Source organism: Rattus rattus, chromosome 7 (genome assembly GCF_011064425.1).
Source record: "Rattus rattus isolate New Zealand chromosome 7, Rrattus_CSIRO_v1, whole genome shotgun sequence".
Lineage (NCBI taxonomy): Eukaryota > Metazoa > Chordata > Mammalia > Rodentia > Muridae > Rattus > Rattus rattus.
Genome location: NC_046160.1, coordinates 120933192 through 120996082, shown reverse-complemented (window position 1 = coordinate 120996082; position 62891 = coordinate 120933192). Strand labels below are relative to the sequence as shown.

Below are 62891 nucleotides of genomic sequence, written 5' to 3'. Positions count from 1 at the left end.
TGCTTCAATCTAAAAGCACAAGTAACTGGATACAGTAAGTTAGTCCCAAGGGATGATGGCTGAATCTCTATTAAGGAAGTGGGTAAAAGCAAATATCAAGAAAGGTAGAGACAAGAGAGGGGAACTGGGTAGAGAGAATGGATGAGGAGGGGACAGAGGATGCCAATCGGTTTTAGGGAGATATAGGAGGCAAGAGGTGTAAGGGAATGATAAAAATATACACAATGGTGTTAGGGCATCTTTTTTCCTAACTAGAGCCCTGTAGGACAGGAGAGTACATGGGAAGTCTATGATGGCCCAGCTGAGATTCCAACCAGCCAGGATATAGAGACTGAAATTGTACCTCTTGTATCATGCCAGGATTCAAAAGGAAGGATGAGCATTCATTAACCCACAAAATTGTCTTCCCATTGAGATTTAATACAGCCTATTCCCTGAGAAGCCCTAGCTGTATATTGAGGCAGATGCAAGGCCAAATAGACTGGGCAACCAAAAACAGAGAATGCAGGAGATAGACCTAGACCCTCTACATATCTGTAACAAATACACAACTGTCCACATATGGGTCCCCTAACAAGTGGAAGAGTCAATGTTATCTCTATTCTCTATCTTTAGATTCCTTTCCCACCCAAACTGCCTTGTTGAACCCTAGTAGGAAGGAAGGTGTGTCAAGTCCTGCAGAGATAAGGCACCTATGTTGGGGTAGCATCCCAGAGTGACCCCTTCTCAGAGGAGAAGGGGAAATAACCATGTGGAGGGACTTCTAAAGCAAGATCAAAGAGGGGAAAGGGGCTGTGATTGAGAAAAGTGAAAATAAATAAAAATAAGCAAGTAAACAATCAAATAAATAATGCATACAGGGATTCTTGTCTGTAGTAGAATAGAAGAGCCAGTAGAATGAGATGCCCTCAAAATTCACTTCTCTTAAATATATCATGTGATTATATTTTATTTGAGAAATTGAAGTACTCTTATACAGTGTTTGTTGTGTTTATAAAAAGACGAAGGGTGAGAGAAAGAATATGTTTTAGTGGATGAATGGTAAGGTATACCGAGGGGGTAACATCTCAGGCAAATACTGAGACATTCTTTCCCTTCTGAGGAGCAGCCACATTAAGGCATAGTCTAGAATAAATCTGTTCATGGCATAGTGGGTACGTAAAAGAGGTAGTAGAACAAAGAAAGTCAGGGAGAGAGAGACAGAGACAGAAACAGAGACAGAGAGATAGAGAGAAAAACAGAGACAGGGAAAGACAGACAGACAGACACAGAGACACAGAAACAAAGACACACAGAGAGAGTAGAAGAATGGAGGAGTAAAGTATGGCCTTGAGCACTGGAGAGGAGAAGACTGAATGAGGAGAGAATGGAGATGGAGCAGGAGGACAGAGGGGGAGCAAGAAGACAAGAGCAAGAGAGTGGGAGGCAAGCAGCCCTTTTACAGTGATTCACAGGCAAATCTGGCTTGCTGAACTTCTGTGGCATTTAGACAAACTGCCAACAGTTCTCTATATTTTTCTTCTAAATAACAATTGATTTTATCACTTGTCTGAGATGTGAGTCTCCAGGATAAAACATGGACTACAAAAAGGAGAAGACAGACATAGTATTTCCTTGGGCACACAACTTTCTGCCTTCTGTCCTCCTCTAAATAACTGGGGTCCTTCCTTTTAGTCAGTGAATGTGGGCAGAAGAGGTTTCATAATGTCAACATCTCCAATCACAACAGAAATGAAATTTAAATTCTAAATGAAACACTTGATAACCAATGATAAGGAGAACATTTGAAAAAGTAAAATGGCAAGATGCTCTGCTTGAGGAGAAAGGGGCCCCTGTTCTATGAACATGGCCATGATCCTGTTCAACTTTGGCATTTAATATGCAGGATCCTATGTGATTTAGAATAGCATCACATGACCTAGAAATCTCATGTACATTTGTACACTGATGGCAGGTAGTGACATTTTCATTTGAAATGCATTTTACATGTCAGGACATTTCTTGATCTCAATAGCTGCAATTGTCTCTGTCAGAATCTCTATCAGGAGGCAAATGACGGTGAAGTCATAGGAAGACACTCTCACTGAATGTTGCTTGTAGCTCACACATACCTATCTTCCTCTTCCCATGTGATATTGGCATAGAACATTATGATCAGAAGCAACGGGGGAAGGAAAGAGTTTCTGCCATCTTCATTCTTATGAAATATCAGAGAGGAAAATTAGAACATGAAGTCAAGTAAAGAACTTGAAAGTGAGAATTGAATGAGACACCATGAAGAAATTCATGAACAACTGTGTTCCATGGTGGTTCTACATCCTTTCTAAGATAAACTCAGGAACACAGTACCACAGTGGCACCAAACACATCTGACTGGGATTTCCCTTATTGTCATTTATGAATACCCACAGACTCTGCTCAGACCAGTCTGATGGGATAGGTTGTTTGTTGTTTGTTTTGTTGTTGTTTTGTTTTTGTTTGTTTTGTTTTGTTTTTTCAATTGAGGTTCCTTTTTGGATGATGACTATAGTTTGTATGGCATTGATAAAATCCTAGTCACCACAAAAACAAACAGTCTTGTATTCTCCTAGCAACATAACCAAATAAATGATTATCAATGTAAATAAACATGTGACTAAAGAAAGACATCAGCAAATCTGAAATTTAAGACGATTACAAATAATGTGTGGCTTTATCATGAACTCATGCTTTTGCTAATGACTTTTTCCTAGTAACTTTATTGTAGGTAGATTTATGGAAAGCAGCATTGTGGGACAGAATAGGGACACAGATTATCTCTGAGGTAACCAAAGACAAAAACACATGAATACGTGGACTTACATCACATTCTCCAGTATAGTATAGAAAGGTGGATTTATTTCTATGATACTCTTTTCCCAACTTTTGTAACCACAATGAAACTATCAGAAAAACCAAGATGAGATCTACTGAGACTAATATCTGGAAAATATCCTCCTAATACTCATATATCAGAAAAAGAGGAACACAGCACTAATACTGTTTGTTAATGACAATTAAATGGATGGCTTTCTCCCTAATGTGAATGGTCTGGACCACACCTGCTCACAGTACAAATATCATGCACAAAAAATAAGAAAAACAAAATGTGGGGACACCAAGGCCAAGGAATAGATCTACATTCTTGGAGTCCTAGCAAACAAATTGTGATAGCTCTGCACTTCTCTTCCCTGGTGTTTCCATTACCAAGACATGAGGAGAAGATCTCCAGTCTCATAATCTCTATGGTGACCAACCCCCCAAGGCAAAAGGTTCCTCATGTTCATGCCTGCCCTCTGCTCCACTTTTTCTCATCACTCAGTGATCTCTGGCTTAACTTTCACTTCAGTTAACATAACAAACTGGTGTTATGCTATTGATTTTTATGAATTGTTATGAACAGTTAATGTTCCGTACATTCACCAATGGATAATCATGTTTAGAACATGTTTATGTGCTACAATCTGAAACAAGAGACAAACAGAGATATATGAATGTACATTGATACAGAGAAACTGACATAAATTAAGAGGTGCAAAGACTAGGTCCCAACTACAGTGTCCCTAAGAGGAAGGCTAAGTCACTCAGCCTACTGACATAGGACACACATCAGTCTCTTGGATCTACTCTCAGATAAACCTTTGAAAGAAAATGGACTAAATATTTGTGAACTGCTTTCTTAAAAGTTATTTCTTCTTCTTCGGAAGTGATGAGACTAAGGAGAGTCCACAGAAAGTGTTTTCTTTTTTAAAACAGTTGATACCTCATATATAAAAAAGTATAAATATATAGTTGGAAAACAATTTGATGACTATTTGTTAGGTAATAATTATACAGTTTTTGCACACAATTAAATAATCATCACTTCTATATTTTTATACTAAAAAATCAAATAATAGGTACTTATACTGATATTTATCATTGTCAACTTATGTGAAGATAACTTGAAAAGCAATCACAATACAAGACTATTTAAAGTCTGTGGTTTTGTATCTTTATTCTCAAACCACCTGGTGAAGCAGGTGTCATTAATGCTGTTCTGAAGGCAATAATGAAATATAAAAATCTAAAATAAAAAGAAAGAAATGAATCCAAGGGAAAGAATTCCTGAGGGAAAAAACGAACCCCAAATCCATCCTACATCCTCTACTGCAATTTACAATAATATACGATTGCATTGAAGGTAAGGTGACTGGTTTTACTTGTACTGTTCGAAAAAATGGATTCACCCATAAACCTACCTATCTCCCTGCCCCTTTCATTGCTTCCAAGGCCTGCACAGTGTGACTAATACTTTCTGTCTTATGTTTAGAATTGGAAATCCAAATATTAACAGGGAAAAATTCCTGAGTTTTTAGCTCCATTTTTTTCTAAGCACAAAAGTAATCTCGAGCACATGGAGAGGAAACTAGAAATTCTGCCCTGCACTTCCTTTTATCTTTTCAGGATCCTCCCTCGATGCAAAGCAGCCCTCAGGCTCAGACTGAAAGCCCAGGCCTACCTGACGAGTCCTAACTCCTTCTCACTAGAGCCTCCTTCACACAGCATGGCTTTCCTGGTGCTGTTGCTCTGCCTGATGACATTTCCAAGCTGTAAGTGTTTCAGAGTTTCAGGAGAGGGACTTGGGCACTTAATCTATAGGATGAATGACTAATGGTGATGATGCTTGTCCCCAGGTACCCTGTCCCAGGTACAGCTGAAGGAGTCAGGACCTGGCCTGGTGCAGCCCTCAGAGACCCTGTCCCTCACCTGCACTGTCTCTGGATTCTCATTAACCGACTACACTGTACACTGGGTTCGCCAGCCTTCAGGAAAAGGTCTGGAGTGGATGGGAAGAATGAGGTATAACGGAGAAACATCATATAATTCAGCTCTCAAATCCCGACTGAGCATCAGCAGGGACACCTCCAAGAACCAAGTTTTCTTAAAAATGAACAGTCTGCAAACTGATGATACAGGCACTTACTACTGTACCAGAGACACAGTGAGGGAAGTCCAGTGTGACCTTGCACAAAAACTTCCTACAGGGATTCTTAGGACCAGCAGGGGGCGCAGAGGATCAACAAGTTCTTTCCAGGATCACTTCAGAATCTAGGAAGCTCTGCCCTATGATGTCTAAGCAAGGCTTTTAGGGTTAAAGATATGGACTCTTCTTCCAGCCATGGAAATTCTCTAGAACATGATCTTTGGTGTCATATTCTATTAAACTTCTTGTTTCTTCACACAATAGAAGAATCACTAAGTGGTTTTATAATCTAGCAGTGTAAAATAAGAACAAATTATTAAGTTGATAGTTTTGAAAATGACTCAGTGGATGAGAAAAGCCAGTGAGATTTGGTAATGTATTGTTTCTCCTATGACTTCAGTTTTAGTAACATTTGTACTGTTCACATAAATGATATTTGAAAACAATTGCCTTCTTCTTCTCTAACATAAAGTATTCAAGTACATGTCCACAATTTAGTGATGATACAATTAGCATTTTTAATACTAACTGACACTATCTTCTTTCCATACATAAGGAACATAATACATGGCTATTAACTGTGGCCAACATCCATACATATTATTATTGACATTATCCTTTTCTTCTGATTGACTAGTCTTCTCATTCTACACTGTCTGAGCTATGATCTACTGCATGGCTGTGGGCAGTGAGAGAAAATCTGCTAAGGTTGAGTTAAGGTTAGCAGCTACAGATGGTAGGAGCTTTCCCTGTTCCTAGAACCAGGCCCCCTTCACTTACCTGCATCCTTCCATATCGCCCTCCCCATAGGGATATTTGTAGCAGTCAGTCACTTAGAGGCAATACCTCCAAGCACTTCCCCAGGTAAATGAGACACTCCAAACATCTCAGACCAAGCCAATCGGAAGTACCCACTGTCAGACCCCAGTCCACCCCGGAAAGGTACACAAAGATCCTATCCAGAAAAAATAAACTGTGTGAGAATTACTTTGTCTTTTGAGAGATTCTGTCATAAGAGTTGTAACATCACCACCAAGAAAGAGAATTTCTCTACTAAAATGCCGCCAGGAGCTCCCCTGCACTACAGTGTCCAGTGCAGCATCTTGGAACAACAGCAACTACGGTACCAGTGGAGACAGCAGCAGCATAGGGCAGGGAGTCCAAATAGGCTGTTCCCCTTCCTTGCTCAGGAAATTTCACCTGTGCTTGAACCCTTCCATCTGGCATGGCTGGAAATCTCTGTGGAGAGCCTCCAGTACACAGGCACATAATCAGGCTGCCTTAGTTTTATTTTTCCTCAGATCAGTTGGGGGTTCCATTTGAAAAGAGGTTTTACTCTCTTGGAGCTCCTGTACCTGGTGACTTTTCCAAGTTGTGCTTCAGGCTTTCAGGAGAGGAAAACATGCTTGACTCCTATGACATGTATGACTGCTGGTGATGTTATACAACCCTGGGTGCCCTGTAGAGATTCAACTGAAGTAGTCAGGACCCGACCTGCTACATCCCTCACAGAGCCTGTCTCTCAACTGCCCTATCTCTGACTTCTCATTAACCATCAAAGATGTAAACTGGGCCCTCCAGCCTCTAGGAAAGGTTCTGCAGTGGATGCTAGCAATGTGAAGTAATGAAATCACATTATATAATTCAGATCTCAAATCCTGAATCAGCATCATCAGGGAAACAACAAATAGTCAAGTTTTACTTGAAACTGAACAAAGTTTAAACATAGGACACAGCCATCTATCCCTTTGCCAGAGAAACACTGAGTGGACTTCAGTACGAGCCTAAACAAAAAATCTCCTCTCTATGGAAAATGTTGTATCAAACAATTTGACAAAAGCTTGAAATGGCAAACACTACCTCTTTCTTTCATATGCAGAAAAATCATTAAATTTCAGGGGCTCTAGCTAAGATTCCATTTATACACAGGCAAATTACTAAGACCAAATCCCAAAATGATAGCACATGCTGACAAGGACTTGGAGCAAGAAGAAGACTCTCCAATTCAGGTGGGATTTAAAACATGCAATCATGTGACCTAGAAATCTCCTGTATGGTTGTACACTGATGACAGGTAGTAATATTTTCATTTGAAATATATTTTTGCATTTCAAAGACCATTTCTTGATCTCACAGTCGCACTGTCTCTCACTGCTAGAATCTCTGTCAAGAGGCATGAGGTGTGAAGTCATAGGAAGACACTCTAACTGAATGGTGCTTGTATCTCACCTATATCTATGGTCCTCTTTCTGTGTGATATTGTCATAGAACTAGTCCTTGAGGGACAGAAGTTACCTCAGTCAGATTGTTAAAGATTATTTAATGAGGTACTCTGTGAATTCAAGGATGTCTATTTACTAACATGTATTTTATTGGTTTTATTTTATGAGTTTACATGTGGGCAAACATGAAGAAACCACTATACTGCAAGAGAGAAAAACATTCATTGCTTTCCTGAAGTTCCTGTCAAGGGTTTGAGGATTTAGCTCAGTGGTAGAGCACTTGCCTACCAAGTGCAAAGCCCTGGATTCTGTCCTCAGCCCCGTAAAAAAATAAAAAATAAAAAAATAAGAAAATCCCATTGGGTTGAAGTTCTTGTCAATATTTCCATAAGTGATCAAGTGATTCTGTATGCAGAAAATATACTGACAATCTTTATTTATTTATTATATGTCAGGATGAGTTCTCCTGACATTTTCCCCTGACCTAGGATAGAGGTTGAATGTATTTTTCTAATGGAAGAAAAACTTTCTTGTTTCTTTGTTTTCTAAACTCAAGATTTATTGCCTCATATCTTTGATTTCAGAAGGCCTGTGTCTTCAAGGTTTGGGAATACATGGTATGTAACGCTCTGTATCCTACAACCTTTAATAATTAAAAGATTTTAACACATGCACTTGAGAAAAACAGTTATGGTAGTTTTTATCTTCCCCAACAGAAATCCTACAATTGTCCTATAGCCCTTTAAAACCCAGTGAATGCCATGGATCCTCTTCAGTAGCTGTACCAATAGTGGTTCCCGAAATCTTCATTCAATGTCTGCTCAGTGTCTTCTATTTCTGTCCCTGGTCCCCGTTCATTTAGGAATCCAGATCACATACAGACATTGTCAAAGGTCCTCTACTTATCCCACTAATCCAGGAAACAACAAAATAAAAGACCTTGGTCTTTAGCTCCCAGCACTTTTTCTCTAAGGTTCTCACACAGCCCCATGTACCACAGCCACACATGCCAAAGCTGCACATACCACACCCCAATATTCTGTACCTTATTTCACAACCCTTCTCTGTTTAGAGTATCTGTAGTTATGTTTTCACCATTCAGGGACCCTTCACTTGCCCCTTGGACTGAGAAAATCCAAGAGGTAAATTCGCACCTCCTCCTGGTTCCTATCCTGTTCTCCAAAACAAGAATTGAACCCAACTATTACCTACACCTCTTACACTGGTTAATTATTGTTCCCTTGGCATGTTCACAAAAACCATATACAACCTCAGGTCTCTGTACCTCTTTTTCCAGGCGTTCTCTCTCTCTCTCTCTCTCTCTCTCTCTCTCTTTGTTTGTATATGTGCAACTGCAATGTTGGTTCTATTATCATGGTTTCAAACTGCTCCTTGGAATATGGTGTAGTAAAATATAAAAAAGAAAAAAGAAAACTTTCTTTACCATTGCCTTTACTTAGGGTTGCCTTACTTATCAACCCTTATATTTTGCAGCATATACTTAACATTTTCTTTGGGGATTTATTGTCTTTAGACAATTCAGCCATCTAGTAGGCACCTTTTTTCTAAGTTTTGAAGAATTGTATACTCCACGTGTATAAGTTTAATATGTTTATGTCTCTATCCTATTTTCCCCTTCAACATCCCCATATCTTTGCCAACCACATATCTCAACTCAACCACTCTCAACATCATGGCATTTTTATCCCAAAAATGCTGCCCATATGTGCATGTGTGTAAAGGCAAGCATTGCAGCATAGAAAATCGACCAATGACCACATTGTGCTCTTCTCCATGAAATCTATATAAAGCAGTGCCTCACTAAGACAGAAGACCTGGAAAATACTTACAAAGTCTATATTAGGTTATGATTGGCTTGGTTTCAGGTGGGGCTTACACAGAAAACAGCCATCATCAGTGCATGGATTGGATAGGCAGGTCCTGTTCACAAGACATTATTTCACAGTTCTCAACCCAAAGTTTCACATGTTTCATTTTCTCTACGTCCTCCTAATCCATGTCCTCTTAGCCTTGGAGGAATTTAAATGTGACTGGAAAATATTACCTCAAACAATAAAACAAAGCCTTGAGAACAACAACAACAACAAAAAAAAAACAGCCTGTTTCATATGCAAAACATTCTTTGGGTGCCTGCAGTTGTGAACTCTATTTTGTAGCATTAGGAACTAGAAACGTAAGAAGGGGCCACAGCTTATGCATAGGACATGGATGACCAAGGACAAGGGAATATTGGTGATGTAAAAGCAAAATTGAAGTATGGTAAGCGGAACCGAATTGGGAGGACTGAAACAAGAGAACTGATTAAATATGAAAAAGGCACCCTAAAAGATAATTAAAAGCCACAGGTATATGGAGTATGCTAACTAGAGAAAATAAAAACTAATATCATACAACATAAAACAGTCACATGTTGACTACTATACACATGCAGAGAGAAAATGTTGGAAGGGGGACTTTAAAGGAATAAATTAATAACTTCAGAATGAAAAATGAGTGAGTCTGCTGCAAATATACATCTGTCTCCATGGCCAATTTTGAGTCTTAGACAGTCTCCACAATGTCTAATTTAGAAATATATATAAAGTCTAAGGACAGTATTCTATCATGAAGAAGTAACTTTCAGAAAAAACCCAGTGTTCTTCTCACAAAAACTAGTTCTGCTACCATAACGTTACAGGAGTATCTGTTTCCAAAAAACACAATTGGTAGAAGTCATGTCCTGCTCAGGTATTGGAAAAGACTGAGCACATATGTAGAAACACAAGTATGTATGGTACTATTTAATTGTATATTTATACTAAAGAATCCTGACTATGAAAACAAAACTTCTGTGCACAAGGACAAAAGAAAACTAAATGTAATATGGTGAATCTTTACCAAAAAAAAATGTGAATATGAAACCACGACACTTAGTCAAACTCTGTAACTGACATCCATATCTTTGTGTCATATATCTGCTATGAGCACTGTTTTCAGCTCAGGTGTAATTCCATAGCATGTTTTAGCAGTAAGATATGCAAATAATTCTTCTCTATGCCCATGAAAACCAGCCTGTCCTGACCCTGCAGCTCTGACGGAGGAGCCCAGTCCTGGACTCTGAGGTTCTCCCACTCAGTAATCAGTACTGCAGCACTGCACAGACTCCTCACCATGGACATCAGGCTCAGCTTGGTTTTCCTTGTCCTTTTCATAAAAGGTAATTGATAAAAGTGTGATTATCTCTGTTGTGTGCACATGAGAATAAGAAAATTATTTTGTTTTGTTGTGTTAGTGATGGTTTTCTAACCAGTATTCTCTGTTTGCAGGTGTCCAGTGTGAGGTGCAGCTGGTGGAGTCGGGGGGAGGCTTAGTGCAGCCTGGAAGGTCCCTGAAACTCTCATGTGCAGCCTCAGGATTCACTTTCAGTGATTATGACATGGCGTGGGTCCGCCAGGCTCCAAAGAAGGGGCTGGAGTGGGTCGCATACATTAGTTATGGTGGTAGTAACACTTACTATCCAGACTCCGTGAAGGGCCGATTCACTATCTCCAGAGATAATGCAAAAAGCACCCTATACCTGCAAATGGACAGTCTGAGATCTGAGGACACGGCCACTTATTACTGTGCAAGAGACACAGTGAGTGAATGTTACTGTGAGCTTAAACACAAACCTCTTGCAGGGTATTAGTGACCAGCAGGGGGCACAAGGAGCACAGAAAGCATCCAGTTACTGAGTGTTAGTTTATGTAGAAAGACCTGGAACAAAGTAAGCCTGGGACTCCTTAGTGTCTAGGTTGCCTCTCTACATGGATTCTCTCTCCAAGTGATCTTGTAATAACCCTTGAAGTAGACAAAAGTTTATTTGATTTTCAGTTTTCCTGTTTAATATGTGCTTTGTATTCATTGTATTCATTTATTTATATGTTATGGAGTTTCTTTGTCTCTGTTTGCCTCTCTGTCTCTTCAAGGCTCTGTTCATGGATTTCTGATGCTCTCTCTCTCTCTCTCTCTCTCTCTCTCTCTCTCTCTCTCTCTCTCTCTCTCTCTGAGTGTGTGTGTGTGTGTGTGTGTGTGTGTGTTGAGATGGTTGAGATGTCTTTTTCTATCCATCTACACAATAACATTGAAATAAAGTCCATCACTAAGCCTGTATTTCATCACTAGACATGGATCACAGTATATTGCTAGACTGCTTGGTTACAGAGTCCCAATATCACACTGTCTTCACATCTGAGAAGTAGGCTTTCTGATTGGCTACCTACCAAACTGAACTATTTTGTAGTTATGGATACTAAACACAAATCTTCCTGCTGGTGTGGTAAGAACTTAAAGCACAAAATTATACCTATACTCCCATTGAAGATGACTTTCAATGTAGGATAAACTGTGGCTTGAACAAAAGGCAGAACATCACGTAAGGAAGACAAGAATCTGTTTGAGGACCCAGGGTCAGATCCCCAAAAAATAAGGAACACATGAGAGTGTGGAAATATAGACAGGCAGAGAGTCCGTAACATTCCCTTCACAGTACACTATGTGGTCTTCAAGATAGAGTCAACATGGGAAACAAACAGGGCCTGTGACCATGAAGAAGATGACTTTGTGTCTCTCCATAAATATCACAAATATCATATGACACGGACCCAACACAGACCCAGCTTGTGGTGTCAGTAATAAAAATGTGTGAGGCTCCAGAATTGAGAAATGAGGTCAATCTAAATAGTAATACTTACTGAGCTTTGGAAAGTTCTACACAGGTCCTATTCCACCCAAAGAGTAACATTTCTTAGTTCTTTCTCTGTACTTGTTATGGTTTAGTTTGTATAGTTCACCAAGAATTTAATAGAACAGATAATTTTTGTGTTTAACACATTAATCTACTCTCCTTCCCTCAGGTTTCTAAGGATTTTCTTTTATGCTTTTGCCCAAGAAACATGATGTAAATGACGATTGGTTCATTCTGAGTTGGTTTTCCTCATTAGAAGTCAGGTGTGGCATTTAGAATCTAAATATAACATACTTGTCAATGGCATTCTGGTCATATGCTTGGTGTCACCATAAAAGAAAAGTAGGTTCTGTGGTCATACCACCCTGAAACATTAGATCCCCAAGAGAGTAGGAAAGTATTAGACACCAGGGAATGATTATTGTTCAAAACATGAGGTAACCTGGGAAACTGTGTATAATTGTCAGATTGTCATTGAGTTCTAATGCCTGTGATAATGGCATAGCTGGGAATGCAACACATTGGTTTCCTGTGAGTTCTGTAGAAATAAAAGAAATAGTCTCTATTTCCTGGTTTACCAAATTAACATAGACTAGAAGATGCTGTCAGGTACCACCACAGGTGCCTCAACAGAATGATTCTACATTCTCTGTCCTGCTCTGCCACCATCAATTCCATTCACCTGTGTGATGACGGTTTCTGAAAGGGAGATGAGGCTTTAACATCATGTCCACAAGGAACTCACAGCTACAACTACAGTAGTGAATGACTGGATAACTACAAACTGTGGTCCAGACCAACCAATGATGCTCGAGACTGACAAGTTTTCTGATTTCATCTCAATTTCCAACACAACTTGATTAACAGTTTGTAACATTCTTTGGTTATTGAAGTCTTCTCAGAGCCAAACGCCGAAGTTCTTATAATTTCTGTACATTTGTAAAGTAAGTGTATATATGTGTGCACAACAATGCAGAGGAAGTGGCCATGGGAACCACAGAACACAGGGTAAAATATTCCAGCACTTAAGCAAATGAAGAGAGGGGTCAAATGTCACTAAACCCCTGAATTTCTACAAATCCTATAGCAATAGGGCTGAGCTGTCTAAAATATATAAAATATCACCACTGCCCCCAAAACACTGCCTGGAATATGTCCCTTTCAATCTTATTCACTGGCCATAGGATTGCTAGAATGTGGGTTCATCACAAATGTTTAATTCACTGCTATTTTTCAAGTTGTTACATCACTTCACTCTGGGTTACTTTTCAGAACATTCTATTTGCACACAGGGGAAGCATCAACATAGTGTCATGTCATGAGAGTCTTTAAATGTATATACATCACCTAAGTGAGGAGTGCAAGAATTTGTTTTGCTTGCTTTCAGATCTGTGATTGATGAACTAAAGATAGAATAATTTTTGTTGTTCCTTCATGCTCTGTGCACACCCAGCCAAAATAAGAAACATGTATCTGATGAGGAAGGAGGCTCTTGAAGTGGCCACACTCTGAGATCACCTGCTGCCAAATAACTGGACCTCTCTTTTTCTCAGGATCTAGCCAAATGTCTCTGTTACATTTCCACAGTTTTCTTTGTGAAAGAACAGTGGTGGAGGAAATAATTCACTGCTGTGTACTGTATTTTTCAAATAAAAATTGAAAAACTGAATTAAAAAATGAATTTCTTTCTCCTCAAGAAAAAAAAAGAAAAGAAAAGGAAAAATGAGAGAAAGGGAGAAAGAAAAAGTATTGGCCCAAGGGGAAATTTCCTAAACTAAACTCATGCTCATACTCTAAGATCAAGAATTAATAAATGAGATCTAATGACACTGGAAAGCTTCTGTAAGGCAAAGGACATAGGCAATAAGACAAATTGACAACCTGCAGATTAGGAGAAATTCATCAGTAACCCCACATCCAACACAGGGATAATATTCAAAATATATAAAGACCTCAACAAGCTGTCTGCCTAAAAATCGAACAACCTAACCAATACTGAGGTACACAACTAAAACAAGAATTCACAACAGAGAAATCTGGAATGGCTGTGAAATGCTTAAAGAAATGTTTAATGTCCTTAGAAATCACATAAATGCAAATGAAAACAACCCTGAGTTCCTACCTTACAACAAAGAAAATGGTACCATCAAAACTTCAGGTGACAACACATGTTGGCAAGGATGTGGGGAAAAACACTCCTCCATTGCTGGTGGAATTTTAAACTGATAAAACTCTGTGGAAATCAATTTGAAGTTTCCTCAAAAAATTAGAAATAGATCTAAATTAAGACACATCAATAGCACTCTTAGAAATATACCCAAAAGTTGCCCCACCATGCCAAAGGGGCACATGTTCCATTATGTTCACAGTGGCCTTATTTTTGATGAACAGAAGCTGTAAACAGCCCAGATGTCCCAGGACAGAAGAATGGATACAGAAAATGTGGTTCATTTATGCAATGGAATACTACTCAGTTATTAAGAACAAGGACATCCTGAATTTTGTAGGCACATGGATGGAATAATGTGTGAGTTAACTCAGACCCAGAAGGACATGCACTGTATGGATGCACTAATAAGTGGATATTAGCCAAAAATGTACAGACTACCCAAGTTACAATCCACAGAACTCAAAAAGTTCAACAAGATGAAGGGTGCAAGGGAGGACTCCTCAGTCCCACTTGGGAGGTAGATGAAAGCAAACACAGTGGAGGAGGTAAGGAGGAACCTTGGGGGAAAATGGCACAGTATGGCTGGGGGAGTGAGGTACATGGTCTGGTATTAGATGGGGGACAATTTCTGAACCCCTGGGACTAGCAAAAAGAGTGGAAATAGGCAGCCTTTGAAGGTAGAATGATGGGAAAATGCTCTAGAATATTGCAGAGACCTGGACAGTAACAGACTCTCAGAACTCAAAGAAGGGGAACATATATAAAATGCCCTACAGTGGGCAGATGGAAATTGTACATCATACATCCAGCAGAAAGACATTATAAGAGGGATGGGTTTTCTATCCCACTGTCAAAACTCTGGTCCATAATTGTTCCTGCCAGAAAGAGCTGCAGGGATGGAAATGGAGAAAAGCATGAAGAGAAGGTTCAGTGACAGGGCCAAAATGGGATGCAGCTCAACAGGAGACCCCAAGATCTGACACTATTACTGAGGCTATGGAATACTCACACAAAGGGACCTAGAATGACGGCTGTCTGAAAGACTAAACAAACAGTTTAAAGAGTCAGTTGCAGATATTTGTGCCAAACAAGGAACAGAAGTAGTTGACCTCTGGGTTGATTTAGGGAAAATATGGAAGAAGCTGAGGATGAGAGCCCCCAGTAAGAGAACCATAAGTCTCAGCTAACCTGGACCTGAGAGATCTCTCAGACATTTGTCACCAAGCAGGGATCATACACCAGCTGATATCAGACCCACAAAACATATACAGCAGAGGATAGCAGGTCTGGGTTAACTCAGAGAATGTGCACATAATCCTCAAGAGACTGGATGCCACAGGCAGTTTAGAGGTATGGTGGTGTGGGTGGTATGGGGATATCCTTATGGAGACAGTGAGAAGGAGGGTAGAAAGGAGGTATGAGATGTACAAGAGTTGGAGGATGGAACAGGGGGGTACTAAAATGAAGAATAGGAAAAATAAAGGCCAGCTAAGACTTCACAAATCTGATTTAATAAAAGTCCAGAGCAAAGTCACATTTCAGAACATCCTAAAAGACAGAAGGACATGTGGATTAGACACCAACCCCCCAAAAAATGTTTGAATAATGAATTAAAAATCTAGTTTAAACAACACACATAAAACCTGGAACCCCATTCTGCCTGCGCTTCATGAATGTGGGTTCATTTACTCTAAACATCCCCATGTTTTTCATCCTAGACCTGCACAATATGAATCATATAACTTCCTGTTTATCTAAAATTCGACCTCCAGACATTAACAGAAAAAGGTTCCTTATTTTCCTCTACTGGTGCTCTACAATGCACAAGGTAAATTTCTCTCAACAGGAGGGAAAACTGGAAACCTTATCCAGTGCTTCCTTTTATCCTCTCAGGAACCTCCCTCAATGCAAAGCAGACCTCAGGCTCAGGATAAAAGCCCAAGCCTAGCTGGGAAGCCTCACCCTCTTCCTATTAGAGTATTCATTAGAGCATGGCTGTGCTGGTGCTGCTCCTCTGCCTGGTGACCTTTCCAAGCTGTAAGTGTTTCAGGGTTTCAGAAAAGGGACTCAGACATGACTGCTAGATGTGTGACTAATGGTGATATTGTTTGTCCACAGCTGTCTTGACCCAGGTACAACTGAAGGAGACAGGACCTGACCTAGTGCAACCAACACAGACCCTGTCCCTCACCTGCACTGTCTCCGGGTTCTCATTAACCAACTACCGTGTACACTGGGTCCGTCAGCCTCCAGGAAAGGGTCTGGAGTGGTTGGGAATAATGTGGGCTGATGGAAGCACAGATTATAATTCAGCAATTAAATCCAGACTGAGCATCAGCAGGGACACCTCCAAGAGCCAAGTTTTCTTAAAAATCAACAGTCTGCAAACTGATGACACAGCCATGTATTACTGTGCCAGAAACACAGTGAGGGAAGTTGATTGTGAACCTGAACAAAAACTTCCCTACAGGGATGCTCAGGACCAGCAGAGGGCAATAAAGACAAACAATGATATCCAGGACCACTTCAGACTCTAGGAAGCATTAGTCGATATTGTATGGGCATTTTTCTTTTAATGTTAGATATGTGGACTCTTCTTCTACCATGGAAAGTCTCTAGAGGCTTCTCTTCAGTGTCATATTCCATTAAAGATCTTGTTTGTTCACACACTAGATGAATTTTTAAATGGTTTTATAATAAAACTGTATTAATGAGAACAAGTTGTTGAGCTGATATTTATACAGAACACTCAGTAGAATATTGTGGGGGTGAGGATAACTAGGGAGATTTGATAATAGAATTGTTTCCCACATGACTACTCTTTGAATAACCTTTTTACTGTTTACATAAATAATGTTGAAATTAATTGTATTCATCTTCCCTAACATGAAGTTTTCAAACACATCTCCACAATTCAATGATGACACAGTTATCATTCTGTTTGCTAAGTCATTGGATCTACAATGCACATATAAGGAACATTATATGCTGCAAGTAACTGTGGCCAACATATATATACATTCTTATTGAAATAATCCTTCCCAACCACCAGACTAGTCTTCTCATACTCCACTGTCCAAGCTATAACCACTTTACTTTATATCGGTTTTTTCTGTCACATTTGATATGATGTGATATGAAATTAGACTTCAGAGAATCAGGTAACCCTCTTAAAATATGGGGTACACAGCTACATAACAAATTATCAACTGAGGAAAATCGAATGGTTGAGAAGCACTTGAGAAATGTTCAATATCCTCAGTCATCAGGGAAATGAAAATCAAACAACCCTGACTTTCAACTTCACTCCAGTCATAATGGCTAAGATCAAAAACTCAGAAGACAAGAGATTCTGCAAGACTGTGAAGAAAGAAGAATACGCCTCCATTGTTTGTGGGAATGCAAGCTGGTATAACCACTCTGAAAATCAGTCTTGCAGTTCCTCAAAAAGTTGGAAAGAGTACTACCTAAGGACCCATCTATACCACTCCTGGACATATATCCAAAGGCTGCCTCAACATATTCAAAGACACATGCTCACTATGTTCATAATGGCCTTATTTATAATAGCCAGAAGCTGGAAAGTACCTAGATGTCCATTAACAGAGGAATGGATACAGAGAATATGGTACATATACACAATGGAATACTACTCCGCTATTAAAAAAAACACTTCATAAAATTCTTAGGCAAATGGATAGAAATAGAAAATATCATCTTGAGTGAGGCAACCCAATCACAAAAGAACACACATGGTATATACTCACTGATACGTGGATATTAGCCCCAAATCTCACAGTGCCCAAGATACAATTTATGCACAATATGAAGCCAGAGAAGAAGGAAGACCAAAGTGCAGATACTTCAGTCATTCTTAGAAGGGGGTACACAGTATACTCCCAGGAGGAAATACAGAGGCAAAGCTTGGAGCAGAAACTAAAGGAAATGCTATCCAGAGACTGCCCAACCTGGAGATCCATCCCATTATACAGTCATGAAACACAGACACTATATATAGAGTGTGTCAGGAGACATCTGTATGTGGTTCCTCTCAGCAAGCACTCCTTGGCACCCTCAATAAAGTCTTGGTTCGATACATATATATGTAGGCAGAATATGTTGCATAAAGCCAACATCTCTAAATGGCAAAAAGGTAGAAATCAAATCTAAATGTCTATATTGCCTGTGACCAACGATATGAAAGCCAAATACTAAGAGGAAGAATAAAACAAGTGTTCTAAAGATGGAGAGAAAGAGGTCCCTATTCCATGAAATGGGAGTATGGTTTACACTGTTTGAAAATAATTTGGAACACATGCAAGGAATTACATTTACAAGACAATGTGGCAGTATTCAAGGAAAGTAACATTTCATCTAAACTATACTTTTCTATTCCATTTCCTCATCCCATCAACCCTATGTCTCTCAGTGAGTCTCTCTGTGGAGGCCTGCATTCTGAACTCTTATGAGGATACCCTTGTTGAATTATGTTTTTAGCTCTCACATTAATCAGGTCCTTCTACCATGTATTGACAACCTGGACATGTCCAGGGAAATTGTGAAAATAGACTAACATAAATACACTTTGTAAAAAAAAATGTATGTAACTTGGATGTCCGGGCAAGATCTTTGTCAACTTTTGTCAAACTGGAACCATCCGAGGGAGGAAGCCTCAAATGAAAAAATTCCTTCATGAGATCTTACTGTAGACAAGCCTGTGGAGTACTTTCTTCAATAGTGATTAAGATGGAAAGGCTTAGCCCATTATGGATGTGGCAAACTACTGGCTATTGAAAGAAAAAAAATCTGGATTGTGTAAAACAGCAAGAAGGGCGGGACAATGCAAAGGAAATACTTCCTTGTTCCAAGTCCTTATACAAGTTTCCAGCATAAAGCATGGCACAGATTAGATCTAGAATAAAAGTGTGATTAAATGTGTCTTCTTACCTCAAATATCCAGATGAAAAATATATGTCCCCACTTGAAATTAAGCAGAAGCTCCTAATAGATGGGCTCTCCATTTTAGGTTTTAGTCAAATTGACAACATAAAATAGCCATTACATTGGGCATATAATGTTCTCCATATAGTAATATGTACATCTTGATGAGCTTTCAGGTGAGTAAGTAGCCATAAAAACACTGTAGTGTAAGATAATAAAACATTCCTTGCTTACCAAAGCCACTATAACTCTCACTTATCTGATTATTTCAGTCTTTTGAGGTAATGTGTACTGACAGTGCCCATGCCTTCTGGATCAGTTCATCCATTGCTCATGGGACACTGACTGTTTCCTTTAGGACAGAGGTTCACTAAGTTTTCTAATGGAAGCAGCATTGCCCAGTCTCAATGGTTCAACACTCACGGATTGATTTCCTCCAGGATCTCTCTTTCAGACTGCTTGTTACTTCAAGTGTGAGGAATCTCTATTATGTAGCATCATTGTATATCCACTGTCTTAAAACTCACGAGAAAGTTTGTATTCTAATTGAACTAATTTTTTACAGGTAGAAGAAAGATAATTATAAATATTGCCACCCTCCAACTACCAGGGAACATTGATGGTCCTATAAATTATGGAGGCTCAGGCAACACTCTTCCAATTTCTCAATACTTCTCACCAGTAGAGAATCCTCAAGTTATCATCTACCCTTCTAGATAGAATCTTGTACGTCTTTTCTTGGTACCTTTTCTTCAGTACTAGCCAGATCTTGCACATTTAACTCCCAGAGAATCTCCCCTCAGATATAACCAAAACCCCACCTCCCAAAGTCCCAGTACTCCATGACTCATCCCCCTACCCCTTTAGTCAGCACCCTCTACTGTTATTCTTTCTGCATGACTAGAAACTTCCAGTTGCCCCATCTGGAGAAAAGGTACAAAGAGAGACCCTGAACCTTTGAAGAGTTTGAGTGTCTGAATCTGTTTTGGTCAACTGTAGTGTGGAGCCTATCAGTGGCGGGTTATCCTAGGCTCCTATCAGCATGCATAACCCTATCATTATTAGTGTAAGGGATTGATTCTTGTTCATGGAATGGGTCTCAGTTCAGGCGAGCTATGGATTAGACATTGCTTCAATCTCTGCTCCATCTTTGTCCTTTGAATCTGGACTGGATCTAAATATCACACTCAGGAATTCTCTGTAAAAATAAAATGCACAGTAATCTTTGATGATTCCACGTGTGTATTCATACTTCTGCTTTCCATATGACATTTTTGTGTTTTATACAGTGGTTCTCTATCCTCAGATGTGTGTCTGTAGGGTGTGTGCATGTGTATGCATGTTGACAGAAATGGCTTCTTCTGTCAATCAGTACCATAAGTTTTAGACATGTTCTGTCACTGAACATTACTTTACCAGTAATTTTTAACCAGTTTATCTAGTGAACCTAGTGATCATAGCCCCATAGTAAAAACAAAAACAAAACAACAACAACAACAACAACAAAAAAAACTTAAGTGCGGTAGGAGGTTCTGAGATTAGCTAGGAACCAGGGCAATAAAAATTCCTAGAAATCTATAATGGTAACCCTACCTAAGACTCTGTTCAATACGTGATATAAGGACTCACATATCTCTCTCCTATAAAAAGACATAATTTACAGTTGAAGAATGGAGACATCAACCTAGCCACAAAAACTTAGACCCACAACTTGTCCTACATACAGGATGTTTAGAGATAAAATTGAACAAGAATCCAAGGGAATGACCAACCAATGACTGAACAAATTGTTAGCAATGCCATCAGAAAGAGAGAGCACCACTAACACTATTAATGATATTTGCCTATACTTACAGAACGGAGTCTGGCATAAGTGAAATATCAGATGTTTTACCCAGCAGCCAATATAAACCAATGAAAAGACCCACAGATGAACATTAGGAAGAGATTGGACAATCCTTTGAAAGGGGTGTCGGGATGGATTTAAGGAACCAGAAAGGTCAAAAAAAGCACAGGAAAAATTACAGGATCAATTAACATCATTCCATAGAAACTCACAGAGACACAAACAACAACAAGTGTGCATGCATAAGATAGTCCTAGGCACGTAATAAAAGAGATATTCAGCTTGGTCTTCATGGGGGTTCCCAAACCACAGGTGCTGGGGCTGTCTCTGACTCTATTGCCTGCCTTGGATTCCTGTTCCATAAAGTGTATCTCTTTCCTACCCTCGGTAGGAGAAGATTAGCCTAGTAGTACTACCAGTTGATAGGCCAAGGGAAGTTGATATTGATGGAAAGACTATTGTTCTCTGAAGAGAAAGAAAGGAAAAGACTGGAGGAGTTGAGATAAAAGGGAGAAACTCGGGGGAGAAGAATGAAGAAAAGGTTTCATCAAGATTGAAGTAAATAAATAAATAATTTAATGAAAAATATAAACAATAAAATATTAGTAGCCATAAAATTGACCTTTGGAACGAGTGTCTACATGTATACTAGACAAAATGTAATGACTGAGAAAACTCTTAGGAATAAATATCTACTTCTCAAATAGAAGATAACTGTAAATAACATGTAGCTTTGCCATGAATTCCTTACCTTTGTAAAGGGAACTTAATTGGTGACTCCCTTGAACAGAGTTTGAAAAGGAAAATCTAAGTGTTATAAGATTACAGTACAGTATATAAATAATCTCAGATCAACCAGGTAGGAAAAGTTATCCTAAAATTTAATCAAACTCTCTGCTTATACTAAGTATATAGTTTTTGAGGGGGGAATGAAAACTAGCCTAACACAACATAAACATGGTCACAAGAATCAGGTGCACAGATGCAAAAATAAAATGGTGGAGGACTAAAAGGAATAAACAGATAATATCAGGATGCCCAACAACCAAATTTGCCTCAAAGATAAATGTCACCATAGCAACTCTGAGTGGTAGACAGGTACTATCTCAGGTGCAATCCTTCATAAGATATAAGGACAACATGCTGCCATTAGTAGGTCAACTTCTAAAAATTCACAGAAGACAATGGATTCTGCTACCACAACATTGTAGGTGTATTCCTGTCTAAGAGACACATTATGGACATGTCATACAGTGTGACAGTTCAGAGAGTGGAAAAACCAACCTCATATCTAGAAACACAATTATGTATGGAGCTATTTAATTACACACGTATACTAAGACACGTGACAGTATGAAAACAAAGCATGTTTATGCACATGCACAAATGAAGACTAAATGGAGTGTGGTGAAATTTAAACAAAAAATATGACTATGAAGCCTCCATACTTTGTCAAACTCTGTAAGTTAAATCAATGTCTTGGTTTACTTACATATATTATTCAGATTGGATTCTGCCCAAGTCTAACCCCAGAGCATGCTATAGCAGGGAGACATGCAAATAATGCTTCTATGTACCCATGAAAACCAGTGCTGACCTGACCCTTTCACTGTCACAGAGGAGCCCAGCCCTGGATTCCCAGGTCCTCACATTCAGTGATCAACAATCAAAACAGACAACTGATCATGGACTTTGTCCTCAGCTTGGTTTCCATTGTCTTTAATTTATAAGGTAATCTATAGAGAAGAAATTCTATCTGATATTTGCACAGGAGAAATATAAAAACTGTTTTGTTTCCTTATTTGGTTTTGCTTTTTAGTGACACTTTTTAATCAGCATTCTCTGTTTGCAGGTGCCCAGTATGAGGTACAGTTGGTAGAATCTGAGGGAGGTTTAGCACAGCCTGGAAAGTACCTGAAACTCTCCTGTGCAACCTCTAGATCCACTTTCAGTGATTACTGGATGGCCTGCGTCTGCCAGGCTCCTGAGAAGGAGATGGAGTGGGTGGCATTAATTAGCAATAATGGCAGTAGCACCAACTCTGAAGATACCAGGAAGGGCCGATTCACCATCCACAGAGACAATGCCAAGAAGACACTGTACCTGCAAATGAGCAGTCTGAGTTCTGAGGACACAGCCATTTATTACTGTGTAAGACGCCCAGTAAGTGAATGTCACGATTAGCTCAAACCTAAAACTCCTAAGGAGCTTTCAGGACCAGCATGGGGTGAAGCGAGCACACAAAATTCCTAGTTACAGAGGTAATGGCCTATTCAGAAAGACCTGAGGGAAGAGAGGGTTGGACTACTCTGTGTGTAGGTTGCCTTTCTACAGAGATACTCTCTGCAATTATAGTGTGTAGTAACCCTTGAAATATAAAAATGGTTATCAAAATTTTTGTTTTCCTGTATTGTATGTGTTTGTTTTCATTCATTTATTATAGTATTTTATCTCTCTTTTTTAGATATGTCTGTGTTTATTTGTCTCTCTCACTTTGTCATTCTGTTTATGTCTGTCTTTCTTTCTCCCAGTCTCTCTCTTTTTTCTTTCTCACTCTCTTATTCTCAGTGTGTGATTGTGAGTAACTGTATTTCTCTGAGTGTGACTGTGTGTGAGTGTGTACATGTTCTATCAATCTACACAATAATTTTGAAATAAAATCAATCACCTGGCCTGGATATTTGGTTGGAAGTCAAGTCTATCTCTTTTTGTAGGGAATGAGAACTAAAAACAGATACTCGTACTTGTGTGGAAAGAACATGAAGCACAGTGTTATATAAACAGCCTCATTATAGTTAACTTTTTCTAGTTTTCGCATTTTTATTGGATATTTAATGTGTTTGCATTTCAAATGTTATCCCATTTCCCATCCCCCCTCCCTTCCCCTTTACCCTGCTTCTATGAAGATGCTCATCCTACCACACAACCAATTCCAACATAACACGTTGGCATTCCCCAACACTGGGGAAATGATCCTTCACAGGACCAAGGGTGTCTCCTCCTATTGATGCTAGAAAATTCCATCCTCTGTGACATATGCAGCTGGAGTCATGGGTACCTCCAAGATTACTGTTAAGTTGGTGGTTTAGTCCCTCACAGCTCTGAGGGGGTCTGATTGGTTGATATTGTTGTTCTTCCTGTGGGGGTGCATGCCCCTTCAGCTCCTTCAGTCCTTTCATTAATACCTCCATTGGTATCCCCATGCTCAGTCTGATGTTTACCTATCATGGCAGAACAATCCTTGCAAATCTTAATGCAATGAAAGAACATGAAAATGACCTTCAATTCAATCTTACAGAAATGATATAGATTTCTAAAAGGAATGAATTAATCCCTTAAAGAAATAAAGAAAAATATAGTCAAACATGTAGAGGCTTCAAAGGGGATAAAGTAAATCTCTTAAAGAAATACAAGAAAATACCATTAAATGAGTAAGGAAATAAATAAAACTGCTCAGGACCTAGAAATAAAAACACATGCAGTAAGGAAAACAAGAATTGAGAATATCTGGCGATTGAAGAACTAGAGCACAGGAACAACAGACTGAAGCATCACCAACAGAACACAAGATGTGGAAGACAGATTCTCAGGCACAGAAGATACAATAGGAAAACTTGATATATTAGTCAATAAAAATGGTACATCTAAAAAATTCCATACCAAAAAAAAAATCCGAGAAGTTTAAGATACCATGCAAAGACCTAACCTAAGTATAAGAGGAATAAAAGTTGTAAAGACCATGATATCTGGCATGCAGAATGCTCCCAGAGACAATGTGTGCAACCTTAGACAAGTCACCTATCAGTGAAGTCATGAAACCTGAAGAGGCCACCTTTTGAGCCAGGCAGAAAAACTGGTAGAGAGATAAGCAAATCAACTCATCCACAAAATTTTCACAAAATTTGGCCTGTCTAAAATTAACTTCAGGCCAAACCCATAAGCATAACCAGTTGCTGACATTATTAATGGCATTCCATCATGCTTCCAGACAGGAGACTGGAATAACTATTCTCAGAGAGACTCTAACCAGCATCTTCTTGAAACAGATAAAGATATTGCCACCCATCATTAGATGGAGGTCAGGGACTCTTGGGGAAGAGTTGGGGGAAGGATTGAGAGACCTAAAAGGAATAGACACCCCACAGAAAGACCAACAGATTAAACAAACCTGGACCTATGGGGGGTCTTAGAGACTGATCAGCAAACAAGAAAAATAGATGGACTGGAACAAGACCCCATAGAACTTACATAGCAGAGGGCTGCCATGTCCTGCTTCAGTAGTAAATGAGTGGCATGCTACAGAGACCTGATATGTCAAGTTCGTGTAATACTCAGGTGCTTCCCACCCACTCAGAAGAGAAGGGGAGTGGACATGGGTTGAGAGACTCTGAATAATGGCAACTGGAAGGGAGCGACATTTAGGATTGAAAGAAATGGAGAGAAATATGTGAATATTAAAAGAAAAATCATGGAAAGATAGAGAATTCAACACACACACACACATAAACATAATAAAAGCAAAACAAAGCAAGGCATCAAATTAAATAGGAACTTAAAGCAATTTTATGGATAAAACAAAGTTGCCTAATCTCACACTATCTATTCAGTAATGTACTTGAAGTGCTTTGTACGTTATAAGGCAACTAAAGAGATCAGCGGGGCTACATAATGGAAATAAAAGGTAAAGTATTGCATTTGATGGATGATATGAAAATGTGCATAAGTGACCTAAAATATTCTGCTAGAGGGCTCTTATATCTTATAAATACCTTAAGGAATGTGGCTAGAAACAAAAGTAATATGGAAAATATAATATCCCTCCTTTATACAAAAGATAATCTGACTGAGAAAGATTAGGAAAACAACAATCTTCATAATAACCACAAATAATATAAAACAATGTGATATAACTCTAATCAAGAAAGTTAAAGACTCCTGTGGCAAGAATTTGAAGTCCCTGAAGAAAGAACTTGAAGAGGAAACCAGATGATGGAAAGATCTCCCATGTTTATGGATAGGTAATGAAAATATAGATCTTAACAAAAGCAATCTACAGATTTAATGTGATTACCATGAAATTTGCAACTCAATTTATTACAGTCCTTGGAAAAGCTTTAATTCATAGGGAAAGAAAAAGTAAAAGAAAAACTAAGGTAGTTAAAACAATCACAAAATATGAAAGAACTTCATGAGGGGACCACCATCAGTGACCTCATTTTGACTACAGAGAAATAGTTATAACATCTGCATTGTACTGGTATAGAAAAAGACATATTGATCAATGGAAAAATTGCAGAGTCGGAAATCATCCCACAGAATTATAGACACTTAATTTTTAACAAAAAGTCAAAAGCCCTAAAATGAAAAAAAAGTATCTCAAAGAATGTTGCTAACTACAAATAGATTCATATCTCTTATTCCACATGAAATGAAAATCTAAGTGAATCACAGACTTTAACCTAAAACTGTATACACTAAATCCAGTAGAATAAAATTTGGGAATAGCCTTCTCATGGTAGAGGAGAAAATTTCCTGAAGAGAACTCCAGGGTCTCAGGCTCTCAGATTAATTGATAAATAGAACTTCAGGGAACTGAAAAGTTTCTTTTAGAAAAAGAACAATGTCAGTAGGAAAAAATGGCATGCTACAGATTGAGAAATGATCTTCACTAATCCTGTATTCCATTAAAGGCCAATATCCAAAGTATGCAAATAAATAAAGAAGTTTTTTTTCCAATAAACCAAATAACACAGTTTAAGAACTACTATAGAACCAAATGTATAACCTAAGTGTATTTTAAAGAGAGGAATTTAAAATGAGAAGAACCTAAAGAAATGTTGAACATCCTTAGTCCTCAGGGAAATGCAAGTCAAATGTACCCTGAGATTCTACCTTACAATGATGATAATGGCTAAGAACAAAAATTCAAATGATAGTACATGCTAATGAGAATGGCAAGAAAGAAGGTCCTTCTTCCATTGCTGGTGAGAGTGCAAACTGGTAAAACCCCTCTAAAAATCAATCTGGTGGTTCCTCACAAATGTGGAAATAGTTCAACCTGAAGAATGAGCTGTTCCACTCCTGGGCATATACCCAAAAAACGATGCACCATAACACAAGTTCATACCGGCTTTATTTGTTAATAGACAGAAGCTGGAAGATGTCCCTCAACAAAAGAATGGATAGGAAACAGGTTCATTCACAAAATGGAATACTATTCAGGTATTATAAAGATAGAACATCATGAATTTTTCAGGCAAATAGATGGATCTAAAAATTATTATACTGAGTGAGGTAACCCAGACCCAAAATGAAATAAATGGTACTTACTCACTGATAAGTAGATATTTGCCAAAAAGTACAGAACATCCATGATAAAACTCACAAACACAATGGATTTTAAATACAGGGAAGGCCTAAGTAAGGATGCTTCAATCCCTAATAGAAGGGGGAACAAAATAATCAGGGGAGACAGAGGGAGCCAGTGACATTGGTAAAAGGTGGTAGGGGAGGGTGATTGGCAGTCAGGATCAGGTATAGGGGAGACTGGAGAGCAGCCCAGAGGAGCAGGGGAAAGAATGTACATATGATGCTGTGTTGGGTTGAGAGGCAAGGGATCCTCTAAAAAGTCCAGGAAACCTGGAATGTGAGAAGCTTCTAGGGTTCAATGGGGATAACTTTAGATTCGATTCCCAACATTGGAGAGATAGAACCTAAGAGACCACTTCCAGTATAGAGACAGGGCTCTGAATGGAGGGATGGGGTCACCAACCTAAACTCAAAATGGTTAATTTTTTAGTCATTAAGAAAATGCAAATAAAAACACTCTCAGATTCCATTATACCTGTTAGAATAGATAGGATCAAATATTCACGAGATAGTCCATGGTGGCAAGGATTCAGAGATGGAAAAGACCCTCTCTTGGGTGTCTATGAGGGAGAGACTTGCATCCTCTTTGGAAATACATTTGATGGTTTCTCAGACATCAGGGAATAAGTCTACCTCAAAATAAAACTATGTTACTTCTGGGCATATACCCCAAGCATCCTCTAATATACCACAGGGACACTTGCTCAACTATGTTCATAACTGCTGTATTTGTAATTTTCAAACCTGAAAACCACCTAAATGTGTTTCAAATAAAAAAATGGATACAGAAAATGTTACATGTATGCAGTTTAATACCATTCAGTATTAAAAGAAAAACATCATGAGTATTGCAGGCAAATTAAAAAAACTTTATAATTATCATCCTCAGTGAGATAACCCAGAGCCCAAGACACACATGGTGTGTACTTACCTTGACACAGGCTGACACCCTGTTGGGCTTGGAATTGGCAGTTCAGGAGAATAGGCCTAAATTTCTGTTTTCACTGACTGTGCAAATCCATAATAGCCTAGAAAAGTCAGTTACTGGAAAAAAAACAGGATTCAGGCATCCAGCCTAAAACTGCCCTGCCATCAGCAACAGTCACACTAAAAGGCCTTAGGCAAAGGCAGTGACTCAGTAGCAGTTACCAGACTCTTTCCAGCAATAGTCTCTAGGTTTATGGTCCCTACATCCCATTAATGGTTTTGGAATATCCCCAGAGACTCATGTAACAAATTAAGATAGAGTCCAGGTACACTGAACTTCCTCTAATATGGTTTAATATGCCTGCCAGGTTGGGCCTCACTGGCACAAGATATGCCTTGTCTGCTCACACTAGACATCCCAAGGTGGTGCCTTACCCAAAGGGAAATTTCCTTCTGTGAGTATAACTAGAGGAGTAGTAGGGGAGGGATTTATAAGGATGGGAGTGGGAAAGAGTGTGGTTGCGACCAGGAGGTAAAGTGTATAAAATTTAATGATAAAACAAACCAGACACACTCAAACTAATAGAAGAAAAACTAGGGAAGCATCTGGAACACATGGGCACTGGAAAAAATTTCCTGAACAAAACACCAATGGCTTATGCTCTAAGATCAAGAATCGACAAATGGGATCTCATAAAACTACAAAGCTTCTGTAAGGCAAAGGACACTGTGGTCAGGACAAAACAGCAACCAACAGATTGGGAAAAGATCTTTACCAATCCTACAACAGATAGAGGCCTTATATCCAAAATATACAAAGAACTCAAAAAGTTAGACCGCAGGGAGACAAATAACCCTATTAAAATATGGGGTTCAGAGCTAAACAAAGAATTCACAGCTGAGGAATGCCGAATGGCTGAGAAACACCTAAAGAAATGTTCAACATCTTTAGTCATCAGGAAATGCAAATCAAAACAACCTGAGATTTCACCTCACACCAGTGAGAATGGCTAAGATCAAAAACTCAGGTGACAGCAAATGCTGGCGAGGATGCGGAGAAAGAGGAACACTCCTCCATTGTTGGTGGGGTTGCAGACTGGTACAACCATTCTGGAAATCAGTCTGGAGGTTTCTCAGAAAATTGGACATTGAACTGCCTGAGGATCCAGCTATCCCTCTCTTGGGCATATACCCAAAAGATGCCCCAACATATAAAAAAGACACGTGCTCCACTATGTTCATCGCAGCCTTATTTATAATAGCCAGAAGCTGGAAAGAACCCAGATGCCCTTCAACAGAGGAATGGATACAGAAAATGTGGTACATCTACACAATGGAATATTACTCAGCTATCAAAAAACAACGAGTTTATGAAATTCGTAGGCAAATGGTTGGAACTGGAAAATATCATCCTGAGTGAGCTAACCCAATCACAGAAAGACATACATGGTATGCACTCACTGATAAGTGGCTATTAGCCCAAATGCTTGAATTACCCTAGTTGCCTAGAACAAATGAAACTCAAGACGGATGATCAAAATGTGAAGGCTTCATTCCTTCTTTAAAAGGGGAACAAGAATACCCTTGGCAGGGAAGAGAGAGGGCAAAGATTAAAACAGAGACTGAAGGAACACCCATTCAGAGCCTGCCCCACATGTGGCCCATACATATACAGCCACCCAATTAGACAAGATGGATGAAGCAAAAAGTGCAGACCACAGGAGCCGGATGTAGATCGATCCTGAGAGACACAGCCAGAATACAGCAAATACAGAGGCGAATGCCAGCAGCAAACCACTGAACTGAGAACAGCAAACCACTGAATTGAAGGAATCAGAGAATGAACTGGAAGAGCTTGAAGGGGCTTGAGACCCCATATATGTACAACAATGCCAAGCAACCAGAGCTTCCAGGACTAAGCCACTACCTAAAGACTATACATGGACTGACCCTGGACTCTGACCTCATAGGTAGCAATGAATATCCTAGTAAGAGCACCAGTGGAAGGGGGAAGCCCTGGGTCCTGCTAAGACTGAACCCCCAGTGAACTAGACTGTCGGGGGAGGGCGGCAATGGGGGAGGGTGGGGAGGAACACCCATAAGGAAGGGGGGAGGAAGGATGTTTGCCCGAAACCGGGAAAGGGAATAACACTCAAAATGTACATAAGAAATACTCAAGTTAATTTAAAAAAAAATTAAAACAAAAAGTAGAGCCAATGAGGATGCTCCACTGAAGGAGAACAGAAGAACCGATTGTATGTAGATTCTTTAGGCTTCTCTCCTCTTAAACATATCCTATGGCTATATTTAATATAAAAAAATTAAGTGCTCCAACACAGCAGACAATTTTTTCTTCTAAAGGAAACCTCAACATTACCACTTCTCAGCGATGTGATTCTGCAGAATAACACATAGATTAGGAAAATGGGAAGGAAGATATAATGTTCTCTTGGTTAGACTCCTTCTCCCCTCCATTCTTTGATAAGGATCCCTCCTTTAGGTCAGACAATGTGGGCAGAAACTATTGCATGAAACCCATATCTCCAGTCACCAGGGGAATAGAAATTACATTCTAAATGAAAGATTGCCTCATAACCAATGGATTGAGAAAAATTGAAAGAAATAAAGAATGGAAAGAAGTGGTGTTTGGTTGCAGAGAAAGAGGTCCACATTCCCTTTTAAAAAGAACATCGTGTTGTACTACATTGGCTAATAATGTGCAGGATCCCAAGGACTTACAAATGAATCCCACAAGACTGAGCAATCTTCCCTCTGTGTGGATAGATGACAGGAAGGGATGTTTTATTTTAAAATTTCCTTGTACATTTCCTGATTTCAAAATTGCACTGTACAAAAATGCTGGGTTCCCTGTCAGAAACACTGAACTGTGAAGACACATAAGGGCACCCTCACTGAATGGTGCTTGAAGCTCACTCACACCAATGGTCCTTATCCTATGTGTCATCAGCATGGAACCTGTACTTGAGTAAAAGTAGGGATGGAGGTTATTTCTCTTATATTGCTAAAATAATTTATTGAGGTACTGTGGGCATCAAAGAATGTCCATTTGCTATCATGTGTCCTACTGAATTGTCATGTGATCAAACACACATTAGAACACTAAGACAGAAAAACATACTAACACGCATGCAAACACTATACTCTAAAAGAAACAAACAAATAAAAAATGTGCATTACATCCCTGGAGTTCTTGTCAATATTCCCTCAAGTGATTATGTGAGCCTTTATGGGTCACAAATATTTACAATTTTTATGTTTTCTGAATGAGTACTCCTGATCTTTTTCCCAACCTTTAAAAGAGTTTGCCTTAAGTTTTCCAATGGAAACAGACTCACCTTGTCCCATTTTTCTTAGATCAAGAGTGATTGTCTCCAGAATTTCCTTCCACAAGGCCAGTGTCTTTAAAGTTTGGGAATAGATTTAATGCTGCATCTTTGTATCCAACTCATTTAAAATCCACCTTATTCTTCCTTTTAACACAGGAACACCATGCCTACCTGTTTATATCATTTTTAGCAAAATCTTCCTTAAGTTCTATTGTGAGGATACATTGATTTAAATTACTCAGCCATTCTGTAGGTAATATTTTCCTTCCATTTTAGGATTTGTATATGCAAACCATATATAATTAAATATGATAACATTTCTATCCTATTTTTCTTTTCAACTTATCCTTATATCTTCTCCAAAGTAACCTCTCTCAACTTAAAGGCTTTTTTAAATCAAGTCAATGTGGCCTGTAGATGTGTATGTGTATGGACACAAGGACTACAGCATACAAAACCTACCAGTGACCACATTTTCAAAAATGAGTCCCCCACATTCAGGGAATATTTATATCCAACATCCCCTCACTAACAGGTAAGGTCTGGCAATAATATGCAAATTTCACACTAGTTTATGATTAGCCTTGTTTCTTATCAGTCTTATGCAGACAAGAGCCATTATGAGTATATGAATGCACCAGGCATATCCTGTCCATGAGTCATTATTTCAGTGTTTTTCCGATGCTACACCTATTAAATTCTCTCCAGTTCCTCTTGTTCCATGTTCTCTGAGTTTTGGAGAAATCTAAATGGAACTGGAAATGTTAAGTCAAACAATGTGACAAAGGTTTGAGGACAGCATTCTATCATAAATACATGAAATTCAGAAAACTCCCAAGTGTTGCTGTCACAAAGAGTGAGTTGTGCTACCAAATCCCCATAGCTGTGATTCTATATCAAAGCCATATTAGGAAAAAACATATCCTGCCCAGACAGTGGAAAAGGCTGAATTCATACCTAAAAACACTGCTTTGTGTGATGATATTTAATTATATATTTATGCTAAGGAATTATGATAGGATGGAAAAATATAATTTTCTGTGAACATGCACAAAAGGAAACTAAATGTAGTTTGATGAATCCTTAACAAAAAATATATGTGACTATGAAACTACCATTCTTTGTCAAATACTCTAACTGAAATCAGTGTCATTGATGTTATATATCTGTGATGATCACTGGCTTCAAACCAGTCCAACTCCACAGTGTGCTATAGCATAATGACATGCAAATAAGCCTTTTCTGTGCCCAAGAAAAACAGCTCTGCACTGACCCTGCCTGCAGCTCTGATAGAGGAGCCAAGCCCTGGGTTCCTAGGTCCTCAAATTCACTGATCAGCCCTCCATAGACCACTCACTATGGACTTCGGCAACAGCTTTGTTGTCCTTGTGCTTTTGTTGTCCTTGTGCTTATTTTAAAAAGTAACTTATAGTGATGAGATTGTGTTTGTAGTGTGCACGTTAGAAATTGAAAAAAAAATTCTGTTCAGTTTATTTTAAGTGACAGTTTTCTGACCAGCACTCTCTGTTTGCAGGTGACCAGTGTGTGAGGTACAGCTGATGGAGCCTGGGGGAGGCTTAGTGCAGACTTGGGTGTAACTGAGACTCGACTGTGCAGCCTCAGGATTCACTTTCTGTGGCCATTGGATGTCCTGGGTCTGAGAGGCTCCAGAGAAGGGGCTGGAATGGTTGGCAGACATAAGTGGTAACAACGGTAGCATCTACTATGCAGGCACTGTGAAGGGACGATTCACCATCTCCAGAGACCATGCCAAGAACACCCTGTACCTGCAACTGACCAGTCTGGGGTCTGAGGACACTGCCATGTGTTGCTGTGCAAGAAGAATTCCGAGCAAATGTTCCTGTGAGCTCAAACGCAAACCTCCTTTAGGGCACCTAGGACCAGCAGGGGGCGCTGAGAGAACAAAGTGCTCTGAGTCACAGAGAGTTATAGCCTGTGCAATTTTCCACATCATCCAAAAAAACCTTCAAATTATTTGACCCACAAATATTTCTGTATAAAACAAAAAGTGCAGAGACAAAAATGGAGTAGAAACTGAGGGAATGGCTGACCTGATACCAGCCCAACTTGGGATCTAGACCATGGGCAGGCACCACACCCTGACACAATCACTGAGTTGTGTGTTGCTTACAGATAGGAGTCTAGCACGGCTGACCTCTAAGATGCTCTCCCAGAAGCTAACTGAGACAGTTAAGTTACTTAAGCACTGGACTCAGTTCAGGGATCCCTGAGGAAGGGTTAGTGGATGGAATGACGTATTTGAAAGAGACAGAAACCCCAGATAAAGACCAAAATTGTGAACTAAATTGTATACCTGGGAACTCACTGGGAATAAGACACCAAGCAAAGAGCATACACTGGCAGGTCTGAGGCTCCTGGCACACTTGCAGCACAGGTGTGACTTGTCTGCCTCAGTGGAGGATGATGAGACTAATCCTGTGGAGACTTAATGCCTGAAAGAAGAGAAATAGAGAGGAGGAAAACCTCTCAGAGCTTAAAAGTTTGCAGTGCGTGGGAATAATTCTGTGGGTGGGACTGGGTGGTAGCAACTTATATAAATATATAAATAAATAAAATAAAATTCATTAATAAAAAGATTCCTGGAGGTAATAGAGGGCTGGACTCCTCTGTGACTGGTTTGCAGATCTACAGGGATTCTTGCTAAAAGTATGGTGTTTAGTAACCCTTAAAGTATACAAGTCTTTATTCAAATCTCTACTTTCCTGCATATGTCTGTTTTGTATTCATGAGTCTGTTTATTATATTATTTCTCTGTGTTTCTTTCTGTAGGTCTGTCTGTGTTACTTTGTTCCTTTGTCTCTTTGTTATTCTGTTTATGATCCTGTCTCTATCTCTGTATCTCTGAATTTCTCTCTCTCCTCTTCTCCCTCTGTCTCCCCTTTTTCTGTTTCCCTCCACCCCTCTCTCTCAATCAATCTTTCAATCGATCTCTATCTCTCTGTCTGTGGGTGTGTGTGTGCGTGTGTCTGCGTGAACTTGTTGAGATGAGATGTCTTCTATAATCAATATACAAAATAACTTTCTGTCTTGCTGGACTGATGGGCTAGTGAATCACAGGGAACACATTTTCATCACGTGGCAGAGATTGGCTTACTGATTCAATGCCAAACCTTTTTATTTTTGTAGTTATGGAGAACTAAACACAGGTACTTCTGATGGTGTTGTGAACTTGAAACACAGAACTATCTGCACAGTCACATTGTAAATGACAAATATAGGATATGCTGTGGCTTGATCAAAATTCAGAGCATCAAACAAGGCATAAGTGAATGTCTTAGAAGACCAGAGAACGATTCCAAACAACCAAGGAACACATAAGTGAATGTTTTTGAAGACCAGGAAAAGATTCCGAACAACCGACGAACACATGAGTCTATGGAAACCTACAGTCAGAGCAGAGTCTCAGTAAGATTGCCAGGTTAGAGCTCTATGGGCAATTCAATTTAGAATAAACGTGAAAATCAGGCAGAGCTTGTGACCAACAAAGCAGATTACTTCCAGTCTCTCCATCACTCTTACATAAACCATATGCCATAGACCAAGCACAGACCCAGCTGTCAGTGGTGGTAATAAAATGTGGGTGGGAATGAGATCAATGTAGTTCTTAACTAACTCTAAATGAAAACCTCTTCTTACTTTCTCTCTATTTATTATGGTATAGTTTGCATAGTTCCCCAAGTATTTTTTCTTTAAACACATTGATCCCTTTTCCTTCTTCCAGGCTTTTAAGGATCTTCTTTATACTCTTGTCCAAGAAACATGATGTAAAAGATGGGTGATTCATTCTGTGTTGGTGTTCTTTATCAAAAGAATTAGTTGTGGCACTTAAAACCTAAATATAACACATTTCACAATGGCATTCTGTGATTATATGGATGATGTCCCTATAAAAGAATAGGTAGGTCTACAGTTATGCCACCCTAAATACACCACATTTCATCTAAAGGGGTGGGAGGACATTAGACACCAGAGGATTATGATCACCCAATCAAACCATGATGCAACCTGAAAAATGCCTACATTTGTCAGAATGTCACTGAGTTGTGTTGTCTGTGATAATGGCATAGCTGGGACTGAAACACATTGTTTCCCTGTGTGTTCAGAAGACATGAAAGGAATGAACATTGTTTTTCTCTGTTCAACATGTAGGCTGAAATCGAGAAGATGATGGTAGGAACCACCACCTGTGCTTCTACAAAGTGATTCTACATTTTCTGTCCTGCTCTGCCATCATCAGGAATATTTACCTGTGTGAGGACACCGTTTATGCAAAGAAGATGAAGCCTTCACCCATGCTCACAAGAACTTAAGAGTCACAACTGCTCTAGTGAATGACTGGCTAACTGGAAACTGTGGTCCAGACAGACTGATGATACCTGAGACTGACAATTTTTCTAATTTCACCTCAATTTCAAACACAATTTATTTAACATATTCTAAGTCTTTTGGTAATTGTTTTCTTCTCAGAGTCAAACATCAAGATTTTAGTAATTTCTGTACCTTTGTAAAATAGGTGTGCATATATATGTGCACAGCAATGACAAGGAGGGAGACTGGGAAAGCACAGAGCACAGGGTGGATGATTGCAACAAAAAGCAATTGAAAAGAGTCAAATTTCACTAAATACAGAGTAGCATGAAAGATACAGAAATAGGGCTTTGCTGTGTACAATATATACAACATCAACACTTCCCTATGTGACCATCTTGAATATGTCCCCTTTAATCTCATGAACTCGCCAAAAAAGCACAAGAATGTTGGTTCATTATAAAGGTTTACTTCATTGCTATTTCCAAGTGGTCACCTCAGTCCACTCTGTGTCACCTTTCAGATTATCTTATTTGCATAAACAGAAAACATTTACATAGTGTCTATCATGAGGTTCATTAAAATATATACTCAACCTAAGTGAGTATTGCAAGAGTTTGTGTTGATTGCTTTCAAATCTGTGAGTGAGAACCTAAATTCATAATGTTTTGTATTATTACTTCATGTTCTGTATACACCCAGGGATGCCCAGTGGTAAATGAAAGAGGGAGGGAGACACAGAATATTGGGAGTTTGGCTGGTACAGGAAGACCGGAGGCTTGAATGACTCTAAGCTTATTTGTTTTATCATCAGTGATGTACTTCAAGGTAAAGTAGAAATGCTTGAGGCGCAGGTCACACAAAAATTCCCAGGCTCCCTGTTCTGTTCTGGTCCAGTCTCAGTGCTCAGCTTAATTCACTGAAAGAGAATCCTTAGGATTTTCATTCAGAACACAGCTATCAAAGTTTGGGACTCTCCTCACAGAAAAGTCCCTGCATAGGTGGGCTTTAGTTCATCTGTGCAAAAAGGCCAGTATGGCCTAATCTGGCTCTCATTTTATGATTTTTATGATAAGTGTAGACAGTGTTCTCAGAAATATGCTTATATGAAAACTCTGGTGAGATGATCACGTATTCTTTGTTAGAACACTTCTGTCATTTGTTGTTCCCATACACAGATTGCTCTCCACATCCTCATTATTTCCCAATTTAGCAAGACAATTCTTTACTGTCTGTCTTACTCACAAAATATTTTGTTTGTAGAACTTTTCAACACTGAAAATTAACAATTATCTTGGTCCTGATTTCAGAGATAATAAATCAATAACATCAAATTATCCCCTAAATAGATGGAGATGATATTGTTGTAAATTTGTTGCACTTTAGGAAATATTAATTGATACCTACTTTTGGGGTAAGTGTGTGGAAAATATTAATTGCCTGAAATAATAGATTCTGAAATCAGGACCCCTAAAGGTACTACAATGGCATGCAGAGAATAAAGCTGATATCCAATGGGAATCATGCCTTGTGAATCCATGACCATCTAATCTCAATTGTAAACCATTATTGCACATAATTTACATCTTAAGCAGTTTCTGGACATTAGAATTATATGAGCTAAACCAAGGCCCCTGACACATATGTACCAGATGTGAAGATCACTCATTTACGTTCCTCATTGTCATTCAAAGTCTTTATACATTAAGGGAATTTACTCTAGGGACTTGGATTGTTTAGGCCAACTGACACAATAATAAGCAGCTGTCAATGGTAAGTCCACAAATCTAGTAGTAGCTCAGTCCCACAAGGCTAGTTAATTCACCTTGTTCTTCTGTCTAAGCTGTAATGCTGAAGAAGTGGATTGCAACAGATGTGCTTATAAGTTCATTTAGGCAAAGAAGGGTCTTCCTTCTTCCAATGTCCTTATGTAGGCCTCCAGCAAAAGGTGTACCCCAGATTAAAGTTGTGTACAACCACACCTGGATCTGGAATATTCTGTGCTCCAAGCTGGTCTTGAACTCTGAGGTCATATGCAAGACACTTCACAACTATCTATAATTCCAGTCATGGGAATCTGAGACCCTTTTTTTGTATACTACTGGTGACTGACATGCATTTGGTATATGCACCAGCATATCTTATAAACCTAGAATAATGTAATTATAGTACATGTACGTACATCAATATTATCCAAAATAGAAATAAACAAGCTGAAATGAAAACATCACATGACCATCTCACAAGATGCTGAAAAGTATTTGAAAATCTCCAACACATATTCATGTTAAAAGTATTGAAGACAGCAGGAATACCAGTGCATATCTAAACACCAAAAAAGAACATACCTATAGCTAAAATCAAATTAATTAGAGAGAAATATATAGCATGTCTACTAAAGTCAGGGAAAAGTAACAGCTGTCCACTCTCCCCATATATCACATTTTTTATTGTTTTTTTACATTCCTAATGTTATCCCCTTCCCAATTTTCCATTCATAATCCCCCTGTTAAATTCACCCTTCCCCCTTCTTTTTTGAGGGTGTTCCCCCAACCAACCACCCAACCATTCCATCCTCCCTGACCTGACATTCCCCTACACCTGGAAATCCAGCCTTGGCAGGACCAACAGCTTCTCCCATTGTTGCCCAAGAAGGCTATCGTCTGCTACATATGGAGCTGAAGCCATGGGTGTGCCCATCTATATTAATCCCTGGGAGCTCTGCTTTTTTGGTATTGTTGTTTTTTCTGGGGTTGCAAGTTCCTTCAGCTCCTTCAATCCATTCTCTAACTGCCCTAGTGAGGAGTTCAATGGTTGGCTGTGAGCATTTGCCTCTATAGTTGTCATGCTTTGGCAGAGCCTCTCAGTAGACAGATATATCAGGCTCCTGTCCACATACACTTCCACTTCTTGGCATCAGCAATATTGTCTGGGTTTGGTGACAGTATAAATATGGTCTTGATAAAGGCTCAGAATGACCATTCCTTTAGTCTCTGCTCGAAACTTTGTCTCCATATCTCCTCCTGTGAATATTTTGTTCTCACTTTTAAGAAGTAGTGAAGCATCCACACTTTGATCATCCTTCTTCTTGGACTTCATGTAGTCTGAGGATTGTTTCTTGGGTATCCTGAGCTTTGGAGTAAATATCCACTCTTCAGTGAGTACATAGCATTTGTGGCTTTTTCATTCTGTGATTGGGTTACCTCACTTAGGGTGGTATTTCCTAGTTCCATCCATTTGCCTACGAATTTCAGGAAGTCATTCTTTTTAACAGCTGAGTAGTAATCCATTGTGTGGACTTACCACATTTTCTGTATCCATTTCTCTGTTGAAGAGCATCTGGGTTCTTTCCCTCTTCAGGCTATAATAAATAAGGCTGATAAAATCATAGTGGAGCATGTGTCCTTATTATATATTGGAGCATCTTTTGAGTATAATCCCAGGAGTGCTATTGCTGGGTCCTCAGGTAGTACTATATCCAATTTTCTGAGGAACCTTCAGACTGATCTCCAGAGCAGTTATATCAGCTTGCAATCCCACCATCTCACCGACAGTTGAGGAATGTTTCACATTCTCCACATCCTCTCCAGCATCTATACAAACCTGAGTTTTTCATCTTAGTCATTCTGACTGGTGTGAAGTAGAATCTCAGGATTTTTTGATATGCATTTCTTTGATGAATAAGGATGTAGAACATTTCTTTAGGTACTCCTCAGCCTTTCTATATTCCTCATGTGAGAATTCTTTGTTTAGCTCTGTACCCCATTTTTAATAGGGTTATTGGCTCTTTGGAGTCTACCTTCTTGAGTTCTTTGCATACATTGGATATTATCCCTCTATCAGATGTAGGATAGGTAAAGAATTGTTCCCACTATGTTGGTTGCCATTTTGTCTGAATGACAGTGTCCTTTGTCTTACAGAAACTTTGCAATTTTATGAGGTCTCATTTGTAGATACTTGATCGTAGAGCATAAGCCCTTGTTGTTCTATTCATGAGGTTATGTCTCTCAGATTGTTAAAAATAATTTACTGAGGTACTGTTGGCATCTGTGAGTTTCCCTTTGCTAGCATGTGTCCTACTGAATTTTCATGTGGGCAAACCATGCCATTAAAACATTAAGACAGAACAACACACTAACACCCATTAAAAAACTATAATATAACACAAAAAACGTTCATTGAATTCCTGGATTCCTTGTCAATATTCCCTCATCATACAATTATATGAGCCTTTATGGGCACAAATACATTCAATCTTTATGTTTTCTGGATGAGTTTCCTTGGACTTTCACCCATCCATTAATGGAAATTGCCTGAAGTTTTCAGACCCTTCCTGTCTCTGTTTCCTAAGCTCAAGATTTGTTGTCTCCAGGCTTTGCTTTCTCAAGGCCAGTGTCTTCAAGGGTTGGGAATAGATTATATGCAACATCTATGCATACAAACGAATTGAAATACATCTGATTTTTTTTTCATTTCACACAGGTACATGATGCCTACCAGTTTATATCATATTTAGCAACATCTTCCTTAAGTACTTTTTTGAGAATTCATTGATTTAAATTCCTCACTATTCAGTAGGTAATATTTTTCTTCCTGTTTTGGAAATTGTATATGGTACCCATATATAATTAAATTTGATAACATTTCTAAGCTATTTTCCTTTTCAACTCATCCCTATATATTCTCCAAAGTTACCTTTCTCAACTTTATGGCAATGTTAAGGTAAGTCAATGCAGCCTACAGGTGTGTGTGGGTGGACACAAGGACTGCAGCATAGAAAACCTACCAGTGACCACATTTTCAAAACTGAGTCCTCCCCATTCAGGAAATATCTATATCCAACATCTCCTCACTAATGGGTAAGGTCTGGCAATAATCTGCAAAATCCACACTAAGTTATGATTAGCTTGGTCTCTTTTGGGTCTTACTCAGACAAGGGTCATTTTGAGTGTAGGAATAAAATAGGCACATCCTGTCCACAAGATTTTATTTCACACTGCTCATCCCCATGCTCCACCTCTTACAGTCTCTCCATCTCCTTTTGCACCATGTTCCCTGAGCCATGGAGAAATTTAAATGATACAGAAATGTCATGTCAAACAATATGACAAAGCCTTGAGGACAGCATTCTATCATGAAAAATAAAATTCAGAAAACTCCCAAGAGTTTCTGTCACAGAGAATGAGTTGTGCTACCAAATCCTCATATGCCTCACATACTCGTCATATGAGGGAAAAGCCATATCCTGCACAGACAGTGAAAAAGACTGAGCTCATATCTAGAAACCCTGTTACGTGTGATGATATTTAATTATACATTTATACTAAGGAATCATGATACAATGGAAAAATAACATGTTCTGTGAACATGCATGAAAGGAAACCAAATATAGTATGGTGAATACTTAACCAATAATATATGTGAACATGAAACTACCATTCTTTGTCAAACACTCTAACTGAAATCAATGTCTTTGATGTTATATATCTGTGATGATCACTGTGTTTAGCGCAGTTCCAACTCTGGAGCACTATATAGTATAATGACATGCAAATAAGCCTTCTCTGTGCTCATGAAAAACAGCTCTTCACTGATGTTGCCTGCAGCTCTGATAGAGGAGCTCAGCCCTGGTTTTCCAGGTCCTCACATTCAGTGATCAGCACTGCACAGACCACCCACCATGAATTTCAGCAGCACTTTGGTTTTCCTTTTGTTTCTTTTAAAAGGTAATTTATACTGATGAGATGCTGTCTGCAATGTGCACATTAGACATTTAAAAATTGCTTTCTTTGTTTAGTTTATTTTTAATAAGAGTTTTCTGACCAGCACTTTCTGTTTGCAGGTATCCAGTGTGAGGTGCAGCTGGTGGAGTCTGGGGGAGGCTTAGTGCAGCCTGGAAGGTCCCTGAAACTCTCCTGTGTGGCCTCTGGATTCACTTTCAGTAACTATGACATGAACTGGATTCGCCAGGCTCCAGGGAAGGGGCTGGAGTGGGTTGCATACATTAGTAGTAGCAGTGGTACAATCTACTATGCGGACACTGTGAAGGGTCGATTCACCATCTCCAGAGACAATGCCAAGAACACCCTGTACCTGCAACTGACCAGTCTGAGGTCTGAGGACACTGCCTTGTATTACTGTGCAAGAGACACTGTGAGCAAATGTTACTGTGAGCTCAAACAGAAACCTCAGTTAGGGCACCTTGGACCACCAGGGGGCGCTGAGAGAACAGAGAGCTCTGAGTCACAGAGAGTTACAACCTGTGCAATTGTCCCCATCATCCATATTACCTTCAAATTTTCGACCTACAACTGATCGTGTATAAAACAAAAAATGGCAGGACAAAAATGGAGCAGAAACTGAGGGAATGACCAACCTGACACCAGCACAACTTGGGATCTATTCCTTTGGCAGGCACCAAACCCTGACAAGATCACTGAGCTATGTGGTGCTTGCAGACAGGAGTCTACACATGGCTGACCTCTGAGATGCTGTACCAGCAGCTGACTGAGACAGATAAGATACTTACAGCCAAGCAAGCATTGGACTAAGATCAGTAATTCCTATGGAAGAGTTAGAGGAAGGAATGACAGATCTGCAGGAGATGGGAACACCAGAGAGAGACCACCATTGTCAACTAAATTGTACACGTGGGAACTCACAGGGAATTCACCACTAAGTAGAGCTCGTAAGAGGACCCTGGCACACATGTAGCACATGTCTGCCTTGTCTGTCTCAGTGGAAGCAACTTACCAGATAAAAATAAAATAAAAATCTAATTAATAAAGAGTTGTGGAGGTAATAGAGGGCTGGCATCCTCTGTGCCTGGTTTGCAGATGTACAGGGATCCTTGCTAAAAGTATGGTGTTAAGTAATCCTTACAGTATACAAATCTTTATTCAAATCTCTACTTTTCTGAATATGTCTTTTTTGCATTTATAAGTTTATTTGTTATGTTATTTCTCTGTTTGTGTTTCTGTAAGTCTGTCTGTGTTTATTTGTCCCTGTTTCTCTTTGTTGTTCTGTTTATGTGCCTTTCTCTATCTCTGTATCTCTGTCTTTCTCTCTCTACCCCTCTCCCTCTCTCTCCCCTTTCTCTTTTTCCCTCCACTCCCTCTCTCTCTACCAATCTTTCTATCTATCTCTATCTCTCTGCCTCTATGTGTGTATGTATGTGTCTGTGTGAACAGGTTGAGATGAGATGTGTTCTATTATCAATATACAAAATAATTTTCTGTCTTGCTAGACTGATTGGCCAGTGAGTCCTAGTGACATTTTCTCTACATGTCAGAGGTGGCTTACTGATTGACTGCCAAATGTATCTCAGTTTGTAGTTATGGAGAACTACACCTTCTCTTGGTGTGATGCTAACTTGAACCACAGAACTACAGGCACAGCCAGCTTGTAGATGATTTAAACACTTTAGTCTGTGGGACCCTAGATGCAGTGTAGACGCTCAGTTAGATTCCCTTGTTAGAGAACTATGGACAATAAAATTCAGAGCAAACACAAAAGTCAGGCAGAGCTTGTGACCAATGAAGCAGATTACTTTCAGTCTCAAACCATATGCCACAGACCCAGAAAGAAACAGCAGTCAGCGGTAGAAATAAAATGTATGTGAGGCTCTAATACTGAGACATGTGGCCCATTTAATTCAGTAAACTCAACACAGTTCCTAACCAACTCAAGGGGAACCATTATTTCTTTCCTTCTCCCAGGCTTCTAAGGAACTTCTTTACACTCTTGCCCCAGAAGATGATGTAAAGGATGGGTGGCTCATTCTCAGTTGGTTTTCCTCCCCAAAAGTAGTTACCTGTGACACCTAGAAACTAATTATAACATACTGTCCAATGGTATTCTGTGACTATGTGAATGGGGTCACTATAAAAAGAAGAGGAAGGTCTATAGCCATACCTGAACACACCAGATCTCATCTAAAAGAGTAGGAAGGCATTGGACATTAGAGGATAATGATCATTCAATAAAACCATGATGCAACCTGACAAAGGTCTAAGTTTGTCAGAATGTCCCAGAGTTGTCTTTTCTGTGATAACGGCATAACTGGGACTGAAACACATTGTTTTCCTTGAGTTCCGAAAAAATAAAAGGAATGGACTCTTTTTGTGTGTTCACCAAGTAGGCAGATGTCTAGAACATGCTAATAACCAACATGGGTGCTTCTACCAAGTAATTCTACATCCTCTGTCTTGTTCTGCCATCATCATGTACATCTACTTGTGAGCACACTGATTCTGAAAGGGGAACGAGGCTTCCACATTATGACCACAAGAACTTAACACCCACAACTGCAGTAGTGGCTAACTGGAAACTGATGTCCAGACAGACTGATGATGCCTAAGACTGAAAATATTTTTCACTTCATCTCAATTGCGTTTAACACAATTTGTTGAACATTTTCAAGTTTTTTTTTTTTTGTAATTGCTGTCTTCTCAGAGTCAAACAGCAATGTCCTTGTAATTTCTGTACGTTTGTAAAGTCGGTGTGCATATGTGCACAACAATGCAGAAGAGGGACACTGGGGAAGCACAGAGCACAGAGTGAAAGATTGCAGCACCAAAGCAATTGAAGAGAGGAGGCAAATATCACTAAATACTGATTAACATAAGAGATATATATATATATATATATATATGGATATATATGTGTGTGTGTGTGTGTGTTTATATGTGTGTGTGTGTGTGTGTGTGTGTGTGTGTGTGTGTGTGTGTGTTGTGTGTGAAAATTTTAATCTCCCTTTTAAGGAACTGAGGCATATATACTTTGGTTTTCCTTATTCTTGAGCTTCATATGGTCTGAGGAATATGCTTCAGTAATCAGAGCTTTTGGGCTGATATCCACTTATGAGAGAGTGCATAAGATGTGTGTGTTTTGTGACTGGGTTATCCATGATTTCATGAAGTGATTGTTTTTAATACCTGAGTAGTATTCTATTATGTAGATGTAGCATATTTTCCATATCCATTCCTCTGTTGAGGGATGTCTGGGTTCTTTCCAGTTTCTGGCTATTATAAATAAGACTGCTATGAACATAGTGAGCATGTGACCTGGTTATATGTTGGAGAGTCTTTTGGTTATATGCCCAGGGGTCATAAAATTGGGTATTGAGTAACTACTATGTCCAATTTTCTGAGGAACCTCGAGACTCTTTTCTAGAGTGGTTGTACCAGCATACAATCCCACGAACAATGGTGCAGTGTTCCTCTTTCTTCACATCCTCGCCAGAATCTATTGTCACATGAGTTTTTGATCTTAGCCATTCTTATTGGTATGGGGTGGAATCTAAGGGTTGTATTGATTTTCATTTCCCTTATTACTAAGGTTGTTAAATATTTCTATAGGTACTTCTGAGCCTTTTGATGTTCCTCCGCTGAAAATTCTTTGTTTAGCTCTGTACCCTATGTTTAATATGGCTTTTGATTCTCTGAAGTCTATCTTCTTAAGTTCTTTGTATAAATTGTATATAAGTCCTCTATTGAATGTAAGATTGATAAAGATCTCTTCACAATTTGTTGGTTCCCATTTTGGCCTATTGACAGGGTTCTTTGCCTTACAGAAGCTTTGCAGTTTTATGAGGTCCCATTTGTTGATTCTTGATCTTAGAGCATAAGCTATTGGGGTTCTATACAGAAAATTTCCACAGTGCCCATTTCTTCGAGGCCATTCCCCACTCTTTTTTCTATTAGTTTGAGTGTATCTCATTTTATGTGTAGATCCTTTATACACTTGGACTTGAACTTTGTCCACGGTGATAAGAATGGATCAATTTACATTCTTCTACATGCTGACCTCCAGTTGAACCAGCACAATTTGGTGAGAATGCTATCTTTTATCCACTGTAATGTTTTAGCAACTTTGTTATAGATCAAGTGACCATAGGTTTGTTGGTTAATTTCTGGGTCTTCAATTCTATTCCATTGATCCTCCTGCCAGTCTCTGTATTAACACCTTGCTGTATTTTACCACTATTGCTCTGTAATACAGTTTGAGGTCATGGATGGGGTTCCCCAAGAAGTTCTATTAGCCTTGAGAATAGTTTTCACTCCCTGTGTTGTTTGTTTGTTTGTTTGTTTGTTTGTTCTGTTGTTATTCCACATGAATTCCAGCATTGCTCTTTCAATTTCTGTGAAGAATTGAGTTGGAATTTTGGTGGGTACTGCAGGGAATCAGTACATTGATTTTCATTTTTGTAAGGTGGCCATTTTTACTTTGTTAATCCCATCAATCTGTTAACATCAGAGATTTCCATCTGTTGAATTGTTCACTTTCTTTCTTCAGAGACTTGAAGTTCTTTTCTTACCAAACTTTCACTTGCTTGGCTGGAATCACACCAAGGTAATTTATACTATTTATGAATATTGTGCTATTGTCATTTCCCTAAATTCTTACTCGGATCAATTATGTTTTGAGGAGAAGAAATCTACTGATTTGTTTGAGTCAGTTTTATCCAGCAACTGTTTTGAAGTTGTTTATCAGTTGTAAGAGTTCTACCCTGGATTTTTTTGGGTCTCATTTGTATACTAAAATATCATCTATGTTGATGGATTTCCACATATCAACCACCCTGGCATCAATAGGATGAAGCTGACTTGATTATTGTAAGTTATCATTTTGATGTATTCTTGGACATGGTGTCTAGGAATTATATTAATTATTTTTTCATCAATATACATGAGGAAATTTTTCTCAAAAATATTTTTCTTTATTGGGTCTTTGTGGGGTTAAGATATCAGTGTAACTGTAGCTTCATAAAATTAATGGTGTGTTTTTACTTCTATTTCTATTTTGTGGAATAGATTGAGGGGTATTGGTATTAGGTTTTCCTTGGAGGTCTGAAAGAATTCTGCAATAGACCTATCTGGTCCTGGGATGTTTTTGGTTGGAATTCTTTTCATGATTACTTATCTTTCCTTAGGGGTTATGGGACTGTTCATATCACTTATCTGATCCTGATTTAATTTTGGTAACTTGTATCTCTCTAGAAAATCAACCATTTCATATGGATTTTCCAGGTTTGTTGAGTAAAGATTTTTATAATATGATATGGTGATTTTTTTAATTTTTTAGTTTTCTGTTCTTATGTATCAATTTTAATTTCTGATTTTGATAATTTGGATACTGTCTCTGTGTCCTCTTTTTAGCCTATCTATGAGTTTATCTGTCTAGTTGACTTTCTCAAACAGCCTGTTCTTGGTTTTGATGATTCTTTGAAAAGTTATTTTTTGTTTCTTCTTGGTTGACTTCAGCCTTGTATTTCCCTGTTTCCTGTCTTCTACTTCCATTTGGTGTATGTACTTCTTTTTGTTCTAAAGCTTTCAGATATACTGTTAAGCTGCAAATGTATTCTATCTTTAATTTCTTTATGGAGGCATTCAAAGCTATCAGTTTTCCTCTCAGCAAACCTTTCACTGTGTCCTGTAAGCATGAGCATGTTGTACCTTCATTTTTGACAATTTATAACAAAGCCTTTAATTTTTTACTTTATTTCTTCCCAAACCAAGTTATAATTTACTAGAAAGTTGTTCAGCTTCCATTTGTATGAGGGCTTTCTGTATAAAAACAATCAGTCATTTAAACTTTAAACCTGTAGAACTCACATCTACTCATTAATAAAATTTATTAAATCATATTAGAATACTGAGGTCTAAAATCGGTGTAAGAAAATCATTATGTTAATCACCAAGGTCTCTTCAACAAAAGAGTCATGTCGGTTAGAGCTGCCAATGTTCTTGTCCTTGACCTTAAAAAATGCAGAGCTTGACCTTTGAGTGTTCTTTTCAGAACTTGAAATTATTCCCTAAGTTTCATAGTTGGGCAAACCACTGGGAAACATTCCATGAGCTCTAAAGCTCTTTGGATTTCTCTTTCATGACTCTGACAGTCTACAGAGAGTAAGTTCAAGCACAAAAGGAGATGTTGGACAGGTATGCACAAAGACAGAGAAACCCTATCATTAAAATAAAAATTCCAATAAAAAGTTAACAAAAATTCTATAACAATAACAAATAAATAATTAAAATAAATAAAATAAAATCCCATATTTGAGTAAGTGAACATACACTAAATTCATCACAAAATGTACAGTATGGATGTCTACACAATGTTAAGACCTGACTGCATTACTGCCATTTTGAAGACAAAGATTATGCACAACAAAACAAGAAACCCAAAATGTAAGAAAAACAATTGCAAGTTATTACTTGGTTCTCTGGAGTTCTGCTGTATACTGGGAAGTAGAAAACACAGTCCAGCCCACCCCCAAACCTGAAGAACAGCTTTTCACAAAAAAAGGTTGACTGTTCCTCTGAAGACCCAACAGTCTGAAGGCCTCCCAGGACATGTACTGCAGTCAGAGCAACAGATCAGCTGCTCCTCTGCCTCCTCTGAAGACCCTCCAATTGAAAGGCCCCACAGGAATCTACCATAAAGGTAGAAGGAGCCTATAGAACACCAAATAAATGGTATCTGAAAAAAATCCTCTCATTATAATAATCAAAACACTAAAGGCAAAGAACAAAGAAAGAATATTAAAACTGCAAGGGATAAGGGCCAAGTAATATACAAAGATAGACCTTTCAGAATCACATCAAACTTCTCACAGAGACTATGAAAGCCAGAAGAGCCTGATCAGATATCATGCAATCTCTAAGAGAACATAAAACCCAGCCATGCCACTACTTCAAGCAAAATTATCATTTGAAATACATAGAGAAACCAAAATATTCCAGGACAAAACCAAATTCAAACCGTTTATATCTACCAATCCATCTGTAGAGAGAATACTAAAAGAAAGGAAAAAAAAAAAAACTTCATCAAAACGAAGGTACCAACACCAAAGAAAGACAAGATATTGAGGATTTCACAACAAAGCCAAAAGGAGACAACCAAAAACACATAAAGACACATACAAAAACACACATAACAGCCACCTCTCTTTAACATCTCTCAATATTAATGGACTCAACAGACATGCAAAAAGACATAAACAGACTGGCTAATCAAACAAGATCCACCATTTTACTCTATAAGGAAACATATGTCAATAACAAAGACAGACACTATCTCATAGGAAAAGGTTGGAAAAAGGACTTCCAAGCAAATGGTCCCAAGAAACAAGCTGGAATGCCATCCTAATTTCCACTAAAATAGACTTTCACCCAAAAGTTACCAATCATGATGAGGAAGGTCACTTATTGTTCATCAAAGGAAAAATCCACCAAGAGAAAGTCTCAATTCTGAACATCTATGCCCCAAATGCAAGGGCAACCACATTCATAAAAGAAAGTTTACCAAAGCACAAAACACACATTGAACCCCACAGAAAAATAAAAGGAGACTTCAGTAATCCTCTCTCACGAACGGACAGGTCTTTGCCAAAGAAATTAAACAGACATGCAGTCAAACTAATAGAGGTTAGGAAGCAAATGGATTTAACATACAACAGTATGTCCTAAAACAAAAGAATATATCTTCTTCATAGCAACTAATGGTACCTTCTGCAAAACCAACCATAAAATTGGTCAAAAAAACTCAACTGAAAGAAGAAGATTGAAATAATCAGAACACCATGCCCTAAGGCCAATCATCAATAACAGAAAAAAAAGAAAAGAAAAGAAAAGAAAAAAGAAAGCCCACATGCAAATGGAAACTGAATAACTATCTACTCAATAATAACTTAGTCAGGGAAGAAATAAGGAAAGAAATTAAAAACTTCCTGGAATTTGATGAAAATGTTTACGCATCCTACCCAAACTTATGAGACATGATAAAAGCAGTGCTAAGAGGAAAATTCATAGCACTAAGTGCCCTGATAAAGAAACTGGAGAGATCTTATAAAAGCAACTTAGCAATAACAATACACCTGATAGCTCTAGAAAAAAAAAAAGAAACAAACTAACCAAAGAGGAGTAGATAGCAGGAAATATTCAAACTCCAGCAAGAAATCAACCAACTTGAAAAAAGAAACAAACAAACATAAACAGTACAAAGAAGAAAGCCAAAGGCTAGTTCTTTGAGAGAATCAAAAGGATAGATAAACTCCTAGAAAAGCTATCTAAAAGGACCAGAAGCAGTATGCAAATTCACAAAATAATAAATGAAAAGGGAGACAGAAAAAGAGAAATGGAGGATATTCAAAAAATCATCAGATTCTACTGTAAAAGCCTATATGCAACAAAACTGGAAGATATAGATGAAATGGGTAGTTATCTAGAAAGACATCAAATATCAAAGTTAATTCAAGAGTAGGGAAACTATCTAAACATGCCCATATGCCATAAGGAAACAGTACTCTTTAAAACAGGCCAACAACCACAACAAAAAATAAAACCCCAGGGCTAGATTTATTTAGTTCAGAATTCTTCCAGACCTTCAAAGAAGACCTGATACCAATATTCCTGAAAATATTCCATAAAATAGAAACAGAAAGAACTCTACCTAATTCAGTCTATGAAACCACAATTACTCTGAACCCAAACCACACAGGGAACCAAACAAAAAAGAGTACTTCAGAACAATCTCAATTATGAATATCAATGCAAAAATACTCAATATAATCCTGCGAATCGAATCAAAGAACAAATCGAAACGATGATTCACCATGATCAACTAGACTTTCTCCAAGGGATGCAAGGTTAGTTCTACACACAAAAATCCATTAACATAATCCACTAGAAAAACAAAGTCAAAGAAAACAAATCACATGGTAATCTCCTTAGATGCAGAAAAAGCATTTGACAAAATAAAATGCCCTTGATGTTAAAAATATTGGAGACATCAGGAATTCAAGGCCCAAAAATAAACATAGTAAAAGCAATTTACTGAAAACCAAAGCCAATAACAAGTTAAAAATAGAGATATTTGAAGCAATCCCACCAAAATCGGGGAGAAGAAAAAGATGCCCATTCTCCACATACAGATTCAAGATAGAACTCAGAGTACTAGCTACAACAATAAGACAAAAAAAAAAAAAAAGATCAAGCGGAAACAACCAAGCAAAGAATAAATAAAGATAACATTAAATGCAGGTCATATTATAGCATACATAATGGACCCCAATAATTCTATCAGAGAATTTCTCCAGCTGATAAACAACTTCAGCAAAGTGCCAGGATATAAAATCAATTCACATAATCAGTAGCATTCCTTTATACAAATAAGAAACAGACTGAAAAAAAATTAGGAAAACAACTCTCTTCATAATAGCCAAAAAATATAAAATATCTTGGGGTACATCTAAGCAAATAAGTGAAATATTTGTATGGCAATAACTTCAAGTCTCTCAGAAAAGAAATGAAGGAAGATCTCAGAAAACAAAGAGATCTCTCATGCTCAAAGATTGGCCAAATAAACATAATAAAAATGGCCATCCTACCAAAGGTATCTACAGATTCATTGCAATCCCCATCAAAATCCCAACCAAATAATTCAAAGACATGGACAAAGCTATTCTCACATTCATTTGGAAGAGAAAAAAACCAGAATTGTGAAAAATATTAATAATAAAAGAACAGCTGTGGGAATCTCCAACCCTAACCTCAAGCTCTTCCATAGATCAATAGTGAAAAAAACCTGCATGGTATTGGTACAGAGAAGACATGTTGATCAATAGAATAGAATTCAAGACCAGAAATAAAACCACACATGTTTGGTTTATATATGACACTTGATCTATGACGAGGAAGCCAAAATTATACAATGGAAAAAAGAAAGCATGTTCAATAAATGGTGCTGGTCTAACTGGTTGTCTGTATGTAGAAAAATGAAAATAGAGCCATGTTTGTCACCTTTTTCAAAGCTGAAATACAACTGGATCAAGTACTTCAACATAAACTCAGAAACGCTCGATCTGAAAGAAAAGAAAATGGGGAAAAGCATCGAAATCATTGGCTCAGGGGGAATTTTCTACAGTGATCTCACGGTCACACTCTAAGAGCAAGAATTGATAAACGGGACCTCATGAAACTGGAAAGCTTCTGTAAGGCAAAGGAAATAGTCAATAATACAAGTAGGCAACCTACAGATTGGGAGAAAATCTTCATTAACCCCACAGACAGTAGAGGGATAATATCTAAAATATGTAAAGAACTCAAGAAGCTACCCAGCAAAAAAACAAACAACCCCACAAAAAACTGGGGTATAGAAGTAAACCAAGAATTCACAACATAGGAATTTAGAATGGCTGTCAGCACCTAAAGTAATGCTCAAATTAGAGATCATATAGATGCAAGTCAAAACAACCCTGAGATTACACCTTATGCCAAACGGAATGGCTAAGATCAAAATCTCAGGTGACAACACATGTTGGCAAGGATATGGAAGTAGAGGAATACTCTTCCATTACTGGTGTGATTTTAAACTTATAAACCACTCTGGAAATCAATTTGAAGTTTCTTCAGAAAATTGGAAATAGGTCTATGTGAAGACCCAGTAATACCACTCTTGAAACTATACCCAAAAGTTGCCCAACCATGCCACAGGGGCACATGTTCCACTATATTCATAGTGCCTTATTTCTGATAAACAGAAGCTAGAAGAATGGACACAGAAAATGTGGTTAATTTATACAATGGAATACTACTCGGGTGTTAAGAACAAGGACATCCTGAGTTTTGTAGGCAAATGGAGGGAACTAAAAAATTTCATCCTGTGTGAGATAACTCAGATCAAAAGGACATGCACTATATGTACTCAATAATAAGTGCATTTTATCCCCCTCCTCGCACCAAAAAATGGTACACACTACCCAAGCAACAGTTCACAGAACTTGAAAAGTTCAACACGATAAAGGGCCCAAGGGAGGAAGCCTCAGTCCCACTTGGGAGGGAGATGAAAGCAAACACATAAGGGGAGGTAGGGAGGGACTTCGATAGAAAGAAGGGTGGGGTGGGGTGGTGTGGGGTTGGGGAGGGGAACATGATCTGGTATTGGATGGAGGAAAAGGACTGAAGCCCTGAGGGTCTGCAGAAAGAATGGAAACATGTAATATTGGGAGGTAGGAGGTTGGGAGGACCCTCCTGTATGTACCACAGACCTGAGAGCTGACAGACCATCAGGACTCAAAGGGAGGGACCCTACATGAAATGTGATACAGTAGGGAGAGGGATCTTGTAGATCCCACCACCAGCATAAGCCAGGGCATTATGTGATGGATGGGTTTTCTATAGCACAGTCAAAACTCTGACCCATAATTTTTCCTGTCTGAAAATACTGCATGGATGGAAAGGAAGAAAAGGCTGAGGAAAGAAGGTCCAGCAAGAGGACCAAAGTGGGATCGAGCTCAAGTGGAGGCCTCAAAGCCTGACACTATTGCTGAGGCTATGAAGTACTCAAAAAAGGGACCTAGAGTGGCTCCCCTCTGAAAGATGAAACAAGCAACTGAAAGATTCGGTTGCAGATTTTGTGTCCAACCATGGAACAGAAGCTGCTGACACCCGGGTTGAATTATGAAAAAGCTGGAAAAAACAGAAGATGAGAGCCTCTCTTTAAGAGGACCAGCAGTCTCTTACCTGCTGGGCCCCTGAGTTCTTTAAGCACTGGTCACCAAGTAGGCAGCATACACCAGCTGGTTTCAGGCCCCAAACACATATACAGCAGAGAAGTCTGGGTTCATTCCGAGAAGATGCACATAAACCCCATAGACTGGAGGCCCCAGGGAGTTTAGAGGTCTGGTGAGGTGGGTGGTCTAGCTAAATGCTCAATTAAATTAGACTTGGGGGGGTCAGAAAGGATGTATGAGATATGGAACAGTCAGATGATGGAAGAGAAGGAGAATGAAATCTGGAGTATCAAAAAAATTAAAGAAATAAAAAAAAGACTAGATAAAACTTCACAAGTCTGATGAGAAAAGAAAAGCCAATTGCAGAGCAGACTACAGGACAGGAGGACATGTGGTTTGGACACCCAGCCAAATAAAAATATTTGAATAACATACTAAAAATCTAGTTTTAAAAAATGCACAGAGGACATGGTGCCCTGTTCTGCCTACACTTCATGAATGTGGGTTCATTTATTATAAACATTCCCATGTTTTCTTCCTAAACAAGCACAGTGTGAATCCTATAACTTCCTGTTTATCTGTAATTTGAACTCCAGAAAGTAACAGAAAAATGTTACTTATTTTCCTCTTCAGGTGCTCTAAAAATCACAAGGCAAATTTCTCTCAGCAGGAGGGAAAACTGGAAAGCTTGCCCAGTGCTTCCTTTTATCCTCTCAGGACCCTCCCTCAATGCAAATCAGACCTCAGACTCAGGATAAAAGCCCAGGCCTAGCTGAGAAGTTTCATTCTCTTCTCATTAGAGGCTTCATTAAAGCATGGCTGTCCTGGTGCTGCTCCTCTGCCTGATGGCCTTTCCAAGCTGTAAGTGTTTCAGGGTTTCAGAAGAGGGACTCAGACACGACAGCTAGATGTGTAACTAATGGTGATGTTGCTTGTCCACAGCTGTCTTGTCCCAGGTGCAGCTGAAGGAGACAGGACCTGACCTGGTGCAACCAACACAGACCCTGTCCCACACCTGCACTGTCTCCAGGTTCTCATTAACCAGCTATACTGTACACTGGGTCCGTCAGCCTCCAGGAAAAGGTCTGGAGTGGTTGGGAATAATGTGGACTGGTGGAAGCACAGATTATAATCCAGCACTTAAATCCCGACTGAGCATCAGCAGGGACACCTCCAAGAGCCAATTTTTCTTAAAAATGGACAGTCTGCAAACTGATGACACAGCCATCTACTTTTGTGCCAGAGGCACAGTGAGGGAAGTCCACTGTGAACCTGAACAAAAACTTCTTTCCAGGGATGCTAAGGACCAGGAGAGGGCAGTGAAGATCAATAAGGACTATCCAGGATCACTTCAGACTCTTGGAAGTGTTAGCCTACATTGTATGTGCATGTGTTTAATGTTAGAAATGTGGACCCTTCTTCTACCATAATAATTCTCTAGACCCTTCTCTCCAGTGTCACATACTATTAAAGATCTTATTTGTTCAAATAGAAAACTTTTTACATAATTCTATAATAAAACAGTATTTAATGAGAACGAGTTATTGAGATGATATAAAGAAAACTCAGTAGAACATTGTATGGGTGAGGATAACTAGGGTGGTTTGTTTATAGATTGTTTCTCACATGACTACGCTTTAAGTAACCATTTTACTGTTTACATAAATAATGTTGAAATTAATTGTATTCATCTTTCCTAACATGAAGTTTTCAAACACATCTCCACAATTTGATGATGACACAGGTATCATTCTTATTTCTGTGTCATAGGATTTACAGTCCATATGAGGAACATCATATGCTGCAATTAACTGTGGCCAACACACATATACATTCTTATTGAAATAATCCTTCCCAACCACCTGACTAGTCTTCTCATGCAACACTGCCCAATCCATAATCACGTTACTTCAGATAAGTTTGTTTGTGTTCTACTTGATATGATGGTGATAAGAAATTAGACTTCTGAGAATCAAGATACCCTCCTAAAATAGGAGATAAAGATCTAAATACAAAATTGTCAACTGAGGACTATTGAATGGTTGGGAAACACCTAAGAAGTGGTAAAAATCCTCAGTCAGCAGTGAAATGCAAATCAAACAACCCTGAGATTTGACCTCACACCATTCAGAATGCCTGAGATCAAATACTCAGGAGACAACAGATGCTGGCAAGAATGTGGAAAAAGAGGAACACTCCTCCATTTTTGGTAGGAATGAAAGCTGCTACAACCACTCTGGAAATCAGTCTTGGGTTCCTCAGAAATTGGACATTGCACTACCTGAGGATCCAGCTATACCTACCCAAAAGATGATCCAACATATAACAAGGACACATGCTCACTATGTTCATAGCAGCCATATTTATAATAGCCAGAAGTTAGAAAGAACACAGATGTCCTTCAACAGAGTAGTGGATATAAAAATTGTGGTATGCATACAAATGGAATACTACTCATCTATTAAAAACAATGACTTCATAAAATTCTTAGATAAATAGATGGAAATAGAAAATATCATCCTGAGTGAGGGAACCCAATCACAAAAGAAGACACATGGTATGTACTCACTGATAAGTGAATATTAACCCCAAAAACCAAGATACAATTTGCAGACAACATGAAGCAAGAAAAGAAGGAAGAGCAGAGTGCACATACTTCAGTCCTTTTTAGTATGGGAAACAAAATACTCCCAGGAGGAAATACCGAGGCAAAGTATGGAGCAAAGACAGAAGGAAAGGCCATCCAGAGACTGCCCAACCAGGGAATCCATCCCATATACAGTCACCAAACTCAGACACAACATATATAGTGACTCTGGAGACATCTATATCTGGCTCCTGTCAGTAAGCACTTCTTGGCATCCTCAATAGTGTTTTGGTTACATGCATATATATATACATACATACAGACATACACACACACACACACACAACACACACACACACACACACACGCACATAATCGGTTGCATAAAGCCAAGATCTCTGATCACCGAAAAGATAAAAATTAAATCCAAAATTCTGTATTGCCTGTAATCAATGGTGTGAAAGCCATTTATTAAAAGAAAGAATAAACACAAGTGTTACAAAGATGGAGTAAAATTGAACTCCGTTACATGAAATGGGAGCAAGGTTTTACAATACTTGTAAATAGTTTGGAACACATGTAACATATTACACTTATGAGACCATGTGACAGGATACAAGGAAAATAATAGTTCATTTTTTTGTTGTTGTCCAAGTCAGTCTGCTTTATGTTTCTTTTTTTTTTAATCTTTATAAACTTGGGTGTTTCTCATTTGCATTTCGATTGTTATTCCCTTTCCCAGTTTCTGAACAAACATCCCCCTAACCCCTCCCACTCCCCTTCTCTATGAGTGTTCCCCTCCCCATCTTCCCCCCATTACCGACATCTCCCCAACAATCACGTTCACTGGGGCTTCAGAATTGTCAGGACCAAGGGCTTCCCCTTCACCTGGTGCTCTTACTAGGCTATTCACAGCTACTTATGAGGTTGGAGCCCAGGCTCGGTCCATGTATAGTCTTTGGGTAGTGGCTTAGTCCCTGGAAGCTCTGGTTGGTTGGCATTGTTGTTCATATGGGGTCTTAAACCCCCTTCAAGTTCTTTCAGTCCTTTTTCTGTTTCCTTCAACAGGTGTCCCGTTCTCAGTTAAGTACTTTTCTGCTGGCATTCACCTATTTTGCCGTATTCTGGCTGTGTCTCTCAGGAGAGATCTACATCGAGTTCCTGTCAGTGTGCACTTCTTTGCTTCATCTGTCTTATTATCTAGTTTGGTGGCTGTATACGTATGGGCCACATGTGGGGCAGGCTCTGAATGGGTGTTCCTCCTGCCTCTGTTCTAAACTTTGCCTCCCTAATTCCTCTCAAGGGTATTCTTGTTCTCCTTTTAAGGAAGGAGTGAAGCACTCGCATTTTGGTCATCCTTCTTGTTTCATGTGTTCTGGGGATGTGGGGTAATTCAAGCATTTGGCTAATAGCCACGTATCATGAGTGCATACCATGTGTATTTTTCTGTGATTGGGTTACCTCACTCAGGATGATATTTTCCAGTTCCATTCATTTGCGTCTGAATTTCATGAAGTCATTGTTTTGATAGCTGACTAATATTCCATTGTGTAGATGTACCACAATTTCTATATTCAGTTCTCTGTTGAAGGGCATCTGGGTTCCTTCCAGCTTCTGGCTATTATAAATAAGGCTGCTATGAACATAGTGGAGCATGTGTCTTTTTTATATGTTGGGGCATCTTTTGGGTATATGCCCAAGAGAGGTATAGCTGGATCCTCAGGTAGTTCAATGTCCAATTTTCTGAGGAACCTCCAGACTGATTTCCAGAATGGTTGTACCAGTCTGCAACCCCACCAATAATGGAGGAGTGTTCCTCTTTCTCCACATCCTCACCAGGATCTGCTATCACCTGAGTTTTTGATCTTAGCCCTCTCACTGGTGTGAGGTGAAATCTCAGGGTTGTTTTGATTTGCAATTCCCTTATGACTAAAGATGTTGAACATTTTTTTAGGTGTTTCTCAGCCATTCGGCATTCCTCAGCTGAGAATTCTTTGTTCAGCTATGAACCACATTTTTTAATAGGGTTATTTGTCTCCCTGCTGTCTAACTTCTTGTGTTCTTTGTATATTTTGGATATAAGCCCTCTATTTGTTCTAGGATTGGTAAAGTTCTTTTCCCAATCTGTTGTTTGCCATTTTGTCCTAACAACAGTGTCCTTTGCATTACAAAGCTTTGCAGTTTTATGAGATCCCATTTGTCGATTCTTGATCTTAGAGCACAGGCCATTGGTGTTTTGTTCAGGAAATTTTCTACAGTGCCCATGTGTTCCAGATGCTTCCCCACCTTTTCTTCTATTAGTTTGAGTGCATCTGGTTTGATGCAGAGGTCCTTGATCCACTTGGACTTAAGCTTTGTACAGTGTAATAAGCATGGATCAATCTGCATTCTTCTACATGCTGACCTCCAGTTGAACCAGCACCATTTGCTGAAAATGCTATCTTTTTTCCATTGGATGGTTTTGGCTCCTTTGTCAAAAATCAAGTGACCATAGGTGTGTGGGTTCATTCTGGGTCTTCAATTCTATTCCATTTGTCTATCTGTATGTCTCTGTACCAATACCATGCAGTTTTTATCACTATTTCTCTGTACTACTGCTTGAGTTCAGGGATAGTGATTACCCCAGAAGTCTTTTTATTGCTGAGGATAGTTTTTGCTCTCCTGGGTTTTTTGTTATTCCAGATGAATTTGTAAATTGTTCTGCTAACTCCCTGAAGAATTAGATTTGTATTTTGATGGGGATTGCATTGAATCTGTAGATCGCTTTTGGTAACATGGCCATTTTTACTATGTTAATCCTGCCAATCCATGAGCATGAAACATCTTTCCATCTTCTGAGGTCTTCTTCAATTTCTTTCTTCACAGGCTTGAAATTCTTATCATACAGATCTTTCACTTGCTTTCTTAAAATCACACCAAGTTATTGTATATTATTTGTGATTATTATGAAGAGTGTCGTTTCCCTAATTTCTTTCTCGGCTTGTTTCTCTTTATTGTAGAGGAAGGCTACTGATCTATTTGAGTTAATTTTATAGCCAGCCACTTTGCTGAAGGTGTTTATCAAGTTTAGCAGTTCTCTGGTAGAACTTTTGGGATCGCTTAAATATACTATCATATCATCTGCAAATAGTGATATTTTAACTTCTTCTTTTCAAATCTGTATTCCCTTGATCTCCTTTTTGTTGTCTGATTGCGCTGGCTAGAACTTCAAGAACTATATTGAATAAGTAGGGAGAGAGTGGGCAGCCTTGTCTAGTCCCTGATTTTAGTGGGATTGCTTCAAGTTTCTCTCCATTTAGTTTAATGTTAGCAACTGGTTTGCTGTATATGGCTTTTACTATGTTTAGGTATGGGCCTTGAATTCCTATTCTTTCCAGGACTTTTATCATGAAGGGATGTTGAATTTTGTCAAATGCTTTCTCAACATCTAATGAAATGTTCATGTGGTTTTGTTCTTTCAATTTGTTTATGTAATGGACTACATTGATGGTTTTCCATATATTAATCCATTCCTGCATGTCTGGAATGAAGCCTACTTGATCAAGATGGATGATTGTTTTGATGTGTTCTTTGATTCAGTTGGCAATTTTATTGAGTTGAATTTTATTGAGTACATTTATGTCGATATTCATAAGGGAAATTGGTCTGAAGTTCTCTTTCTTTTGTGTGTGTTTGTGTGCTTTAGGTGTAAGAGTAATTGTGGCTTCATAGAAGGAATTTGGTAGCACTCCATCTGTTTCAATGTTGTGGAATAGTTTGGATAATATTAGTATGAGGTCTTCTATGAAGGTCTGATAAACTTTGCACTAAACCCATCTGGACCTGGGCTCTTTTTGGTTGGGAGACCTTTAATGACTGCTTCTATTTTGTTAGGAGTTATGGGGTTTTTTAAATGGTTTATCTGTTCCTGATTTAACTTCGGTACCTGGTATCAGTCTAGGAAATTTTCCTTTTCCTCCAGACTTTACAGTTTTGTAGAATGTAGGCTTTTGTAGTAGGATCTGATGATATTTTTAATTCCCACTCATTCTGTAGTTATGTCTCCCATTTTGTCGCGCCCACCTCGGCCGGCAAGGAAGACGCAACACGGTCGGATTCTTCTCAACAGTCTTTACTGCAGTACCACTTCATTGTTGACACCGGGACCATGAGCGGCAAAGGCGCGGCAAAGGCGCTCGCCTTATATACAGAAGAGGCTGTGGTCGTATGCTAAATATCTTCCAGGGATTGGCGGAGCACGAGTCACCCCACTATCCCCCCACTATCATCCCAGCTACTTGTCCTCCAGAGATTGGCACAGCATGAACCACCCCATTAGCATAGTACCGCCCCAGCCAGACTGAAACCAGGGGCAAAACCCCGGCATGCGCAGTACTGTTGTTCACCACAGGAGGGTGCTGGATCACCTCATTATCATACGGCCGCCCTAGCAAGGGGACAAGCCTGCGCATCCACGGTAAGTTGCTTACATTCAGACGGGGCTGGATGTCGGTGCCATCTTTGTTTTACCGCGCCTTTGTTTTTCCCTACATCTCCCCCTTTTTTGTTTAATAAAATGACTGGTCTAGATCTGGGTGTCACATCAATCTTGTCATTGCTCCTGACTTAGGTTGTTCCTGATGATGACTCAGCATTACCCGTCGCTGGGTTACCCTATCACCACTGGACACCGTGTCTTAGGTTGGTCCAAGCTCGAGGAAAGTTGCCCGTCCCTGGATACAATGACTCCACATGACTGTGACAAAAATGATCTAGGGCGAATTCGTAATCTTTCAAAGAGGCCAGCCATATATTGGGAGAAGCACCATGTTCTATAGCGGTCATAGCCTGGTAAACAACCGCTTTGTGTCTGGCATGTTCCCTTTTTAAACATCCAATAAGGCAGAGACATACTCCGCATCCCAGGAGGACAAGAGCTCCCCAGGCAAACATGCCTGCCCACTCCTTAAAAAAGGAGAAAGCATTGGTGATCCATGACGTAAAGTCTTCAACTGTGATGGGGTCCAACTAGTGCTGTTAAGGACAGCAACCTGCATCAGCAATTGTCTTGATAGTTGTTCTGCTTTCATGGACCAGTTTCCTTTCAGATAATTTGAGATTTCTTTGCTGTGTTGAGAATGCTGAGAAAAGTTAGCTCACAAAGGAGTAATGCATAAACCTCTAAGGGAGGAAACGCAAGACAGCTGTGTCATATGATACAGTGCTTCAATTTGTTCTTGAACTAAATCTATCCTTTGATTAGCTAATAGAAGGCCAGATGCCAAATGGGTATTAAATTCTTCTTGTATCTCTAGCGCCACTATAGTTCTTTCTACAATCTGATTGACAGTCTCAGCCATCTGTATTTGATCAGTCATAGCGTTTGCAGCTGTGGTAGCTGCGGCAGCAGACAGCACAATAGCTGAAATTATGGCTGCCATAATTCCAAAATCTCTTTTTGCTCTCAGCAAACTAAGAATAGGAAAGCTATCTGGGTTTGCCTCCACTGGGATTGGCACAAAGGAGGGAATCTTAACCATCACTGCGGTGTCATTGGTGCCATCACAGAATTCAGCTAAATAGCAGACTAGATCAGAGTTATTACAATTTAAAGCATCATTGCTTACATTAGTGCTTATCAGAAAGAAAAAAAAATGTGATCTAACACATACTGAAGTACTAGTGGCAGTATTATTTACCAAGAGGTCCTTATATGGAATATTGATCAACCTGGTATAATTTTTTCTGGTAGCCGAAATATTATACAACGTGAAGTTCTCACCCATCAACCTAGCAAAGGGGGTCAGGGATGTATATGCCCCTTGCTCATTGGACAGCACACATTGAAACCAAGGCCAGAGATTATGCTTGCTAGTCTTATTCTACACCCAATCACACTATACATGGCCAAGAGGAGGGGAAAATTCAAATCCCAATAGGAATTGTTTTGCTCTATGGAATGGACTCTGACATGGGTTAAAATCAGGTGGAAACTCTTGATGCGGGGGGCAAGTGGGTAAGACTCTACGACAGGTTGAATTATCCTGTGTATAATTACCTTGCCCCGGGCATGATAGAATGCTACAATTATGCATCACAATCAGTGTTGTAATGTTCAGATCAGCAGAACTATCGACTGACGTATTCCCGCTGGGTGAAGAGATTCCCTGGGTAATTTGTCTCAAAGCAGCCAGGATGATCCCAGTGCTCATTGCACTGTCACTCATAGGATCCAACCACTTAGCTAATGTGGCTCTACGCAACCAAACCCAGGGCAGGGAAGCGTCATTTACGGTAAAACATAAGGTATGCGACAGAGAAAAGTTAGTGGCGGCATACCGTTGGGGCATTTCTCCATTTGGCACTATACAGGGAACATCACGCAAACAGGAGGTGGAGAAAAAGGTTGGCAAAACAGTAGAATTGCTATGAACTGGCATGGGTACTGGCCAGGATCTGGCAATAGCCCACAGTGTGAGTGAATCAACCTGGATTACCATTCCCAGTAGTAATAGTAGGGTTCGTAGTCTCATCTTCAGGAAGAGCAAAAGGCAATTTTTGAGTCAAGCGCTCAGGTACCTAAATTGGATTTTCTTGATTCTGCAGAAAAACACAAACAGCTCCCCTAGATCTCAAAATCACGGGATCTGGGCCACGCCATTCATCAGTTAAGACATCCTTCCACTTTACTTCTGCATTAGCTATAGCTGTAGTAGTAGCATGGCGATCCGCAGCAGAGTGGCCATGTGCATCCAAAATTAAGAAATTTAGAGTAAAAAGAGCTAAAGAAAGTTGTTCTTTTGGTGTTCGGCTGCTGGCAATTCCCTCTTTTTGTTTTTGTATAAGTTCTTTTAAAGTACAATGTACTCTTTCCACAATTCCTTGACCTTGGGGATTGTACAGCAAGCCTGTAGTATGACCGACCTGC

At 39.0% G+C, this 62891-nt stretch overlaps 2 pseudogenes and 3 gene segments (V, D, J or C); all 5 read left to right on the top strand.

Moving 5' to 3' along the window:
- Positions 1–4564: 4564 nt before the first annotated feature.
- Positions 4565–5113, top strand: LOC116906197. The segment is given in 2 exon segments: positions 4565–4610; positions 4695–5113. Coding segments are annotated over 2 exon segments (465 nt in total).
- A 5224-nt stretch (positions 5114–10337) lies between these two features.
- On the top strand, positions 10338–10851 carry LOC116906196 (annotated as a pseudogene).
- Positions 10852–16093: 5242 nt separating this feature from the next.
- Positions 16094–16639, top strand: LOC116906195. The segment is given in 2 exon segments: positions 16094–16139; positions 16221–16639. Coding segments are annotated over 2 exon segments (465 nt in total).
- A 5935-nt stretch (positions 16640–22574) lies between these two features.
- On the top strand, positions 22575–23073 carry LOC116906194 (annotated as a pseudogene).
- An 18489-nt stretch (positions 23074–41562) lies between these two features.
- Positions 41563–62891, top strand: part of LOC116905410 — a 978601-nt gene continuing 957272 nt past the window's right edge. The window contains 2 exon segments of the C gene segment in view: positions 41563–41608; positions 41725–42035. Coding sequence covers positions 41563–41608; positions 41725–42035 — 357 coding nt within the window.